This window comes from Oreochromis niloticus, linkage group LG3, assembly GCF_001858045.2.
Source record: "Oreochromis niloticus isolate F11D_XX linkage group LG3, O_niloticus_UMD_NMBU, whole genome shotgun sequence".
In the NCBI taxonomy this organism is placed as follows: Eukaryota; Metazoa; Chordata; class Actinopteri; order Cichliformes; family Cichlidae; genus Oreochromis; species Oreochromis niloticus.
In genome coordinates, this window is record NC_031967.2 from 16173039 (window position 1) to 16244563 (window position 71525).

General features: G+C 40.8%; 2 protein-coding genes and 5 long non-coding RNA genes across 16 annotated transcripts; 4 read left to right on the plus strand and 3 right to left on the minus strand.

Moving 5' to 3' along the window:
- Positions 1–6123: 6123 nt before the first annotated feature.
- Positions 6124–11050, plus strand: LOC102077642 (uncharacterized). Of its 2 annotated transcripts, XR_002061490.2 has the most exons (7): positions 6124–6723; positions 6878–7083; positions 7201–7323; positions 7829–7990; positions 8244–8368; positions 8473–8573; positions 8702–11050. It is a non-coding gene; the product is annotated as an uncharacterized LOC102077642 (long non-coding RNA). The 2 variants fall into 2 exon arrangements; XR_002061489.2 differs by having other exon boundaries at positions 6124–7083.
- Positions 11051–11218: 168 nt separating this feature from the next.
- LOC109201453 (uncharacterized) lies at positions 11219–15006 on the minus strand. Of its 5 annotated transcripts, none has more exons than XR_002061498.2 (5): positions 14944–15006; positions 13706–13817; positions 12795–12952; positions 12303–12361; positions 11219–11338 (listed from the first exon to the last, which is right to left on the minus strand). It is a non-coding gene; the product is annotated as an uncharacterized LOC109201453 (long non-coding RNA). The 5 variants fall into 5 exon arrangements; XR_003219064.1 differs by having other exon boundaries at positions 13706–14010; positions 14944–14981; XR_002061496.2 differs by lacking the exon at positions 14944–15006 and adding an exon at positions 13903–14361.
- A 4636-nt stretch (positions 15007–19642) lies between these two features.
- LOC102079986 (placenta-specific gene 8 protein) lies at positions 19643–31213 on the minus strand. Of its 4 annotated transcripts, none has more exons than XM_013266589.3 (5): positions 31153–31213; positions 29928–29989; positions 21925–22035; positions 21568–21713; positions 19643–20076 (listed from the first exon to the last, which is right to left on the minus strand). In XM_013266589.3, exons 3-5 carry the CDS (start codon positions 22031–22033, stop codon positions 19936–19938), a joined length of 396 nt encoding a protein of 131 aa, XP_013122043.1. In that variant the 5' UTR covers positions 22034–22035; positions 29928–29989; positions 31153–31213; the 3' UTR covers positions 19643–19935. The 4 variants fall into 4 exon arrangements, with proteins under 4 accessions (XP_013122043.1, XP_025761370.1, XP_013122042.1 ...); XM_025905585.1 differs by lacking the exon at positions 31153–31213 and adding an exon at positions 30079–30096 and having other exon boundaries at positions 29928–29947; XM_013266588.3 differs by lacking the exons at positions 29928–29989; positions 31153–31213 and adding an exon at positions 24167–24327.
- On the plus strand, positions 26320–35647 carry LOC106097062 (uncharacterized). Of its 2 annotated transcripts, none has more exons than XR_003219072.1 (3): positions 26320–26533; positions 35239–35367; positions 35451–35647. It is a non-coding gene; the product is annotated as an uncharacterized LOC106097062 (long non-coding RNA). The 2 variants fall into 2 exon arrangements; XR_001223399.1 differs by lacking the exon at positions 26320–26533 and adding an exon at positions 27271–27302 and having other exon boundaries at positions 35183–35367.
- Positions 35648–42850: 7203 nt separating this feature from the next.
- LOC112846212 (uncharacterized) lies at positions 42851–44492 on the minus strand. Its single transcript, XR_003219071.1, has 2 exons — positions 43640–44492; positions 42851–43189 (listed from the first exon to the last, which is right to left on the minus strand). It is a non-coding gene; the product is annotated as an uncharacterized LOC112846212 (long non-coding RNA).
- Positions 44493–44503: 11 nt separating this feature from the next.
- Positions 44504–45392, plus strand: LOC112846208 (uncharacterized). Its single transcript, XR_003219062.1, has 2 exons — positions 44504–44798; positions 44956–45392. It is a non-coding gene; the product is annotated as an uncharacterized LOC112846208 (long non-coding RNA).
- Positions 45393–45545: 153 nt separating this feature from the next.
- On the plus strand, positions 45546–51743 carry LOC109196748 (uncharacterized). The gene is made up of 2 exons (XM_019351139.2): positions 45546–45894; positions 46081–51743. The coding sequence occupies exon 2, from the start codon at positions 46926–46928 to the stop codon at positions 51741–51743; it is 4818 nt and encodes a 1605-aa protein (XP_019206684.1). The 5' UTR covers positions 45546–45894; positions 46081–46925.
- The last annotated feature ends 19782 nt before the right edge of the window (positions 51744–71525 follow it).

The window sequence follows — 71525 nt, forward strand, 5'->3', positions numbered from 1 at the left end:
CTGGGGAAAACTGACTACAGAACACGAACCTGAACATGAATGAGAGCGAGCAGAAACAGATGACGGTTGACAGCAGGGAAACACACAGATGAAGCAGGGTGGATACACAGACGGACCAGCAACTACAAAGACAGAAGACATGACTTAAATACACACAGAGAAACACAGGGAGATTACACACAGGTAGGGAACACAGCTGGGAGTAATCAACAAGACGAGACAGGGGTAAAACTGAACACACTCACATGAAACGCAGACCTTCATAATAAAACAGGAAACAAGAACACAACACAATGACGCAGACTCGACACTGAGAGACAGACAGAAAATGACACATGGAACTAAACCCACACAAAACATGAGAACACAAATCCTAAACACAAATAAACAGAAACATGGAACTCAAATAATAATGTATCACCATCATAATCATCACCACCACCAGTATACAGGAAAAATCCATCTTTCAAAACCAAAACATAACAACTCCAAAAAGCTGGGTCGAACCGACCCAGAACCATGACACTAAGGATCTTGGAATGGAAGTGACTGGACTTCTTTAAGTTTTGTAAGCATGTTTCATCTCTCGTGTGAGAAGCTTCTTCAGTTCTAAAACCAAAAAGTCCCACCTTTAGCCCTAGTGGTGGTGTCACTTAAGAGAGTTGTTAACCCACTACTGATCATGCACCTCATCACAAGAGCCAAGATGTGAGCAACAGCGTGGGCCATTACCACTTGAGGTTTCGCATGAAACCACTGTAAGACCTTGCCTCAAACTATCATGTGTCCCACTGAGATCACCTGAAGCAAGACGTGAGGCGCCTGGGAATGGATCTTAATACTGCATTGTATGTAGGTGGCCAAGAGTTGGTGTTGCAGCCACCCCCTCTGTTGACAGATGGCATTTCACAGTAGACATTGGTCACAGGCCTCTTTTACTCCTCTTCTGTCATCTATCATCTATCTTCTCAGTTCAACAACGTGATTAGCAAGAATGGCAAGGGCCATTTCAGTCAATGTATTCAACATGGAGGGGCAACGTGGCAGGTCCATGCTCTTATCTCTGCATTTTTAATGGATTCAGTTTGAAAATACGAGTTTGTTGGAGGATGTAATTACATATACATAGTATATACAAATGTATATACTCAACTACATCATTACTGTTTTCTACTTAATAAACTAAAAAATGTACTTAACGTAGCTCTAAGTATTCCAGTAATAACTTTATGTATTCAGTTTCCAGTTGGGTGCAATTTACAGATTTCAGTTGATATTTTGGCAACAATCTAAGCAAATCTCACTTACGGAAACACATTTTGCAAAGTGATGCACAGCTACAACCAGATGACTCTTCAGAGACCACAAGCATCTGATATCATGAGTGAAAGGAAACAATGCGAGTATGAGACCAGCATTTACAAGGAGGGAAAACCCGGAAAAGTAAGAGAGAGGGGTACTGACTTTACTTATGCACATGTGCCTGTATATGCACCATTGACCTTTGTATGACGTAGTTTCCCCCCCCAATTCCTGGGTGTTTTTTAAGTAGTTTGTAATTCTAAGAAGATATCTCTTTTGTTTGGTTTCTTTGTTTGATTTACATTTTTTTTAAAGCAAAAGCGTAATTAGTAAGTCCAGTTCTGTCTTCAGAGAACATTAGAGTGTTGTAGGGTTTTACAATGATCTGCATGTTAAGCTGTTGTTAAACTACTGTGCTGTTATTTTATTATTTGTGTCTACTGGTCTATCATTCGATATAATCACTGATCAGAGGGTAACAGACAAGTCCACACGTTTCCTGGAGAAGTTCTTTCACAACAAAAACAACAACGACAGAATGCAAGGAGATGCTCACAGCGTGTTTTATAATCAACCACTGATGACTGAACGGACAAGCACACTTACCAGTGAGCCATCTCTTCCATGAAAGGTTACCCACAGTGCCAACATGTCTTAGACAGATTGATGCATCGCAGCCTCAAGAAATTACTGATGCAGAAATCTGAGAAGCATATGAAACTTGTGTGAATTTTTTTGCGACTGGTGTGCGGATGTTCATTCAACACCAAAAAAACACATTAAAAATTAGAATAAATTCACAGTGTTTTCAACAAACATCAGAAAAAACATTTCAAATTAGACCAATGGCAGGCCATTCTAGCTGAGATTCAGAGGAATGCAGAAGAAATTAAGACCACAATATTTTGCCCAAAAGAGATCAGTCTGGTCAACCTGCTAATAATCCTTCAGAGAGTAGCCAACAGAATGATAGACGTTTTGACATTAATGCCTTTAAGCAAAAAGTCGTAGAAATGATAGTAAGATTAGATGACCACTGTAGATGTTTAGCATGTACATATTTCAGCATGCCTCTCCCTGCAGGCCAGTGTAACTCTGATGTTTGTGTTGCTGGTGGTGCTATAGCTAATGGTAAGGATCTGGACAGTCATTTAAATAAGGATGCTGCTGCTGTTAATTGTAATTCTTCTGCTGTTGTTCTACCACCTTCTCCTGGTCATTTTGACATTTATTAGCTTCTAAAACCGTGTAGCAATCATTGTGATGCAACTGACAACTCTGTGCAGAGGAGTGGTGGAAGTGGTTGGGATTAGAGCTAGAGATATAGCAGCTTTTAATCCAAGAAAATTGTGTCAGTGTGTTGATTTTAGAGAGACTGGTGTAGATAATCTTGAGCATGCAGATTGTTGTAAAATCCTAAAACACTAACTGTATGAAGTTGCTGGGGAAATGTTCTCTGAAAACACAACTGGACCTACAATCAAAAAGCTTTTGAATAATAGGGAAATCAAACAAACAAAACCTAAGCAAACAAAGAGAAGGCCATGTTGGAAAAAAGGCAGCAGAGATCTGAGCTCTAGAGTGAGTCGGCTGTGCAGAATGTCTGATCTAAATAACTAAAGGGGTGTGGAAAAACCAACACGTTCTCACTCCCAACTCGTCAAATGTGTGACGCATGGTCAGGCTCCCTCTGCTTCACTTATCGACGCGCAGGGTACCCCCCTCGCGTCGAGAATTGACGTGCAGGGTCCTCCTATTGAATACTATGCTGCTCCCTAAACGTTGTTTATTGACGACAAGAGATTGCCGTGGAAGAGCCTGTTGTTCGTATATTTATACATTTCCAAAATCACATTGTAGTGACGTGTACTGAACACAATATATAATGTAAACAACTACCTGAGAAACAGCAGATACAGCAGATAAATTAATTATAGGCCATTACTTTTGTATCGTTTATTGCATTTATGGAGGGAGAGGTGTATGCTGGGTAATGGCACAGCTAGCGACACGCTGTTATCAGTCCATACAATGGGCGTTATTAGCAGAAATCAGTCCCATAGATATGGGCCATCCACCTGCTAGATTGTTCAGAAGGTTGTTATCATCCATCCAGATGGAGGATCACTGACAGGAGCGTGGGAAGACTCCAGAATCCACTCTGGCTGGAATCCGGTGGATACAGCAGTGTTACAGGTGAGACCATTTAAACGGACAGCATTTATAGAATGACTATTAAAAGTCAGCGAGTGTCAATAATGTTAATGTGGTTATGTTAGTAATACACCGAGTGCTAATATAACAGCTTTAAGATGCATTTGTAGATATTATTACGTGTTTTACCGTCTTTATGGTGCTACGGCGTAAACGTTAGCTTATATTGTAGTAAAGCTGTTACTGTTTAAACGATGTTGGGACAGAAATATTAGCTTCTGTCATGACTGATGAAGTTACTAGTTAATAAAGTTTGCAGTAAAGTGATTAATCGCAGCCACAGATTGACAGTAAATATCTCGATTAGCTTCAATGCATCTGTAATAAATATGTGCAAGTTTCAGTGCTTCGTTTAAACTGTATGATACTTATACTGACCCAGGGTCAGTATAAATATCTCGATTAGCTTCAATGCATCTGTAATAAATATGTGCAAGTTTCAGTGCTTCGTTTAAACTGTATGATACTTATACTGACCCAGGGTCAGTGTAAAATACAATCCTAGCTGTGTGAACAAAGCCTGGCTCCTTTAATCCTGCATGACAAACCTCAGGATGCAGGTTATTATGACTCTTTCCTGCTGGCACACCTGTCACACCTGAGAGTCAGCTAGAAGCTTACAGTGACGTGGACATCATGCAAAGACTGCCAGACTCTGTAATACTGTAAATGAGTGACTCAGGTTAACACTAAACTTTAAACAGTCCCTCTGTGTTTCTGTGTGTGCTGAACATCTGGAATCAGATTGAGTCAGGCTGCATCAGCTGAATCTGTTATTTGTAAATATCAATATTTTTTATTCAGGTGTGGGGATAATATGTAAGACTGCAGTGAAGCGATGCGCCAGATTAATCCCTGGCCAAAGGCATCGTACTTAAATCAGACTACTGATCCAGCCACATCAGCCTTTTGTGAGGTCTGTTTAAAGTAGACTTAAAATGAACTGCAGATTCCTGAGAGGTGGACTGTGAGCACAGAAACACATGTTCATACATACAGCTGCAGCAAGCTTACATTAATTTTAAATCGATTTGTTACTCTGATGTCTGTCTCTCTGTGTTAGTCCTCTGACAGACTGGTACCTGTCCAGGTGTGCTCTACCTATGACTACTGGGACAGGCTCTTGCTCCTGTAATAGAAATTTTCTATTATTCTAATTTAAAGTATTTAAGTGCTTATGCATATGCTTAGTTGTGACACTGTTATAGACTGTTCAGTGAAAGTTTCTAAAACTAGATGAACTTACTTCAGCGTCAGCAGTTTGAGAAAACAACTCCCTTTACAGGTGCTGATAAGGCCAAGGGCACAAAACAGCTTAACCATTGATCTGTTAGGTTTCATAGCGAGGCACGTGAAGTGTGGTATGATCAGTTCGTAACTTCCTCCCTCTTCCTTGGAATTCATAAAGGAGTGGGAGCACCACTTCTGTGGCAGAGCTGACATGACTGAACTTAGATGTTTGATGTGTGTTGGCTCTCCTGCGCGCAGTAATAAATAGCTTGATCACAGCTCTTTCTGTGTTGCAGACTTTATTTACAAAATTCCATGATACCCCCCCCCCACCCTCCCACTGTGAACATGAATTGAATATTCAGAAGACATTTGTTTAAATAGTTCTAGAAATCTGAGCTGTTGGTGTGGTAATAATATTAGAGCTGGCAATCTTTCTTACTGAATCTCTACTCTGAGTCATGTTACCTGAGATTAATTCTATGTTTACCTGACAGCCTGGACAAATGTGCTGTGTGAAGGATGTAAATCAAATCAGATCTTAACTGCTTACATTTAAGGAGCCTGGTCATATTTAATTGTAATGTGAACCAATGATTTTCTGATTGCTGATTCTAAGAGAGTCTTTGTGGAAATTTGGCTTTTTGTCATTTTAATTCTCTTTTCTGTTTTCCAGAACAGTTCTCCACAGTCGCTGTCCACATGGGTCAGTGGGACCAAGAAGCACTCTGCTAATGTGTGGACTCTGACCAGCAACATCTATCTCCCAGCTGGAGTTTTTTTGTTTGTCTGTGACTGGAGAGTCAGATTTTTGTTGAGGCTGGAGGAACAGCCTTACGGTGTGTTCACACCGAACGCGAAAGAGGCGGCCAGAGCGTCAGGTTTACATGTAAAGTCAATGGAAAGGGCGCGATGACACGCGATTGCGCGTCCGGCGAAAATTCGGAGGCAGATTTGCTTCGCGAAAACGCCAAAACCCGTGAAACGCGCGTCAGTGTAGCGCGTGGGGCGCGTTTGACTCGCGAAAAAAACCACGCGCGTGAATTTTTGTGTTGCATTTTGTGCATACGCGTGTTTCGCCTCTACCGCTCGAGTTGGAAAAATTTGAACTCCAGCGTCAAATCGCGCCGCGTCAACCAATCAGGAGCCTGGTGACGTGGCTGTAACCAGGTCAAAGGGGCAGATCAAACCAAAGCCCTTCATTCTTCATTCAGTATGGAGGAAAAACTCATCAGCGCAGTGGCTAATCGTCCAGAATTATACGATACTAGCTGCTACTTCTACCGGGACAGGAATAAAAAGGACCTAGCTTGGAGGCACATAAGTGAGGAGATCGGGCAACCTGGTAAGTTCATTTGTTCTTCTTTTTCTTTTTTTTAATTTTCAGACTGACCCGATGAGTCCGCGCAAAAGCTGGCAAGCATGCCTACTGTCCCGCTATTTTCCCCACTGATGTACAAATACCTTTCCGCTAACAAGATAATGTGTTTATTCAGAGGACATCTGCAGGAAAAAGTGGAAGAGCCTCAGGGACACGTATAGTAACAGCTGCCATCTTGCAAAGATACCGTCTGGCACAACTTCCTCCCACATCCCGCCCACATTTCCCGTTCACGCGCGTCAAAATATGCAATTTTGACGCGCGATGGATTTCTGTTGGACACGCGTCGAGGTGCGAATGTGCACGCGTCAAATTAGGGGCGTTTGGGGCGTTTTCGCTCGCGCCTATCGCGTTCGGTGTGAACACACCGTTACACTTGCAGAGTTAAGTCACTTTGCAGAGATCCCTCCCACCCTGGCTTTTATGTGCTAGATTTCTTATCTGAAACAGTAACATTTCAGTGACTGCTGCTTATACCACAGGTTAATACACTCTACTGATCCCTGATGGGAGAATCATCACCTCTGCCAACAAAGAAGCCTGGTGGATATTTGTTTGCAGTCTGATGATGGGACATCATGCTCTGCATCTTCAAAGTTTACCTCCTCATTATTATTCATACACAGTAATGTGAAGCATGCTTATATCTAGTATAACTGGACCAACCTGGTGCTCTTCATTTATGGAGGCTGTTGAGTCTGAATGTTGGATGTTGTGTATCTCTTGTTCTCTGGGCTTTGTTGTCCTCAGTCTTTTTGCAGGATCAGAAAACAAAACCAGGAGACCTGTAAATGTTTCTTCTCCAATTGGATGATGATAAGACTGTGACACGGTATGCCACCTTTAGTCTTGTGATGAAGCAAAGCTCAGGACGAAGTGTGATTAAATGGTACCCACATGTGTGCTGCTGAGAAGGATGTACAGGGGCACCTGCAGCCAAATCCAAGCCTCCTCAGGTTAGTTGTAGTTGCAGAATGCTTTAGGACTGAGACAGCTGAGGCATCAAATGTTTGATTAAACGGATGAAAAAGAGAAGTTTCTTCCCTATAATTATCACTTTTTAAAATCTTTAGCAACTTCAAGTCTGTCAGCGTGCTGAGGTCACAGAAACAAGAAAAGCAGCTTGACTTCAGAGTGTTGTTTACAGTTTTCTGTCATCATGATCTCCCCTGAAGTTTATCACTATTAGGCAAGCAGTAAGTCCACAATACTGTAATGATGATTCTGACTTTGGTCATGGTTGCATAATATTTTAATAATATACAATTATTTTTTGTAATTCATGTTTTTTCTGTTAATCAAAAATTTACTTTGTGAAATTTGTATTTGAGAATGCAGAATGTGGCAATATATTTTTGTTCAATATTTAATTTCTTTCAGTTGCAATTGTTAAATGAAAAAAAAAAAAAAAAAAAAAAAAAAAATATATATATATATATATATATATATGTTATTCTAATTATCAAACTAATTTATCAAATATATATATACATATATCTGTATTAGTTTTAATACATTAATTTGACACGTGTGTTGAAAATACCATATTGTATTCATACAGAATCAGTATTGTATCATTGTTTGTCTGATTGCTGAGACTAAGAGCTACTTTGATCTGTTTAGATCTAAAGTATCCAAAGTTGAGCCCTAATGTTTCTTCACCCTTGTGTGTGTGATATCTGATTTCCTACATGCTGGCAGAGCAGAGCAGCAGTTTGTGCTCACAGATGGTGACGGTGTGGAGAGACGGTGGTGTTTCCTCAGAAGAACTAGCAGAGTCACCAAGGGCACGAGTCCATCTCACCACCTTGACTTGCAGACTGATGCTCGTCTGCACTGCACAGAGGAAATCAACTGACCGAGGTTTGTCCAGTGCAGTGTTATGAAATGTATATTTGTTTTATGCTTACAGATATGTTTTTCTTGACAGAGGCTCTGCAGAGGTTAGACAAAGCAGAGAAAATATGTGCTTTACATTTTACTGTGATTTACTGGGACATTTGTTGCCTGATGTTTAGCAGGAATGGAGGAATGGAATCAAAGGGAGATGCTTGATGTTGATGGTTTTGTAATGTGAGTAAATCTTCGGTATTATTTATTTGCTTGGTTATTTTAGGAGTGTTTCTGGGTGAGGGAGAGAGGAGTCATCATCCAGGTAAAGTGACGTGGATCAGTGGACACACTTGTCTCCCCTTTAAAGGAGACACTCTTAGAGAGAGATGATCCGAGTCATCACTAAATGTTAGTGCTTTCAAATACACAAACATTTTTAAAGGACAAAAACGAACATCCAACTTTGACTGTAATACAATTACATTTTTGCATGTGTGTTTTCAAACTCTCAGATGGGCAGGATATCAGTCTTGGACTGTCTAATCTGCAGGAGCAGCATTGAATGATCACCACACATGAGCAGTTCCTGCAACATTCAGCAGCTTTGCTTTTGGTAAGTAGAGTTACCTAAACACATGATATCCATTTCTAACGGCCTGGTTACTTCCTGTCAGTTTTTTTTAGAAACCATGTGGTCACCTGACCTAACACTGTTTCTTCTTCTTCCCCTTAATGTTGAAGTGTCAAATGTCAAACAGCTGGAGAGGAAACTAAACCAGTACTGGGCTGTTTCACCAACATGTGCCAGATGCTGTTCCTTCATGGTGACATCACCAGAGACAGCCCCGCCCACCTCAGGACCTCGCCATTGATCATGATGATTATAATCAGAACTAAGACTGTACAAATCCACGACCAGAATGTTTAGATGCTTTCTAATTATTAATGAATACTGAGAGCCTCTTTCTGTGTTTTGTCTGTTTTGGGTTGTTTCTTTTACTTCATTTATTACTAACAAAGTTCACCAAACGCACACAGTTTACATTCTGTATGTTTCCATCTTTACCAGCCACACTCTGCCTGCATTTAGAAAACAAACCTTAGAAATCGTCGTTTTTCTCTTTTTCTCTTTTGTAATTTTGTAATTCAGTGAATATACTGCACTTCTTCCTTTTATTGCGTCACACATTGCTTTAAGTTTTTCGGTGTCCAGTTATTTTTTACTGCTGTTTGAATTCTCTGTATGTTTGACCCTGTAGACTGTTTAATGGACTGCTTGTCTTCCTGTTTGTAACCACCGCCTGTTTTTGACTAAAGATTTGGATTTGTGACTTTAACACAGCCTCTGCGTGTCCTCCCTTTGTGTCCTCTTCCTCTGTGAATGTGTTGCATGTGTCACAGATTCATTTTATTAACAGCTTTCCCACAGTGAGTTGCATCAGCATTCATTCACTGCACATTTCAGAAGGATTCAGATTAATACAGTGATCTTACAGTCAGAATTATCCTGACAGAGTGCCACTGTAAATTATCTTTCATCAGGTCAATTTTAAAGTTCAGTATTTCAAAGCAGGCGTTATGAAGAATCATACTGGCATTAGGACTGTAACAATATGTATTTACAAAGTCAAAGTTTTCTAACTATGTTAGAATATTGGAAGACAATCAACTTTTGGTGTTTTCTGCATATTAATTATACTGAAATAGTGATGGTGACCCTAACTGTACAGAAGCACTAAACAACTGACAATCTAACAAACATTATTGGCCTGAGCCGTCATGCACAGTGAGTCTGATCCTGTGCTGTGAGAGTCTGACAAGCATGTTTCTGGTCAGTTTGGAAGAAATAACATCACAATGTTGATCTTTTTTTCAATATTCCTTTTACAACATAAACTGTGATCAAAGCTACTTATGTTCACAGCAGGTAATAATAGTGACAGTCCAGGGCATTGTGGTCTGTTGAGCTAGGGTTAGGGTTAACAATTCAGACATATGTAATCAATCTCTTGCTGGATATAACAAACACCTAGGAATTCATATTATAATTTGATTTTCATGAAATATTCATATTCAGTATCAGTCATTTTTTATTATAATCACGTATCCACCCAGGCTCATGGTGGAGCAGGGCTCTGTCCTGGGATGCTTGAGTACAAGATAATGTACACCCTGACCAGGTATCCAGTCTGTCAGAATTGTTCTCAATATTTGGTTCAAAATATGAGTGAAAACAAAAATCCAACTAGGATTCTTGCATATGATGAATGAAGTCTGTCTTTGACTGTATTGTCCAGCTGATCCATCAAACCCCCAGCAGGTAAACCTTATCATGACATAACACAGTAACAATGTAAAAAATTAAACAGCAACAGTCTAAATGTAAAGTGCATTCTAAACTCCACTTCAATAAATTATATGGATGTGCAGAGAGTCATTCAGGACTGTAAAACGTGAACTACAGAACCCAGAGTCTTCACCATTAAATCTCTGGTTGCTTCATTTTTCTATCCTATATCAGATACTTTAAAGGTTTTAGTAAAGTTGCATTGTCATGGTGAGGCAAAGTGTTTTATGTGTGTGTCATGAACGGCTGTAAAAGCCCTTTAATTAAAGAACAAAGCGGGGTTTGAGTTCGAGTTACGGCAGACTGGCACTACTTCTAAACGGAACGCAGCCTTCCTACGGCGGACAGCTAATAACAGGAATCGGACGCGCGGTCCACCCTAGTCCACAGCAACCACCATAGCAACAGCCTAGCATGACTTTAAAAACATATTCTGTCTTCATAACTATCAAAAACGTGAAATGATTTGTAAAGCATGAAAGTGTTACAGGCCTTAACCCAAATTTCCCTTGGGGTCAACCTTCAGGATCAATAAAGTTTTATTGAATTGAATTGAATTGAATCATATTAAATAACAAACAATAGCACGATTTTGCATCCATTTCCAAATTGTAGTCAAGCAGCCCAGTCTCATAAATAGGTAACTGAAATGTCTCTAATGTAGACGTGTACAGTCTAGTGTAAGCATTAAAAGACCATAAAGGAAACACTACTATTTATGTGAAACTAATTGTAATAAAAAATGAACAGGTGATTTACAGATTTAAAAGAAAGAATCTGAAAACAACACTTTTTTGGTCTAAGTGGTCAAAGTAGAAAACAGAACTGATGTTCAAGAACAAACCGTAGCTGCACTGATATTACACATCTCGATTGTTGTGGTGAACAGACATGTTGCTTTTAAAACCACATGCAGTGTGTGACCATGACTGTCCACTGAGACCATGAACGGCACTTCGCTGAAGCATTCTTCTTCTTTTTCTTCTTCTTGCCATCAAAATGGAAGCAGAAGGAGCACGAGCTGCTTTGATCTACAGAAAGGAAAAAGAACATATGAGCTGAAACCATTAAGATAGAAACAATCGTTCAATGCAGTGTCTCAGGTAGCTTAGCCTGTTACAACTGTTGATACAAGCTCAGTACAGTTAACACACAGTGTCTGGGAACTCCAGTGTGGGAACTAGTGGCTTTAGGTTTGTAGTCATTTAACTTTCATCCATTCATTCATTTAATTCAGGAGGAAGAAATGTCAGGTTGGTGCGGGCTGGTTACATGCATTTGCTTTCATGCTGTCTTTAACTAAATGACTTGGTTCACTTTATGTCTGGGCTGTATGTGGGGTTATATCATGTTATTTGGCCAGGAGTACCTGTCCCCTGTTAGGCTTAGAAAGTTTCTCCAAGGGTTCTCATAAGCAGAGCTTCTAACTCTTTTAGCTTTTAGCACATCTGTAGCTGTGCAGGCTGACAGGTTTTTGATGGCTCTTTTTACCCCACACTGGTTGTGAGTGTGTAAATAGCCCCACTAGTTCTTTTGGGTTGCAGTTAACTTGGGAGGAAGGGGTGGTTCTGCCATGACTAGATGAATGAAAATGATCTGGGATACATAAATTTCATAATGCATGCATATATCTCTATAAACCTGGCCTGAGTGCTGCCATTTTTACATTCAGTTATTTCTCTTAGAAATGTTGGATCTAAATAATGAATGTGTTACAGTCAAACTGACACTGGTCAGTGTAAATGGCTCATTGGGACATAGAAACCTTTAAATTAAATCCCATCACCTGATATCGAGTGTCAAACAATATCAAAGCTGTAAAAGCTGTTTACAGTCAGAATTTATAAAAACTATGATTGTAAATAAACTCAAACAAGTGAGCTTTTCTCTTTGTGCTGAATATCAACACTGTGATTTCTTAAACTGTAAGCTTTACTTCAGCACAGTTGTAGAAGCCGTCACTCCAAATGTCTTTTGATAACAAGAAAAAAATACCTTGTCAGTCCACGGCCTGAAGTTCTTCTCCAAACATCTTCTGCCATCGGCTTTGTCTGCTGGTTTGAAGACAATAAACCACAAAAAGATGATTTAGTCACTTTGTCTGCATCATGCAGCTCGAATGTGTCGTGTAATGATGTTGAATAGCCGTTATTATCCCTCTGCTGTGTCAGTAGGATTGTACTGTACAGCATCTCATTGATATGTGAGGAATGCTAATGTAACACGATAACAGACGTCTGGTCTTACATCGTTAAAATATAAAGGGCAGGAGATATTTAGATATTTTTATATTTATATTATATTTTATAGCTGACAGATATTACTAAATAGATAGAATTTACTAAATAGCTGGATGAACATGAAAAATATGTCCATAATCACAAATGACCATGAGAGCCAGTAGAATTAATTCAACTAAACACTCAAAAGACGTCCTTAAATGCTCTTTAAGTGGCAGAACAAACGAACAAACAGTTAATCGCTTACTTGAGATGAAATCTGCTCAGCTACTTTGAACACAGCTTCTAACTGGTTCCTCCTTTAACAGGACGACTGCTCAGGGGTAAGGCCACGATGCAGTCCAGCAACCTTTATGGTTCTGCTTTGATTCACCAGGAACTATTAGGGAAACCTTTCAGCGCCTCCTGTGAAAGACACAGGCATAAACACAAACATTTATTAACATGTTCCACAGTCTTCCAGTTTGATTTTCTCATCCTGTGGACAACAACGTACAGAGATGCAGGTTTATTGTTAACTTTTGTAAGGTTTCTTTACTGAACATATCCAGCTGCAGCTCCACTGTGATCCTGAACTGGATAAGCACTTAAGAAAATGTGTCAATAAATGGACAAACATCAACTTACTATATTTATCCAAACAGACTGGACCAATAATGCTTCACTGAGTTAGAGACTTTAACACTCTCTTCTATGTAAGAATGTCTCGTGATAGACCTGCAAACTTGACAACAAAGGTTTTTCAGACTACATGTAGCTGTCCTCTATGTCAGCTCACACATTTACATTCATGTCACACTTATTTCTGCTTTCCCATTTTTAACATTATTACTTACATTTTGATTAGATACCTTGAGTTTGTAAATGATCAGATTACATAATTGGAATACAATTCAATATAATTCATGTATCCAATTCAAGGTCGCGGGAGGATGAAGCCTATCCCAGCTGATACAGGACAAAGACAGGACAGGCTGCCAGTTATCGCAGGGCTAAGACAATACGTGTAACAGAAAATCCACTTAAATGTTTGATATTTCTAATAATAATCATAATTATGACTATTATTTGAAATATTATTTAAAGGTTTCTTTATAAATACATTTCAATTTTTTTATAACCCCTAGAATATAAACCTGAGCTGTTTCAGATTCTGACCTCTGACCTCAGTGACCAGGCTGTGTCCTCACTGCAGCTCCCTCTTGGAAGTACGTCTGCATCTTGTCTTCCCCCAGTGATGACCACCTGCCCTTAATATCACGTACTGTACCTGAGGAACAAAAAAGGACAAACACTTGCCTTCATTTAAGAAGTACATTCATACAGAGGTAATCTATGGAAACACACTAGTTCACCCTTTGGGAGGAATCAGTTCCTGTGAAACATTTCTGTAAATCAACATCGTGGAGAATGAAATGAGTTCTTCAGGTGACTCAGCAGTCCCACACTGACAAATGAAACTTCTGTGGAAGAAGAATCAGGATTTTTTTGATTTCCAATCCAGTTAAACTATTAAGGATTAAGCAACAGTGCTCATCTTTGCTCTTCTGAAATCTGTGTTAAACAACAACAAACATAAATTAGTAACAAAAATACAGCTGAGTAGAAGCTTTACACACCACCAGCAGCCATAATGCTAAATTATAATCTTCAAATGTTTCTGAGCCGTCTTCAACTTGCTTTTAACACAGAAAAGTCCCACAGTCAATGCAGCCTGAGTCAATCCTAGATGTTCAGCACACACAGAGACACAGAGGGACTGTTTAAAGTTTAGTGTTAACCTGAGTAACTGATCATTTACAGTATTACAGAGTCTGGCAGTCTTTGCATGATGTCCACGTCACTGTAAGCTTCTAGCTGACTCTCAGGTGTGACAGGTGTGCCAGCAGGAAAGAGTCATAATAACCTGCATCCTGAGGTTTGTCATGCAGGATTAAAGGAGCCAGGCTTTGTTCACACAGCTAGGATTGTATTTTACACTGACCCTGGGTCAGTATAAGTATCATACAGTTTAAACGAAGCACTGAAACTTGCACATATTTATAACAGATGCATTGAAGCTAATCGAGATATTTACTGTTAATCTGTGGCTGCGATTAATCACTTTACTGCAAACTTTATTAACTAGTAACTTCATCAGTCATGGCAGAAGCTAATATTTCTGTCCCAACATCGTTTAAACAGTAACAGCTTTACTACAATATAAGCTAACGTTTCCACCGTAACTTTAAGCTAGCACCATAAAGACGGTAAAACACGTAATAATATCTACAAATGCATCTTAAAGCTGTTATATTAGCACTCGGTGTATTACTAACATAACCACATTAACATTATTGACACTCGCTGACTTTTAATAGTCATTCTATAAATGCTGTCCGTTTAAATGGTCTCACCTGTAACACTGCTGTATCCACCGGATTCCAGCCAGAGTGGATTCTGGAGTCTTCCCACGCTCCTGTCAGTGATCCTCCATCTGGATGGATGATAACAACCTTCTGAACAATCTAGCAGGTGGAGATGGCCCACATCTATGGGACTGATTTCTGCTAATAACGCCCATTGTATGGACTGATAACAGCCGAAGCGGGTGAATAAAGTCACCCAGTCGCTAGCTGTGCCATTACCCAGCATACACCTCTCCCTCCATAAATGCAATAAACGATACAAAAGTAATGGCCTATAATTAATTTATCTGCTGTATCTGCTGTTTCTCAGGTAGTTGTTTACATTATATAATATATTGTGTTCAGTACACGTCACTACAATGTGATTTTGGAAATGTATAAATATACGAACAACAGGCTCTTCCGCGGAAATCTCTTGTCGTCAATAAACAACGATTAGGGAGCAGCATAGTATTCAATAGGAGGACCCTGCACGTCAATTCTCGACGCGAGGGGGGTACCCTGCGCGTCGATAAGTGAAGCAGAGGGAGCCTGACCATGCGTCACACATTTGACGAGTTGGGAGTGAGAACGTGTTGGAAAAACACAGAACAGGACTGACCAATGAAGTCTCAATTTAATTCAATTCAATTGTATTCATACAGCACCAAATCACAGGAACTGTCGCCTCAAGGCGCTTCATATTGTAAAGTAGACCCTACAATAATGCACACAGGGAAACCGCAAAACAGGAAAGCAGGGTCGGTTGATGGTCAAACTGTCAGCTTATACAACACGAAACAGGAAAGAGGTTATTAACCAGAGTGGTGAAAATAAACTAACAGCAAGGAAATTTACTTGAGAAAAAAAAACACACTGTGCAAATCAACAGGACAATTTAAGAAAGATTCACACTATGTTCTACCAAGTTAAAAGCAAATTCAACAAAGCGCCTTCAGTTACATTTATCATTTAAATCAAAAAACAAGTAGGTGTTCCATTCCACAACACCAACATTGTGCACATTAAAAATAGTAATGCTCATAAAGGCTCTACTGTCAGGATAAAGCAACATTAAATAACGGATCCTCCATCTGAAATAATTCCAATTTGTATAAATTCACACTGAAGAAAAAAATAGTTCTCACACATGATCACAAACATTGAGACTTGATACAAGGAAGGGTAACCAAATATGGAGACTTAACCTGAGCACAAGCGATACTAAAGAAAAACACAGAGATGAGACTGGGGCAGAAAAAACACAGAAGAGAGTTAATGTCATTCTCTTTAGAGCTCAAAAGCATCAACACCAAAAAAACCCAAAGTAGAGCTAGAACATAATGCCTTATCAAGACCAAAGCCATAAGCTCAAAAATCTCAAAACTCTGGGTCAAAGACGCAGGGACCATAACAACTAATGCTGGGCATACACTGTGCGATTTTTGCCCCATTTTGAGACGATTTTTCAGTCGTGCGACCGTTTTGGGGATCGGCCCGAGTCTCGCCTTAATTGTGTGTCGTCCATCGTGTAGTATACATGGGGTAACGAGAAGCGATTAACACCTCACGACCAGCTCCTGATCATCAATAGTATGGTCGCAAGAAAATCAAACCTTTTTGAAATCCTGTCGCCCCTCGTGAGGTTATCAACGCAACATCTCACACTGCGCACGCGCAATCACAGAAATGAAAGTGAAACTGTGGAGTAGCACGGCAGTGCAGCGTGTGATCTGGACACAAGCGATGGAGGCACAACTTGTAGAACTTTGGCAAGCTCATCCGAGCCTTTCGATGTGGCCTCACACCAAGGGCGTAGATTTGGCATGGACGGAAGGGACATGTCCCCATCAATATCCAGCGATTATTGAATTGTCCCCACCAATAATTTGATCTCTTCCAGTTAAGAAAAACAAAACCGATAGCAAGAAAAAAAAAAAAGATCTGTCAACGTCTCAATCACCTAGCGGTGCACAAGGAGTTAAATTACGTTCTCTACAGGAGAACTACATCATGTGACAAATATGGCCAATGTGATTGGCTGTGCCTTTCAGAGAGCTCTGTTTAGTTTTAGCAGCAGCAAGCCTGCGCTGCCAGGACCTGCAAGGAAGAGAGGAGGATGGCAGCAAAAAGGAAGAACCTGGATATAAGAAAGTATTTTTCAAATAAACCTGTAAGTCACTTAAAGTCAAGTTCACTCATAAAATGTGTCCGTCATAATAACGTTACAGGCTATGCTAGGCCATACATGCCAACACTCATGATTTTTCCGAGAGAATCCCGAATTTCAGTGCCCCTCCCGAAAATCTCCCGGTGCCACCATTCTCCCCAATTTCTCCCCATTTTCCACCCGGACAACAAAATTGAAAAACCATATCCCAGATTGGCCCAGCTAATTCCAGTTTCCAACAATAGCTACTATTACTGCAGCTACTTAGTTTTAATATTACTCTTATTACTTTTTCTGGGTCGTAAAATAAATTTTTAACATATTTTCAGGCGAGAATGTAGCTGTGTAAACTTCAAATATCTGAGCCGACGAGAACAGCAAACTCCGGGCACATCGTTTTCAAACCGCCGCGGTCTTTCGCTAAAGTTACTTAAATAACTTAAACATGTTATTGTTTGTCCTTTTTCGGTGTTTTATTTGTTCGTGAGTAAATCGGTTTGGCCCACATCAGTCTAAAATTGTATGTAACCATGAATAACGTGATGCCATTTCCACCAGGAGAGACTGGACAGTATAGATGTACAACAAATATGCCAGCAGTTTATCTCAGCTAATGAGAGGAGAAGGCATGTGTTTGGCTGCTTCACATAGTGGACATTAAGTTGTTGTGTGGGGCACCAGTAGTCCATGTCTGTTGGTGTAACAGTAGTTCATGTTTAGAATAAAAAATCCCAGCTCACTGATTTGATAGGGGCAATAGTGTGCCTAAAATGTTGCATAATTTTGGTAAGAGATCTTTTACTTTGTGGTAATATTAGATGAGTAGTTTTGTATAAGAGATGTTGGTGTACTATAACTGAAGTAATGTTGTTAAGTCCTTAAAGTCATATTCTTTTATTGTCATGACTGTATTTGAAGCTATTTTTATTTTTGTATGATACCTGATTTATATGGAATATGGCTGAAGTAAACTAAAGTCTAAAATACTTACTCAGTCATTTGTATGATAGTAATTTAACATTATATAATTCACATATAAAACTATGAATTGTGATTTTAAATGGTTTAAAAGCATGTAGAATAGGATATGTAGGCAAGTATATTTCTCCTCTTTTTATTAAGAAGCAAAGACAGAAAGAAAAAAAAAAGAAACAGGCCAGGGTTCGGTGGTTGAATCATCCGTCCCCACCAATGCCAAAACCAAATCTACGCCCTTGCCTCCGATGGCCATCGGCCACTGGAGGCAAGGGCCTCCCCGGTGGGCCACTGGGCCAACGAAAAATCACTACCGGTGGATGGTGATTTTTCGTTTTTATGGGCCGACGTATTTTTGGTTTGTTTGTTGTTGTTGTTTTTATAACGGTATAAACAATGAAATGCATTGGATTGGCCAATTGGTCATGATGGACTCTGGGCTAGACCAATTACAGCCGATGAGGTCGAACTTTAAAGTTCTGTATTTAGATGTAACAGGTTTACCTTTTAGGTGACATGAATAAGCTGAAGGGAAGTTATGAACTGTTTCTGACAGACAAATAACACCAGGATCCTTTTTTACGTAGCTGACAGCTGGTAACTGTGCAGGGGCGGGTCTAGCAAAGTTTTGCCAGGGGCCCAGGTAGGGCAATAACCGGGGAAGGGGGCACAAAGAAATACTTTTCTTTCTTATTCTCATTTAAAATGTCTAGCTTTAATAAATAATTATCTGAATCTTACAACCAAAGTGGTCATCTGATGTAAAATGTATAGAAATTCTTTATTGTATATAGTAAATATTAAGTCTAATATATACCCTAGTAAGCTATAGTACTTTTCCTTTGGGAAGTTTATTAGATCAATACATATATACCAACAAGATAGTGTACATCACTGTCACAACAACATTTGTTTTCATTCAAAGGCTTTATGGCTTTTTCCTTATAATACCTGGTGGGCCGGTCTCAAAATGCCCGGGCTGATTTTTTTGTCCCAGTCCAGTCCCAGCCTCACAAAATTATTACAACCACTACAACCGTGAAAAGAGTTGGATGGACATTGCTGCTGAATTACAGCTGCCTGGTCAATGATTTTCAATCTAGCAAAGTTGATGGTGGTGGTGTGTGTGTCTGTGTGAGTGAAAGACAGAGAGAGAGAGAGAGGGAGAGCGAGAGACAGATTTTGTGTTATAACCTTCATGTTATGGATGCACAATGTGAGCACTCAGGTCGCATCAGAGCATCGGGCCGACTAGTGTGAGACCCTGTACGTGACCTACAAACTTCTAACCCCTGGTATTCAATCGTACAGTTTGAGCAGGAGCTGAATAACGAGACTGAAAAATTTGCACAGTGTATGCCCAGCTTAAGGAGACAAAGTCCTCAAAGGAAGAGGCCTCATCTTAGGAGATTAATCAGTCTTTCACTTGATCGTTTTAGGAGTTTAAGCCGAGGAGGACACTAGCTGGCCAGCCAGACCCAGCTGCCAAGGTGCGAAAGACATATTCAGGGTTTGAAGAAACGTGTCTCCACAGCTGAGCAAAAATGTACAACAAGCAACATATAATGGGTGAATACAAGCAACTTTTTATTTCAGCAAATGTTAAATTTAACTTGGGAAAGATTACAATAACAGTGACCATGTGAAATTATACAGATTTTACTGGCCAGAGTAAACAAACGTTCTCAGTTGTATTATATACCCAACACGCTACCAAAACTTAAAGCATCTTGTTTTAACAAAGACTCTACATATTGTATTGAACTACACAAGCTTCAGCACTTTGAAATACTTGAAATGAATTTTGAAATACTGTTGGCCATCTTCACTCAACCAAGAGCCAAAATGGTTACATCCTATCCACTGACAACTTGAGTGGTGACCACCGTTGAGGTGGCCGGCTGCATGTAGGCCCTGATCTTCACCTCACGATGCATCTGGCACCAGACACACTCGTAACACCAAATTATTTTACACCAGTCATCACAGCACGAACCCTGCAGGATGGAGAAGAAGAAGAGAATAAGAGAAGAATAAGAGAAGAATAAGACATAACTCAACACAATGAGGCAAACATGGTGAAGTCCCCATGCTTGCCTGATTTAGAGTACTCTCAGTGTTCACTTGGCGAATGTGAACCAGCAGTCAAGTTGTAGTTCTTTGATGCTGTTATAAGAAGCTGGGTGAGTTAATAAAAGTGAATTTGTCACAGCTGTAGTTTCCTGTAAAACAGATTTGAACAAACTGCCGTTACACTGTCTATGTGTTTAATGAAGGCACACGGGGTATGTTTGAATAGTCAGTTTCACTTAAGAAGAGAAATAAGAATGTGGGTGTCAGCTGTAATAATGTTCAGGAAAAAGAGCTTCAATCATTCTTTAATTACCTCCTTTAGCAAACAATTGACTGGAGCATCCTTTATGAAAGGAGAGGAGAAAATGCCATCCCACAATTCATAGCAACGCCTCATCCAACTATTCACGAAAACTATCCAGTACGCAGATGATTTAAATCTTAATTATAACTGAATTTTCCAATTTGTGCCATAAGCTAGTGATTTTTCACAACAGCCTGCTAAACACATGAAGAACGTGCAGAAAATGTATGTCGATTTTCTGTGTTACCAAATTTTATCAAGTTGGCAAAGCACAAAGCTCATCACAATAACTCATAAAGGAAAAAAAAAACTTTACAGGGGTGTAGAGTGGGGTCAAAACTTGGCTTACATCCACCAAGGAATTCAAGGTCAACTCAATGATGGTTGAAGATTTTTAAAAAGCCTTATAATGTTGAAAATATGATCATTATATGCGTGCTGCGTATCTTCAGCAACTCCGACCTCTCCTTCAAGGTCATGAAATGGAGCTAATGGTCCAAGTGATAATAATGCTACACAGGGCTATTTATTAAAACTATATTTCTCATTGTCATTGTTCCTATTGAAAACATGTGCGCATATAGGGAATGATATATGGGCACTGTAAATATCCCGTTACTTTGGACCCCTGACCTTTCTGCAATGTCAAATAAGGTCAAATTTTCATAAAATTCTACTTATTACTTATTGGCAACATTTAGGAAATAGTACTGCTATATGGGGACTCAAAATATCCAAAATAATTTACATCCACCTTTTTCCTTCTGACCTCATTTCTGCATTGTACATCTATGGTTTTCTTTCAAGTTGACCCAAAAGGTGTTATTTTTATTGCACTATGTATTCTTAAAAAAATCAAAGAAAACAAAATATGAATATATAAAAAAAGTAAATGAATATATAAAACTGTACAAAACACTTTTCAATTATTGTCCAGAGTGAGCTGGCTTAACGGAAGTTTGCACTCTCAGTGTGCTTCTTTTTATGTTGATTTTTGTAGGAAAAGCATATCTTTTAAAAAGAAATAGAATTTAAATAAAATAACTTTCACCCCTCAGTTTAGCTTGGCTAACAAAAATAACCTTGACCCTCCCTCGCCCTCCGCCCTTACAGGGATGCCGTGGCGGTCTCTGATGGACTGGCGGAGCATGCAGGACACCACGCAGCATACATCACAGAGTGGGAGGCAGCAACACCAGCCGTGCTTGTTGGCTGTATCGCACTGCATGCAGGGGAAACACCAAAGGGCACAGCAACCTTGACAGAAGAGGAAAATTATGCAGAGACACAAGTTTATTTCACTGTTGAATAAGTTCTCTTTCAACAACTAGCTTGTGCATCCTGTGTTTTATATGCTGACTTCAGTCCTAACTTCAGATGGTCAGATACTCAAGACCCTCTGAATGAAAGTCTGAGGAGACAGTTGATGCAAAAATCACTGTTTGTAGAGTTTGCTAGATTAACTTACAAGTGCCCATATCAGCACAGCAATCACAGAGGCCAGTGCTCCAATGCCCAGGGTTGTGATGGGTGCTGGAGACTGTCACTATCTGGGTGGCCTGCTGGTATTCAGCCATTTCTGGAGGAAAGAAGGTAGAAATAGAGATGCATTGAAGGGTTATAGTTTTGGTTGCTCCTGTGTACGGATAAATCAAATGCTAGAATATGAAAAAGATAACAGCTGGTTTGAAGCATTACTGTCCACAGTGTGGATATTTTTACAAATAACAGTTTCCTGTTTCGTGAAAATCACTGCAAAGACCATTGGCACTAAAGTTGTGAGTACATCTTTTAAAACTCATACATTTGATAAAACCCAGCTTATAAACTGCATTCACAACACATTTCAAACCAATAACTTTTATAAATCTACCGTTTCAAACAGTTCAAAGTCACACAAAATCTTAATCTGTCTTGAATGCTGAGCATTCAAGACGCACTACATCAGAAGAGCAAAGACCCTCTACACATTACTGTTTGTCCTTGTGTAGTTATAACTAAGCCAAATTGCAGAAGCACTGTGTGAAAAACTAAACTAATACCATCATTGTTTTCATCATACTTTGATGCAGCTAAAACCATGCAAACAGAAATGAAGAAATAAACTTTATCTTTGGTGTGACCACAGCTATCAAAACAGGGCAGAACCTATGAATAAACACACACAACATGCCTTCATTTCCTCATATCAAAAAACATTTTGCACGTTTGACTTGCTGAATGTTAGAACTGGTAACATTTTTGTGTTGTAACAGATACAATATAAGACATATTTAGAGTTATTTATCCATTTTTTTCTTTGGTACATAATCCCATATATCTTGCTTCATATATTTGATGTCTTCAGTTTGTATCTACAATGTAGAAAGTAATAAAAGTAAAGACTTTTGACTGTTAGTGAATATACATATATATGTACACACACACACACATGCATATATAAATTTGAGCACAATAGGACTTATTTGGGTAGCTCAAATACGTCACCTGGTTTTCTCTCACTCTAACCTCTGGTCTGTCTCAGTCAAGCTGCCCACCTAACACTAGTTTTTATTTGTATTTTTTTAAGAGTCGTGGCTCTGGTGTTATGTATGGATAAAATGGGAAGAGACACTGTTGTTACGAGCTCTTAGAAGTTTCATAGCCTTGAAAGAACTCACGAAGGTTTAGAAGAATCTGATGTAGTTAATGGAGCAATGATAACATTTATGTAACACTAAACAAGTGAGTACTGGGTCTGATTGATTTCCTTTGACTGTGTTTTGTCACCTTTAAAAACACCTGTAAGGGTGTAAACATGTATGAGGGCTACTTCCTATTTTTTTAAATCCTTTCCTGTCAGCATTTATTTAAAGTGCACTTTAACATGGTGTTAAATTACATTTGCATGCCTGTCTTGCACAAAAGCAATGATGCATGAAAGTGATGCATCTACAGCCCTTCCTGGTTTCTTACTTTCCTTTCACAGGTAACAGACAGATGTACATTCTCTGTCTTATTTGGTGCACATCAGACAATACATGAAACTTAGCAAACCCACAGGGCTGATCAGAAGATTCTAATCTGTCAAAGTGTTTATGCAAATAATATGCCCTTCACACACCGTGTAATACAAGAATAACAGGATGTTTTTTACTGTTGAAACAGTGAAAAACATGATTTAATACCATGCAAGGAATTCATTAATAGTATTATTTGTATACTTCTCTACAACACACATCTAATGAGACGTGTGAATTTCTGTCATTTTTTTCACATGGCTGTTGCTCCACTCAAATGTCTTCTGAAATGAAAGTGTTTCATCTTCCTCCTCTGCCTTTCAGATGATTTCCCTCCAAATTTGGTATTAGTTTTAACCCCGCCTTTCGGGCTGTCTGCTCTTAACTGGCTTCATCAGGTCTCAACAGTCTTTTAGTTATTTTCAGGAAGTGACATCTGTGCCATAGCAGTTACATCTTGAGGTCAGATTTGCATTACATGAGTCAATGTGATTGCAAAAAAGATGAACTGACACCTGCAAAGTGTCTCTTAAATTCAGTTTAAATGTGAGGCCACTTTTTTTACATTCAGAATGAGAATGATACAACAAAAACAAACACACATAAAAACAACAATTATATACAGAAGGCCTGTCACTCAACTAAAAGCCCAACACTGCCCTCCACAGCAGAACAGATATTAGCACAGTCTCATTTTTTTCTCTTTCTTACCTCTAGTCATTGTTGATAAAGCTCATGGTTAACATAAAGTCTCCTTATCATTGCTGAAAGGGCTGAGTTGATTATCATTGAGTTGAGGATCTCACTTTCCTTCCTCATTTCATGGCTGGAAGTTTCCTGAAGTGTGTGTAAGAGCTGTTGTAACAGCAGTGCCATGACAGTTAGATTGCCTGAAGGCACCCAATCACAACATTATTAGCAAGGAGAAATAAAATGTGCTCCTCTTCAGATTAAGTATGTAGGAAGACGGTGATGAAACTAATTTAACAGGTCCTCCATTTCTCCCAACATTTACCTCTCTATGTTTTTTGTTTTTTTTATGTTAAGGATCAGGGGACTGTGTGCCACTCCAACAGGTTCCACTCCAGAGGAGTGTTAGCGTTTCAGTAAAATAACATTTTGGGCCTTAACGTGTGCACATATCTGTTTCAAAAGCTTTGTTTATACTGCAAATATTTTGTTAGCTTGTGATCTAACTGAGATGCTAGCTTGCAAGGGCTGCACTTAATTTAAAAACTGTGAAGTAAATGTTTAGAAAGTTGTATTTTAATTTACATTTTTTATTGTGTTGCATAGCCTTATGTTTTTAAAATATTACAGCAAAATTAACCCTTTAAAGCCAAGCGTATCGTATTTGATACATGTGTTTTGTGAGGTTTTGAGACTTCTACATCATCAGCGTGAATTTTTTTTACCATCAAAAAATGATATAAACTGCATGACATTTTTAAAATGACTAAATTGCAAAACTATGGCCTATATAGCAAATGTGATACAAATTAAAACTCATGTATTTTGTCTAAAGGTTCAACAAACACTCGATTATCAAAAAATTAAAGATTTCTGGCAGTTTTTTCATGGTTCAGGTTTTAAAGGGTTAAAGGGTTTGTGTGAGATGTAAAAAAAATATATTTTGAAACAAAGATTCATCCTCTTGTGGACTAATGCGCAATCGGAAAAAACCAGAGGTCAGCGACTGCAAGCTACAGGCTCTTTTGGTCCTCAGCTGTGGCTCATGCAAGCTTTGGGTGAAAAAATAAAAAAAAATTTTTAATGTTACAGGCATTACCTTCCCTTTAATACGACAGAGTATTGGGGCCACATTGAGAACCCTTTTGAGAATAAAGTTGAAATTTCGAGAGTTTGTGAAATACTTCAGAATCGGTTTTAGTAACAAGGACGCAAATGATTTCTCTTTTAGCACATAAACACAGTGTAGTGATTTGTATAAGGATGTTGAAAAGATGGCTCAGAAAGCTGCATCTGGTCAGAAGAAAAAACACACAAACTTTTCCGAGTTTGTGTAACCTTCCAACATCTGTCTCCATCTTACCACTTTGCTATAAGTTGGTCCAGACAGAAAGCTAGCTAGCAGCTACTTGCCAAACTCAAAACACTAAGCCTTAGCCAGAGGCCTCTGTACTACGGTACTTCTATGAAGTCCAAACACCACTTGTTCTTGACTGAGGACACTCTGCAGTGCTGCATGAATATTGAAGTGACTTCTTACAGCCCTGATATGGAGAAGCTTTTCAGTGATGTTTAGAAACAGAATAACCTAACCTCACTATTTTATTCTAAAATTATTGGAAAGTGAAATTTTTTTTAGGTGTAACCTCAAATAGACAAAGTGCAAAATTATGTTTTATGTGAAAGTAGGCCTCCACATGCCAGTGTTGTTTTTTCTCCTCTTCAAAGCATTTGTTAAAAGGTTCTTAAAATAAAAGGACATATTATTACATTTGTATTAAGTGCATGTATTATCCTCTCCGAATTGCACCTGTCAGGGAATCTGTGACCAAGTGTTTTCTAGTTTGGGATTTTATGCTGTTTGTTTTTAAATGTCCATTGTGATTCTTAGGTTCGTAATTATTCCTTCGTCATGTTTAAAGTGTGTTTCGGTTAGCCTTCAGTTAATCTTAGTTCTCCCTCAGTGTCTGTCTTCTCCTGTGTTTACTTGAGTCTCCCCAGTCACCATATCAAGCTTAGGCTACGTCCACACTAATCGTTTTCTCTCCGTTTTGGCCTCGCGTCCACACCAGTGGCGGAGCGGGGGGGTGGCTTACTGGGCTTAAGCCCGGGTTGTTTTTTCAGAAGCCCGGGGTCTTTTGGAGTGTAATTTTTTCATAGTTAGATGTCTGGCTGACAACTGTATAAAACAAAAAACTACACACAATATCCGAAGCACATAGTGCACACTGTGGGAATTTACGACTGTGCGTAAATCCCCCCTAATATTGGTATGATCCGAGCTCAGGCACTAAGCGACTGAGCGAGGGGGCGGGGGGAGCTGCTGCCTCGAGTGCGCTGTTGGAGAAGCGCAGCCAGGCAGACAGAGGAGAACTGAAGTTTGACCAGGTACCAAAGCAAATCATTCGCACTGTACAAATAATGTAAATATGACAGTGTATCACGAAAGATTGATATCAAACTGATCACTTGACCCATATTACATTACTTGCTCTTCAAGTGAATCAACAAATGGCGAAATGAAAAGCCGAACAACAACAATGCTGTTTCTTTAGAGAGTCTTAGCTTACATGTGTGTTTATTTCATATTTTCAGTTGTCACCCTCCACGGCTAAATAGTGTTTCAGTAATGTACTGATATACAAGAATGGACATAAGGAGCTTCTTTCAAAGAAAAAACTCTGGTAGATGTTATTTTATATATTATGTTTTGTATGTTGTTCAGTATATTTCTATGCAAAACAAGAGGAATTTCAATACACAGCAGTATATTCACAGTTTAAACCAGATACTTACATACACTTTATGGAAAACACAAGAACATTTTTTACTGTACAACATCAATTTAGAGTAAACTTGTTTTGTTTTGGATAAATAAATATTGAAATATCTTTTGAATTAGTTAAATGTCAGAATAAAAAGAGGGAGCTGTCTATCACTTTCATCATATTTAGGAGTATATATACACTAAGTTTATTGTTACTTAATAAGAAAACTCCAGACGATTCCATTCTGAGCTTAAGAAGCTTCTGATAGGTTAGTAGAGTCCATGTGAGTAAATTGGTGGCACACCTGTGGATCCATATAAGGCAAAACACAGAAACACAGGCTCTGTGTTTTGCCTTATCAGAGAGGAACAGAGAGGGAACAAGAGCAGGTGAGACAGACATGTTAGTCAAATGGTTGTTTACCAAAAGTATCACCGTATCATAGGTACTCATGTATCTCGTACCTAGTGTTTCTTTTTAGGTTTGTTATTTTTCAAATTCTACATTTATTAAGTTATGCAGGCTTGTTTGCACAACAAGGCTAAATAATTATATAAACTTTTCTGAATCTAAATAGTGGACTTTGGTAGAATTAAAAAATAAGTGTAGTGCAGGTCTATGATGATTTTTAGTGTTACTATCATCTAGTTCTGATTCTGGTTCTGTCTTGGTTAAATCCTAAGTAGTCCTGATTTTGAACTGTTGTAGTCCTGTTTTAATTCCAGATCAGTTCTGGGTCTGGTTGAATTGGGGTTTAGTCCTCGTGTCTTGATACAACCCCGACTTTGTTCTGCTTTGCTGCTTAATTAAAAAACTAGTTTAAGGTGTCCTGCGGATGTGATATATATTTTCCTATATAAAGTCATTCTTTTTTGAACAAAACTCAAAACAGAGCCTATTAATCTTTCAGTCCCCCCCCAAAAAAACCCCAAAAAACAAACAATTAAAAAAAAAATCCCACATGCATACTACCCTTTAGGGCCTCTGGTCCACACTGAGACGGCGTTTTCCTCAAGGAAAAACGCAGCAGTTTGAAAACGCTCTCAAAAACACATACATTTCAAAACGGAGCTGTCCCGTCGCAGTGTGAACACTTGAAAACGCAGACTTTCTAAAACGATGAGCATTTTAGTCATGATGCAGTCATGTGACCAATTAAACAAAGACAGCGGAGGGCATTGTACAGCAGTTGTTTTGATTGCTCTCAGTTTTGACAGCCCTAAAAAAGATTATTATCAGTTTGTACATGCTCCAGATAGATATTCTTCAAATTCTTTAATTCTCACTCGCTTTTGTGCATGCGCAGGACTGGAATGTAAGCGTTTTGGGCCGTTTCAATGTGGACGCACAAATCTGTGAAAACGACTGAAAACGCTAGTGTGGACATGGAGCGTTTTCAGACGAAAATGCTGTTTTCAAATCTATCCGGGCTAGTGTGGACGTACCCTCACATGTCCACACTAGCCCGGATAGGTTTGATAGCACTCCGCTATCTTTGTTTAATTGGTCACATGACTGCATCACATGACTAAAATGCGTCATCGTTTTAGAACGTCTGCGTTTTCCAGTGTCCACACTGCGACTGGACAGCTCCGTTTTGAAATGTATGCGTTTTCGAGAGTGTTTTCAAAACGCTGCATTTTCCCTTGAGGAAAGCTTGAGTCGCTTTCTGCATTTCCTTTTGATGTTGCTGACCCTTTGTTCTAATGACTTGGTGATATAAGTAAAATTGAGTAGATTTGATTTGAAATAACAGAACTCAAACCAATTACAGAAACATAACAATAAAGCAACCAAAAGTAAGAAATAACAATAACTAGAATAAAAATCAAGGATAAAATAGATAGAATATACAGCCAGTGGCAGCTAGAATGTATTTCAAACAATCATTTCAGAGGAATACAGATTGAAATGAATGCTTAGCAAGACTAACATGAAGCAGCGTTATGCTTTACTGTATTTTGGACCAGTAAGCAATTTGAGGAAGCTTTTAAGGTGGAAGGGTTTTAAGGCTGATGAAACAGCTGTTTTAAAATACCACAGTGACACTTCTCACTAATTTAAAAAAAAAAGGTTTGACAACGCCACGGGAACACTAGCTGAAAATGCCTTTTATATCACATAATGGCACGTATTGTATCGTATAAAGGTACTATCATTTTAGAGTTGCATTTTCATGAATACAAATACGTTCGGGCACTTATTTAAACTTTCACAGCTGTTATGATAATTACATCTATTACAGATATTATGGTGTGCCTTCATGACCTTGTTCGACCTCTGATGTGCCTCAACAACAAGAGGATGAAACTGCCACAGTGCAGTGTAAGGCTGTAAAGGTGGTTAAAAGGCTCGTATCGGTCCAGTGTGCTTGTAGAGGCCTGTCTCTGAGGCAGATAGTGAGCAGAATTATGTGACGCAGACTGTAGACTACAATGTGATGGGAAAGAAGGGTTGAAATGCGAGGAGATTTCAGCCTTTGCAGCCTGTATAGCATATCATAGAATATCTTTCTTTTTTAGAAAAATGCTAACAGTTTATTATTGGCAACTTCATGACCACTCCAGATCATTGTGTATAGCTGTCGACTCAATTACTCAAACAAATCATAGGATCCATATCAAGAAAGGAATAAGTATAAATATCAAATAAGGAAAATGTATCAAATGCATGTCAAACTAAATAAGAAAATTTTAGATATACAAAATTTTTTAATTACAACATTGGAACTATTATTAGTAGTAATAGGCCTGTATTTGTATAGCGCTTTACTAGTCCCTAAGGACCCCAAAGCGCTTTAAACTACAGTCAGTCATTCACACGCTGGTGATGGCAAGCCAGAATGACTGAGACTGTCCAAGCCGGGGCTCGAACCGGCAACCTTCCGATTATAAAGTAAACTCCCAACTCTTGAGTCACGATCGCCCCGAGAGTGGTAGTATAGTAGTAGTATTACAACTGGCAGAGAAAAATTGTTGACTGAAGTTGTTCCTCAGTATAAAAACTTGTCTTACCTTTTCTCTGGTTCTCTCAGCTTTGAAAAGAAATGAGAGAAAGTGGACAACTCAGCATTTAACTAGAAATCAGAGAGGGGAGGGGGAAAAGGGGAAGATAATGCTGTAGCTCTATATGCACACAAATACACATAAATGGACACACACACACCTCTGCAAAAACGGTTTTGTTCTGTTTTTTGTTTGTTTTTGGCTTCTTTGTTCTTTCTTTCTCTTGAGGACAGTGACCAAAAAAATGTTATGTAATGCTGGAACATTGACAAACAAGCCTCGTCATTTCCCCAGTAAAACTGCACCATAGATGGCTTGGCCAATCTTAATGCTGTTTACACATGCAATAGAAGTCAGATGCAAAGCGAAAAAATAAACAAATGAAGAAATAAAAGAACAAGATGAATGACTGACTCAGTCATCTGTTAACTTTTTCAACACTAAATCTAGATTTAGTGTTGAAGAAAACTGCTACAAGGTATTTGGTGCATCTTCTGGACAGAGAAAAGAAGATAAGGATGACTTGGTGAGGAAGTCAAAGTGAGGTCTAGAGTGAGGAAGTAGAGAAAAGTATTCAAAGCAAGAAGTTAGCAAAAGGTTTTCAAGCATGAGATTGTTGTGCAGTGCTGTAATGAAAACAGAGGGATGAGCTGATGAGCCATATGAAGATACGGGAAAGAGTTGTTTAAAAAAGTGTAATCTTAACTGCATGCCTCAGTTTTACTGCATGGTAAAGAAATGTCTGATTTCGGACTGGCAGGGAACCATTCTGTCGTGGTCAGAGGTGTGATGAAGTAGAGCTGTCTTTGGTCTAGAACAGGGGTGTCAAACTCAATTGCACTGGGGGCCAAAAATCAAGGCACACTTTAGGTCGCGGGCCAAACAAGATAAACATTTATTGAACACACTAAAACAATGTTTTTTTAAACATAAATATGAATAAAAACAGACAGGAATATAATTCTAGAATAAATAAACTTAAAACTAGAAAAAGTTTGCATTTCCTGCGAAAATGCTGTGTGGATGCCTTTATGCTGAAGTTGCCTGCTGAAAAAGCTGAAAAAGTTGAAAACTTGCAAAAAGTTGTATGGCGGAGAAGAAACTGAAAATTCTGCTGAAAACAGGTGAAGAAGCAGAAAATTTTTGCTGAAAAGTGATGAAAAGCCAAAAATTCTACTGAGAGGGGTAAAGATAGAGAAATTTTTGCTGAAAAGTGGTGGAAAAAAAACCTTACCCTGAGCAGGATTCGAACCTGGCCCTGCTGGTCTCAAGGCAGCCACTCAGCTCACTGAGCCAAACTCATTCTGACAAAGAGTAGATGGAGAGACTGACAATTTTGCTGAAATGAGCAGAAGCTGCTGAGAATTGTGCTGATAAGAGGTGAAAAGGCTGAAAATTTTGCAGAAAAGAGGTGAATCAGCAGAATTTCTGCTGAAAAGAGGTAAAGAAGCAAAAACTTGCGCTGAAAAGAGACGAATCAGCAGAATTTCTGCTCAAAAGAGGTTTTTCCTGAAAAAAGCTGATATTTGTGCTGATAAGATGTGAAAAGGCTGAAAATTTTGCAGAAGAGGTGAATAAGCAGAATTTGGGCTGAAAAGAGGTGCAAATTCTGCTGAAAAGAGTTCAATCAGCAGAATTTCTGCTGAAAAGATGTTTTTGCTGAAAATAGCTGAAAAAGCTGGGATTTGTGCTGAAAACTGGTGAAAAAACTGAAAATTTTGCTGAAAAGGGGTGAAAAAGCTGAAATTGAGTTAAAAAAGTTTAACTGTTAACCCGGGCCTCCCAGTCTGAGAACGGATGCTCATCTCACTGAGCTAAAACACAGCTCAGCCCAGCAAGCAAAATCAGTGACACCACTGATAATATGGCAGAAATGGGCAAAAAATATTGCAAAAAAAATTCAATATCTCAAAAAGTATAGAAGTTATGAGCACCAAAAGTCATAGCGCACAATAGCAGAAAGAGCAGAATTTTTAAAGTTTGAACTGAGAAAATCGGCTGAAAACTGAGGGAGTAGTTAAGCGCCAAAAAACGTACGGAAGCAACTAGAATAAAGTAGAATAAAGAATAAAGAGAAACAGGAACTCAATAGTGTGGAAGCCCTTTTAGGGCATCCACACAAAATAAACTTTAACTTTAAATATTTTGCTCCCCATAAAAATATATCCTGTCAAAATTATGCAAGTTAGAAATATGAACATGCAGCCAAAAACCCCAGAAAAAATAAATGAAAGCACACACAAGTTTGGAGCCGCATGTAGACGGAGCTGGGGTACTGCTTCAGGAATGGAACTAATAAACTGTGCGGGCCATTCAGTGTCGTACTTTGCCTTGAGTGTCCCATTACACTGCAGCTCCATCTGAATCTGCACAGGTGCAGTTTCCACGTAAATGGATTGCGAAGCAGCTCGAAATTCTCTTTTTGTGCTTCAAAGTCTCCAAAGCACCGTGCGAACTCAGTGTGCAGTGCGCTCAGCTTATCAGCAAAGTGCACCGACTTGGTTCAACATTACTTGGCAACAGAGAAAGTGAGGCAAGTTGCACTGGTGCATTTGTGACAGCTTCACTTGAAATGCCTTCACCGCATCATACATGCCATGTCCATGAACTGACAGATTTCCTTGCTGAGCTCAAAAGCTCGACTGAGAACTTTTCCCCAACTCAGCCAACGGACCTCTGTATGATAAGGAATGTCGGCAAACTCTGAATCTATTTCCCACATCAAAGACTGAAACTGACGGTGATTTAAACTTTTAGCTCAGATAAAATTTACGGTTTGTGTTACGGTGATCATTACATGCTCCATTTTTAGGACTTTACCACACAGCATTTCCTGGTGTATGATGTAGTGATATGCTGTTAACTCACCGGTACAGTTCTCCTGCATCTTTACTCGCATCCTGCTGACTAGTCCGCTTTTTTCACCGCACAACACCGGCGCTCCATCTGTTGTCCAACAAGTTTGTCCCAGGGCAGTTTCATGTCGGTTACACTTTGACATATGTTTTCAAAAATGTCTTTTCCTGTCGTTGTCCCGTGCATCGATTTAATGTTCAATATTTCCTCTCCACGGATGAAGATGGCCAGCTGTGCAATGTCCATCATGTCTATACTTTCATCCACAGCAAGAGAGTATGCAATAAAGTTTTTGCTTCTTTCACACAACTGTGTTCTTAAATCAGCAGCCATCTCACAAACCCAATCAGCAGTTTTGTCTGGACACAAGACGTCGCACACCTTCATCATGCAGCTCTTCAGAGTGGTACCGGGCTGATTTGACTGTCTCCTCTGCTACAATAAAACTTGCTTTCACAACAGCTTCACTTTGTGATTTTGCTCTGGTGAAAAACATCTGCTGAAATGTCAGATTCTTCTTTAGCTCTTTTACCTTCTGTTTCTGCTCTGCATTTAGGTTTTTCAGCTTATCTCATAGTGCCGTCTTAAATTGAATTCCTTAATTACAGCCACATTAGTTCCACTAATAAGACACACGGGTTTACCGGCAATGTTTGTAAACATATATTCATTCGCCCACCGGTGCTAGAAGGCTCTGTTTTCAGAATCAACTTTTCTCTTGGCCATTGTGGGGACTAGCTTCGCAATAACAGAAGTTTGACTTGATTGAGGCGGGAATGTTCCAAGGTAGCCTAGCATTCAGCAAGGAGGCTGCAGCGCTGCATTATGGGATCTGTTGTTTGTGTGTTGTTAGCGCGTCATATCGCCGGGCGATGCATAACAATAATAATAAATCTATATAAAATGATCTCGCGGCCGGATATAAATGCACGCTGGGCCGGATGTGGCCCGCGGGCCTTGAGTTTGACACATGTGGTCTAGAAGAAATGGAGAAAATTAAAAAAAAAAAAATGGCAGACATTAGCTACAACACAAGATGTTTTCTGATGCTTTGGTCCTGACTGCAAAACATTTTATCTCAGTGAAATTTATTTAAAAAGACGATCACTTGGTGACAAGCTTGCCATACACTGAAAATACCACTCATGCTGATATAAAGGTCTCCAGCCATCACACTACAGATGTGTCACGGGTGTAAGCTTAGAAGGGAACCCCTGCTATAACGGGGAGAGCAGCAGGGGGTGATCACGGAAACAGAAGACGTATACCCGATTAAAATACTTTGAATGCTATGCGCAGTAGCCACCTTTTCTCACATTTATAAGAATAAACTGCTGAAGGGCTCCTTAGTACAGCCCAACACTGCCCTCTACAGTAAAACTGATGTTAGCACAGCCTCAAATTCTTTACTTCTTTATGATGTGTGGCTCATGTTTAAACTTTAGTAGTTGTTCAGAAATATTTTGCTTAATTTCCAATTTCCTTATGTTCTCTGAGGCTGAGGTGATGAACGTTTAGCACAGAGGATCTCAGATATTTCCTGCATTTTGTGGTTAAAGTCTACAACAGTAACACTGCTGCAGAACACACTGGACACGCACACACACTGTCAACAGATAATGCATACACTTGACACTGGTTTATATTTCTAATACTTTGTTTCATAAATTGTGTTACCACCTATGATGACTAGAGCAAAGGTCTTAGACCTGCAGCTCGAGAGCTCCTTTGCCCATTTCCAGTGGTTTTCCAAAGTTTTGATGAATGTTTAAAGAGCGATAAACATGTTTTAAAAATTTATTTCAACATTTCCTTTTTTATTTCCTGACGTGCATCGTCACTTGGTACCTTACTCCTTACATTTTGCTAATTGTCAATTATAAGAAAAGACAAATTGATAGTTGTGATGGATCCCATATCCAAGGCAGTAAAAGTTGGTAGTAAAAAGAGAGATTTTAAAAATGCAAGAACAGGTTTATTTCCTTTCATTGCTGCTGCAGGCTTACTGGTGTTTTTGGTCTGCAGCAGGATTTCTTGCTGTCCTTAGAGGTATAAGAATTAAAACACAAGTGAAAACTCTCTAAGGCTGTTTTTAGCAATCGACATCCACTCAATGAATTAGTGTCAAACACCAGCAACCACGTCAAGAGCAGTTGTGGAATACAGTCCAAGTGTCATGGTCTGGGTGAGTGCTCTTCATCTGAGTTGCTGTCTCCACCTGTGGGCGGAGTGGCTGCACTCTGGCGTGTCTCCACAACTGCAAGCAATTATGCTGCCGGCTTTTGAGACTCACCACCACTCACCACTAGTCCTTGCCAAGTGTTCTGGTAGCCACAGTTAGTGCTGGCCACCACACTTTTGTTGAGAAGAGTTTCCCACAGAAAAAGACCTTTTGTTTGTTTCTACAGCCTTTCAGCTAACTCCATCCGTGACAATACTCACCTTCATCTTGTTGCTTCATCAGCTCCAGTTCACTCTACTCACCTACCTGCCCTCCGGCCACAGTCATGGCAGTCCACCGATTCCCTGGAGTCTGGCTGCTTCACCTGGACCGCTCGACCTCCCCCAAACACCAGTTCTCTACCTGCAAAGTGTAAGCCTGAAAGACTCTGCTTTGATTTTTCTTCTCTGGATATCATGTCTTTAACCACTGAATCTATTCTCCTCTCTTTGCAGTGTACTGAGACTCCCGGATGCATCTCTGATGCCCATGCCCTTCCTCCTTGCCCTGAACCTAAACTTACAAAATGAATTTAGTTTTCTCTCATGTTCTATGTTCTTGTACCAGGTTCTATATCACAGATTGTATAACAGATCTGGAAAGTCATAGTTCATGGTCTTGCCTTTGCAATTTCGTGTTTTTGTGCAATAAAATCCAGTAATCAACACCTACCAGTGCCTTTGAGGTCTGCTACTGAGTCTATTTTGTGCAGCCTTAACCGTGACACCGAGTCCCCTACTCGTGGGTCTTCTGCGTCACACACCAATGGGGAGATACTTTTAACAGATTTCTGAACACATATATTTAAAGTTTCTTTTAATCCCAATCGTGAAGGGTAATGGGGTTTATATTTGTCAAGCACGGTCCCAAGTCACCCAGATTGTTCTGTTTCCTCCTCATTCTCAAAATCCAATGGCTGAAATGTGATGGACAAGTGAAATTGCTGAATTTGAGGAAATTGGTAAAGATTTGCACCACCGACTTTTACGTCCAAACTACCGGCATTTGCCATGAGCTCCTGGATGGTGTGTGGCTTTAAGATCATCACACAATGGACTGTGGATTGCCGCCTACTTTGATTGCTGTACACCAGGCATGTCCAAAGTCATTGGCCCGCGGTCCAGTTTTAATTGGCCCGCAAGTAATTTTATAAATAGAATAGAAAATGGCCCGCACTTCAACTTTTGCTTGAGTTTATTGCACTTCTTAGTTTTAACACCAGGGGGAGCTGCTGTTGATCAAGGCAGTTGCTCCACCAAAAAGGACAATCACAGAAGAAATTTATCCCAAGTTACTAAACATGGCAGAACCAAAGAAGCGAAAGGTCGAAAGTGAGTGCAGAAAATTTCAGACAGGGTGGGAGAGTGAATATTTCTTCAAAGAATTCAAGGGGACGTGTGTCTGTTTGATCTGCACTGAAACTGTGGCAGTTATGAAAGAGTATAATGTACAACGTCATTATGAAACCAAACATCAGGCCTATGCATCCTACACTGGTGCTGAGCGAGAGCAGAAATTAAAGCAAAGGGTAGCTCTCCTGCGGGGTCAGCAACAGTATTTTTTTCGTGCTCAAATTGTCCAGGAAAAGGCTCCAATAGCAGCTATGAGGTCGCCCAACTCATCGCAAGACATGGCAAGCCTTTTTCAGATGGAGACCTCATAAAACACTGCCTCGTTAAAGTCACCGAAATAATGTGCCCGGAAAAAGTGCAGGACTTCAACAATGTCAGCATGTCCAGAAATCCAGTTGTGCGACGCATTGAAGACTCGCCAGCCAACATTAAACTGCAGCTGTCTGATAAAGCTGTGCTTTTGATTTTTACTCCATGGCATGCGATCCGAGCACCAATGCCACAGACACCGCACAGCTGCTAATTTTTTGCGGGGAGTGGATGAGAGCACGAGCGCTTTAGGTGAGTAAAAAATATATTCCACAGTACCCGTGTGTTAATATGCAGGTACACATGCTTCAAATATCAATAATGCGCATCAATTCTGTCACTACCCTGCTTTTGCGCACCACTTTCTTACATGCGTTTTTCTTGTTAACACACAGAGTACACACCGCTGTGCACAGCGCACGCACACGCAAAGTCAGCTGATCTCCTCTGATGCAGATCTGCTCCTTGATCAAGTGACATTTGTCTGGATTTTTGGCACAAGTGGCGCACAATCAGCACCGCGGCTGGATGGCCCGATTTACATACCCAGCGCAGCTGATACTCACCAGAATAATTTACTAAAATTATATGGACTCATGTTATTAAGTCCAGTTCAGTCTGTTAATGTTGATAATCGTTTCAAACGAACGTTAATAGATGTTTTGCTAAGCCTAATGACGTAAATAACAAACGTGAAATGTACCCGTCCCATTTTCCCCTTTATTGTTTTTTCTCTGTGCTGTAAATCTTCTGTCTAAGAAGAGATCTGAGGCTGCTGTTCTGAGAATGAGCTACCAAAGCTTTCTCTGAATAAATCAACAAAGATCCATTTATGGAAAGCTGTGATGAAGGCAGTTTTGTCTTTAATTATATTCAACAATATAACACATTTGACCACTTTTAAGTGATTTTTAATACAGTAAAGTTAAGGTTATATACCTAATTTCTAGTAAGTGGCCCAGCCCCTCCTATATTTTTATGTATGTGGCCCTCAGCGAAAAAAGTTTGGACACCCCTGCTGTACACACACACACACACACGCATACAGAGAGTTGCAGTTTATCCTTTGATGCCTGGGGCTTTAACACTCTCTCCACGCGTTTGGGTAAGACATCGTAGTTTCACACCAGTGAGGCTGTGCTGCCAGCAGTTTGTCCGAGGGTGTAATACTTGCAGGAGCTGAGTGGATTTGTTTTCAAGCCGGCTCTGACACTTCTTCCTCACAGGACTTCTGTCTAGTAAATAATGAAGGATGTTAATATGCTCTTTAGTTGAAGTACAGTACTGGGTTGCTGTGAGCTTTAACACTTTATCCTCGCAGGTCTTCTATCTCATGGAATTTGTCCGCGGGTGTAATGCTTGTAGCAGCCGAGTAGGTCTGAGACTTCCTCCTTGCACCTCTTCTATCTAGTGAAGTATGAAGTATGTTAATATTGGGTTTTTGTCGAGCAGCGTCCAGGCTGGCCTGTCTCCACCTCGTTCTATAGCTCCACACTGGTATTCCTGTGCGTTATGTGTGGTTTTGTGCTTTGAGCCTCACTCTTTACGGGTATGTTAATACTGTCTTTTCATGAAGTGAAGTAGAGTTCCCCGCTGCTCAGCGGTCCTGTAAGACGGAGTTGAAAGGCTGTTACGGCTGTGTCTTCGTTGTATCTTCGGCAAGGATGGTCGCTTTTTGCTGTATTTCCTCCGACTTGCTGAAATGCAAGTCAAATACACGACGATTTGTCCATTTGCTCCACACGCAGCAACAAGAAGTCAAGCAGTCAAAACTTGCACCAAGTGAGACATTTTACCTTCAGTGTAGCATTTACCTTCATCAATTATACCAGATACACATTGGTAAGAAAGACTTCATGGTTACAACACGTGTGCATGTGTGCACGTGTGCAAAGACCAGATAAAAACATGAATACAAAAAAGTACAGTAAGAAAGACTTAGCTTCATGGTTTTACAACACTTCTTCTGTGTAACAGAAGTGTCAAGTGTATGCCCTGTGGTCGTTAACAGTAAAGGACAGCTCCGTGCTGTAGGTCGTCGCGCGCCGTCCTGTAGGTGAGCACAGACCTACAGCACGGAGCTGTCTGGGCTACAGCACGGAGCTTTCCGTCCTACAGCACGGAGCTGTCCTCTGACTGTGGTACAGCACAGTCAGAGGACAGCTCTGTGCTACAGCAATTGCTTGTTGTACACTGACGACAGGAGACATGCTGTTTTGTTGAAGTGCAAGAGTAACTTTTATTGAGCCGTTTCTTCTCTCGTCATATCTCAGCGTCGGAGGTACATAGAGCTATGAAAATCGCAGTAATAGTTCACCAAAGCCCGCTATGCTGCTATCCCACCTAGTTTTTGAGTTACACGACGTTTTATAACACCAAAAAACGGCGTTTTTCGCCTCTCACCGCGATCTAATTCTGACTGCACATGACTCTGTTTTCCAAGCGCCCGCCCCCTTTGCCAGTGGCGCAGTTGGTAATGACATTGGTCTGCAGCCCAAAGGTCGTGGGTTCGATTCCATCTTGGTCAACATTTTTTTTTTCATTACAAATTAATACACTATCACGGACCAGTAATTCATATTGTTAATTTATTACAATTCTGCAAAGTTTTATGATTTTAGCAGCTATTCTAATATGGACCTCAGATTCTTGTAAACGCACCATGGCAGAAATACATAGAAGTACACAGCCTGATGAAGCAGACAGAAGCAGTACCTCTGATTGGTGGACTGAAATTGAGCAGAACCAGGTTGTTCTGCCTCTTTTCACCCGAAAGTTCAGTGTTTTCACCTCTTATCAGCACAAATCTCAGCCTCTTCTGCTGTTTTTAATCAGAATTTTCAGCTTTTTCACCCTTTTTCAGTTACGTGAGAACCAGTTTGGCTCAATGAGTAGCTGAAAAACTTCAGCCTCTTCTGCTCTTTCAGAAGAATTTCAGCTTTTTCACCTCTTTTCAGCACAATTTCAGCCTTTTCACCTGTTTCTAGCATACAGTTCTGCTTCTTCACCTCTTTTCACAACAATTGAGCTTCTTCGGCCCCCTGCATATTTTTTCTCTCATCATATCTCTCGTTGGGAGAAGAACTGCTTTGGCTCAGTGAGATGAGCAGCTGCTGTGAGATCTATTGGTGCAGGTTTGAATCCTACTTGTGGTTGTTAGCACACTTCTGCTCTGCTTGCATGCACTCTGCTTTAGTGACACTGTTCAGTGTACCCTTTCAAATAAAGCAGTTTTCAGCAAAGAGTTCAGCTTCTACACAGTGTTTTCAACAGATAGTTCTCATTCTTCTGCTGTTTTCCGATACCACTGCAAGGCATTCTCACAGCATTTTCGCAGGAAATGCAACTTTTTCTAGTTGTCGTTGTATTTGTGTTGCCATAGGCACTCGAACTCTCGACGTTCACCTCGACACACTATTTGCCAGCGCACTATCGTAGTGAGCTAAACTGGCAGAAGTGACTGTAGCGCGCTTTGTGGGTTAAAGAACCTCTGAGCGGACCGTGATTTGGCGTATACTTTGATTCCTGTACACAGATGCACACAGACACTATTAAAACATTCCTTCTCAACACACACGTTAGAAATACATTCACATTTCTTTACTGTCTTCGTGCGCTGACACATAGCCACAAAGAATCAGCGCGAGCAGTGTCTTTAACACTCGCTCCGCTGACACCTTCTAGCCTTGTGTCCCTTTAGTCCGCATCTGGACTACACAGTTGTGCACTAAAGGGAATACACATCTTCGTGTTCCTGACTCGTTTGTATTTTCACACGCGGTCGTACACGCTGTCATCTGCCGTGGTGGCGCCCACTCTCTCAGTGCTCTCATAGCTCCATAGTTTTCCAATGAATTCGGCAAAAGTCATTGTAAATTCACTTTGTGTGACATGATCCTGGCACTTCTTGCGAACCAGTGCTACAAATTGTCCCTCGCTCAATGTCTCACCAGCATTTCTCAGGGCAGCGGTGGCGCCCTAGGTGGCAAAAACACTTCACTTTCTCTAGGCAGTCTCAGCTACTCTGGGCCCATAACCTGTTAGCAGAGGTGAAAATACGCAGGAATTCTGGCGTGAATATCTAGACTGCACCGAGGACAACTGTGGAGGAAATAAACACACAATAGCCTGAATCCATTTTCTCACTTGAACTCATTCGCAAGAGAGAGAAGCTTTATTGACGATCACCAGCATATACATGCGCATCACATGTCAATCACAATGCATCTTATCCGCTATTTCCACTTCGCGTTATATACTCTCTGCAATAACGCACACGTTTTCTGCGTGTGTGCTATAATAAATAAAGATGTCCTTCTTACAGTTGAGAGCATATTTTTATCTGTGTCATCACTTTATGAAAACTCTAAAACTTAACAGACAAATTCTCGTGGGTAACTTTTCTTTTAAACCGAGCACACGGATAATGCTTGGACGTCCAACTCCATGCGTCTTTGCGTTCAGCCGTCACACAGGGGGCAGGTCAACGGTGATCCTTCGAACTTGGCCATCTCTCTGTAACGTGAGCGTGATCCCACGCAGCTGAATGGTCAGAGTCAGAGGTGGAAGCCTGGTCGTGACCGCATACAGAATTTGCCCGCAGGTGCAGAAAACTCTGCGGCTCAGCCAGTAGAGGAAATTCTTCATGTCAATGAGAGCGCGCACCGCGCTGTCACTGAATCCATTCAGCCACGCGTTTGGGTAAGACATCGTGGTTTCACACCAGTGAGGCTGTGCTGCCAGCAGTTTGTCCGAGGGTGTAATACTTGCAGGAGCTGAGTGGATTTGTTTTCAAGCCGGCTCCGAGACTGCTTCCTCACAGCACTTCTGTCTAGTAAATAATGAAGGATGTTAATATGCTCTTTAGTTGAAGTACAGTACTGGGTTGCTGTGAGCTTTAAGACTTTCTCTTCGCAGGTCTTCTATCTCGTGGAGTTTGTCCGCGAGTGTAATGCTTGTAGCAGCCGAGTAGGTCTGAGACTTCCTCCTTGCACCTCTTCTATCAGGTGAAGTATGTTAATATTGGGTTTTTGTCGAGCAGCGTCCAGGCTGGCCTGTTTCCACCTCGTTCTATAGCTCCACACTGGTATTCCTGTGCGTTATGTGTGGTTTTGTGCTTTGAGCCTGAGCTCCGAGCTGACCGTCCTACAGCACCGAGCTGACCGTCCTACAGCTCCGAGCTCACCGTCCTACAGCACGGCGAGCTCCGAGCTCACCGTCCTACAGCACGGCGCTTACCGTCCTACAGCTCCGAGCTTACCGTCCTACAGCACCGAGCTCACCGTCCTACAGCTCCGAGCTCACCGTCCTACAGCACGGCGCTTACCGTCCTACAGCTCCGAGCTTACCGTCCTACAGCACGGAGCTATCCGGCCGACAGCAATTGCTTGTTGATGTACACAGACGGACAGGAGACATGCTGTTTTGTTGAAGTGCGAGAGTAACTTTTATTGATATTATTGTCATTTTATTTGTGTTGCCATAGGCAAACTCACCCGTTTGTAGATTAAACTTGGATTATTTATCACAAAAGAAGACATAAGTGTATAAGCACCAAAAACTCCCCGGGTGCCCTTCAGCAAACCAGAATACACTATACATGAGTATAAAAACAAAAACAAAAACAATTACAATGGGAGACACAATACCAGTAACATACGCATTTGCACATAACGCTTTAGGCACCAAGTGAGAAACATTACCTTCAGTGTAGCATTTACCTTCATCAATTATACCAGATACACATTGGTAGGAAAGACTTCATGGTGTACTCTCGTACGATATTCTTAAATTAACTTCTCTTTTGTTTTTTGGGATCAATGAAGCTTATTCCTTAACAGTACCACTACACGCGAAAATTAACACTAGTGTCTACAGTGCAGTAAATCATGTCATACACATTGTAGAGCAATGTAACCCTCCTTTAATTTGCCAAACAATGAAAACAATAAAATAATAAAATGGCAGGTTTCAGTATTCAGGCAAAGCAAAACACACACAGCAATTTACCAGCTGTACACAGAATCTCCTCATATACAGTGTAAACCACCAGTGATAAAATAATTGAATGCAGTAGCACAAAGATGAGGAGGGTCCGTGATCTCCACAAGCTACCTGTTTTAGCTTCCCACGTTGCCAGAGGTACTCAGAGTGACGCGGGCACTCAGAGTGACTATCTGGGGTCCGTCTGTCGCTATCCAGTTCGGTAACGATCCTCTGCAGCTTTTTTACGTTCCACAACTTTAGCAAAACGGCAGAGTAGTCTTTATTAGCGAACGGCTGGGTTAGCCTCACTTTTACTCAATGCGTGCACGGCCGCAGGAAACAAAACACACAGTCCAGCAGACTCACGCTGAAACTTTACGTGTTATGTCACTAGCTTACCGACACTGTGTCTTATCTTTCCGAAAAGTCAAAACACACTTACTAGTACATAAAAACAAGCTAACTTCTCCGCATACTCCGTGTAACTCACGCACCACCCTCTCTCCTCGCGCTCTCTTTTTCCTTTTTCCTTCTCCACCCTGTGTTACCTTCACTACGGAAGCGTAGAGCTGCCACCCAGGCAAAAGAAAAAAAGAAGTATATCACGTTATAACGTGAAAAGTTTATTGTTCTAACAAGATACTTTTCACGTTTGTACAATATACTATCATGTTTGTACAATATACTTTTCACGTTTGAATATAATATCACGTTATTACAATATGCATAAATATCACGTTATTACAATATAAATATCACGTTCGTACAATATAAATATCACGTTCGTACAATATAAATATATTGTACGAACGTGATATTTATGCATATTGTAATAACGTGATATTATATTGTTCAAACGTGAAAAGTATATTGTACAAACATGATAGTATATTGTACAAACGTGAAAAGTATCTTGTTAGAACAATAAACTTTTCACGTTATAACGTGATATACTTCTTTTTTTCTTTTGCCTGGGTGGCAGCTCTACGCTTCCGTACCTTCACAGACCATATCCCCGTAGGAAATTACACTTTTCACAAGAAATTCACAAGAAAAGAAAGATAACTTATTTTAAACAATGCAAACACGTTTTTAATCATTTTACATGAACTTTTATCTTTTTAATGTACAAGAAAGTTGAACAAATGAATTTAACTCTTTGGTATTTATATTCTTAGACTTTACTTATCTTTTACTATTCATTCTTCTTTTTAACCCGGGTTACAGTAAAGCTATCTGTCCTACAGCACCGAGCTGACCGTCCCACAGGACGGCGCTTACCGTCCTACAGCACCGAGCTGACCGTCCTACAGCACCGAGCTCACCGTCCTACAGCTCCGAGCTCACCGTCCTACAGCACCGAGCTCACCGTCCTACAGCACGGCGCTTACCGTCCTACAGCTCCGAGCTCACCGTCCTACAGCACGGCGCTCACCGTCCTACAGCTCCGAGCTTACCGTCCTACAGCTCCGAGCTCACCGTCCTACAGCACGGAGCTATGCAGCCGACAGCAATTGCTTGTTGATGTACACAGACGGACAGGAGACATGCTGTTTTGTTGAAGTGCGAGAGTAACTTTTATTGATATTATTGTCATTTTATTTGTGTTGCCATAGGCAAACTCACCCGTTTGTAGATTACACTTGGATTATTTATCACAAAAGAAGATATAAGTACGGTGGCTGGGAAGTGCAAAGCACATTTACAACATAGACAACAAAATAACATTTTAGAAAACACTTCTACATAAAAAAAGGCAAATAAAAAAATTGACAACAAAATAACAAGTCCGCAACAAATTAACAAGTGGCTCTTGACGGAAAGGGATTGTCTGAAATACCGGAAGTGACTCAACAATGTTTCTGGCCCAAACAAAGCGCTAGCGGAAGAGGAGCGAAAGCACACGGATAACACCAGCTACGGTTCCTTCTTGCTGTGCGGTCGGTTGTAATGTTAGATTGCACGACCGACAAGGGAATAAGCTTGAAATGGTTTATCTTTTCATTCTTTCCCCACCTGGAAGCAACATGAGGCAGCTCATGTATCAGATGTTACCAAAAGAAGACGTCTAGTCTGGATAGCAGCTGTGAGACGAGCTGATATCCAGCTCTCTTCCATCTCCAAATATCTGTTGGTGCTCCAGACATTTTCATTCCGGTAAGCTCTAAATATGTTCATATCACTCTTTATAGCCTATTAGTTTTATTTTCGATGCACTCTGAGGTCATAGCAAATTAGAACAAACATCCTAATGAGTGATTTTGCAGAACTACGTTCTATTTATACAGTTGCTAATTATTTGGCATTATTGCAGGCAAACCAGCCTATGAAATGGATGAAACACATCGTGACTGGGTTCCAGCGCTACACAAGGGGCACTCCGAAATCCCTGCTTCAAACATACCGCCATGCCAATCAGATTACTTCTTCCATGTGAGGGTGAAGATGTGACCCTTCTGGATAAGATGGTGAAGGTTTGCTGCGTTTTGGTGAACAGTGTGGTAGTAAAACCAGGGAAAAATGAAACTTGTGCCTGTTAAATATTCTTAAGTCTTGCGCTGTATAAATAGCGGTAATTTTTCAAAAGATACAGTAAATTAAGTAGTGTTAGTAGTTGGTGATATCATGTAAACGCTGTCATGATTTTGTGTAAACATTTTGTCATTTGTAAACTATAAATGACATTGATTCTACATTGTAACTGATGTGATGTTCTATAAAGTGGTTTTAATAAAAAACAAAAGGCAAAAATTAGTTTGTTTCTTTATTCAACGTTTGAACAGTGGTACTCAGTCAGTACATATTCAGTAAATGCAAATTATTTACATGGCAGTGCACTTCAGGCATAAATCTAGACCCCTAAAATAAAACATTATGGGTCATTCCCACAACCCACATGTAGCTGCCGTCAAAAGCAACTCTCACATTTAAGTTCATTTTATTGGATTTAATGTTGAAACAATTAGTAGTTGAAATAGTAAGAAATAATAAATAAATAGTAATTCATGTTCTGTTCATTAGATTTATATGTTTAAATGTGTAGTTGTGCTAACTGTGCAATTAGATAGGAACCTTTTCTATCGTTCCGTCTGTTGTTGCTGAGAGGGCATTTTTCTTGGTGGGCACACTCAGCAAGCTAATTAAGAGACGAGCCACGAGGTTTGCACGTCTACAGAAAGTTGTGAAGAGTGTTTTGGACTACCCCACGACGTGAGGATTAAAGTTTTTATTCCCTTTGAGTGAGGCCAATGAGGTAAATGTTTTCTTTTGTTTATTATCGCTGTATGTAAATACGCTAGTATTGCGTGATATTCTAGTGCAATTACCGCAGTGTGAAGTGTAATGTGTATTTTATTGATCGTTTTGTTGGAATGTTTTGTTTTATATAATGCTTAAGGGCTTTGTTAAGAATATTCATTTAAGTTGTATTTCTTTTTAGTTCTGACGGCATTGTATCGGCTGTGGTTGGACGTCATTACATGTTAAGGCATGTCGAAGAATCCTCCTGTCCGAAATAAATGTCAGTTTAAAACCAAAGAACAAGTTGAGCTTTATTAAGACTCGAGGGGAGTAACAGTCAGAACTCAGCCTGCTTCGTGCTGGAGGAGAGAGAAGGAGAAAGAGGTCTGTCGCAGCGGAGCCGAGCCGACAGCCGAGCGAACGGGGCCGAGTGGCAGCGGAGCCGAGCCGACAGCCGAGAGAGCGGAGCGGAGCTGAGCCGACAGCGCGCGGGGTCACGTGGTTAAGCTCGCGTCTCTCTCAAGCATCAAAGACACCCAAACACACACACAGACATCCCATAAGGCAACCAGAGTCCAGTGGTGCAGCTTGCTTAAGCTACAAATAAGTAACACGTTTATACAAGTTAAATGTGGAGAGTAGATTTCCTTAGCTCATCTTAAAGGGACTCTGTCAAGCAATGAAAGGGGAAGTGTGGTGGTTTTGGAGTAAAAGTTTAAGTTCATGTTATTAGTTGTTTATGCTAAGTAACTGCAATTAAGGTACGTTTAAGTTGATTATAAGGGTTTTGCTTATTTTTAAGACTGCATTAGATATTTAAAGGTCACATTATAGTATTTTGTTTGACATTGAAGGTTATTTTCTGTTTAACTACAAGTGAAGAACAATTTATTATTTTGGTTTAAGTGATGGTGACCTATATTTAAGTTGACTCTTTAAAGTAAAGCAATTTAAGTTCCTAGGTGCTTCATAAGGTGACCATTCACGTATTTAAGTGGACCTAGGTGACTTGAGTGTAGTATAACACCTTTGACTGTCTGTGACATGGAGCAAGAAGGCTGTGACACTGAAGCTGTGGAGCAGCAAGAAGCTTTTGAAGAGCAAGAAAGTTTGCAAGAACCATGCACAAGTAAAGCTCCTAAAGAAGGAAGTTTGAGGAAAAGTCAAAGAGTTAAGAAGTTCACTGAAAGGGGCCAAGCACTACATGATGAAAAGGTGAACAAGCTTCAAGCTCGCTTTAAAGTCAGTTATGAAAGGTGGAAAGTTGTGGCAAAACAAGGCAAAAAAGCACTTGAAGAACCTGTTAGTGCAAAACTTAAAGAGCTTATTGACCGAGTTGAACATACCTCGGCAGAAGTGAAACAAGTTTATGATGAACTGCGCAATCATGAAACTCCTGATGCAGACACTCGCCGCAGAGTGGACACCTGTGATGCTGTTTCTCAGAAGATGATAAGGCTAACTCAAGAAAAATTAGCAGCAGAAGAAGACGAAGAACTTTCTGGGAGATTAGTTCACTGGAGTGATGTAGGATCAGCATTCAATTCTGCAACCTCGCAAAGATCTAAGAGTTCAAATAGCAGGCAATCAAGATGCTCAAGTAAGTTGTCTGTAAAGAGGCAAGAAGCAGCTGCAGAGCTTGCGGCTACTGAAGCAACTCTGAAGATTATGGAGGAAATGGAAAGTGAAAGAAAGGCACTTGAAATCCTTGAAGCAGAGAATGCTGAGAAACAGAAGGCCTTAGAGCAAAAGCGAAGAGAGCTTGAAAGGCTAGAAACAGTAAAGAAAATGAATGCTGCTAAAGCACGTCTGAAAGTGTACAATGAAGAAGGAATCTCAGATGAAGAAATATCAGACCTTCTGCACGAAAGGAGTAAACGGAGAAATGTCACATCCAAACCGATGAGTCAGTTTGCACATTCGCAACTTAATGCAAATGCAATGCCGTTTGATATGCCACAAGCCATCACAAGGTCACAACCAAGAGAAAGCAAACATGAAGATAGTACCACAACATTGGCCCAAGCTCTAGCTGAGTCCATTCACATAAGTCGCCTACCAGTACCAGAACCTACAGTCTTCAACGGAGATCCTCTCAAGTACAAGGATTGGAAATTGTCGTTTCAAATGCTGATAGACAGAAAGAACATCCCAGTGAATGAAAAGATTTACTATCTTCACAAGTATGTTGGAGGACCGGCGAGAAAGGCTGTTGAGAGTTATTTTCTGTTGGGAACCGAGCGTGCTTATTACTCAGCATGGAACACTTTGGAGGAAAGATATGGAAGTTCATTTGTAATCACCAAAGCTTTCAGAGATAAGTTGACATCATGGCCAAGGATTGGTAACAAGGATAGCGTTGAACTTCGCGAATTTTCAGATTTTCTCAGAGGATGTGAAGCAGCCATGCTTCAGGTTAAAGGTCTTGAAGTTTTGAACGACTGCAATGAGAATCAGAGAATGCTAAGCAAGCTACCTGATTGGTTGTCAGCGAGATGGAATCGAAAGGTCATTGAAATTGAAGAGCAAGATGGTTCTTTCCCAACATTTAGCCACTTTGTTGACTTCATTGCGAGAGAGGCCAAGATTGCGTGCAATCCTGTAACATCACTTCATGCACTCAAAGCAGGTGACTCAGAGAAAACGAAATCTTCCAAGACAAGAAGTGTTGGAGCAAAGGTGCTAGTGAGTGCAGCAGAAGAGACGTCCAACACAAAAAAATGTGTGTTTTGTGAAAACTCAAATCATAGCATTCACACATGTAGGAAGTTTATGGACAAGGTCTTGAGTGAAAGAGTCAAGTTTGTGCAAACCAAGGGATTGTGCTTTGGATGTCTAGGCTTTGGACACCAATCAAAGAAATGTGAAAAGAGAAAGATGTGTGACACATGTAAAGGGAAACACCCGACATGTTTGCATGAAGAACGAGACAAATCCTCAAGGACAAGGAAAGAGAAAGAAAGTGTCAAGGAACCACAAATAAAAGAGATGGAAGACAGTAAAGAGAGTAGAGAAACCAAACCCAAGGAAGCACCAAGTGAAGCAATATCAAACCGTGTGATTCAAAGTGACAGAAGTAATCTCACATCTACGATCATTCCAGTTTGGTTATCTACAACAAGCAATCCTGAACATGAGATTCTTCTCTATGCTCTTCTTGACAGCCAAAGTGACACGACATTCGTCTTGAAAGAAAAGGCAGATGCTCTGGATGCAGAGAAGAAATGTGTGCAGTTAAAGCTCTCGACAATGTCTTCTAAAGATACTTTAGTACCAAGTCAAAGGTTGTCTGGATTACAGGTCAGAGGTTTCTATTCTTCAAGGAGAATTCCTCTTCCTGTGACATACACAAGAGAGTTTATTCCTGCGAATTTGAGTCATATTCCCACACAAAGGACAGCAAGAGCGTGGCCACACTTAGAGCACCTGGCTGAAGAAATTGCTCCACTGATTGAATGTGAAGTAGGCCTGCTCATTGGTTACAATTGCTCACAAGTGTTGGTACCCAGAGAAGTTGTGGCAGGAAAAGATAATGAACCTTTTGCCCAAAGAACAGACCTTGGCTGGACAATAGTTGGAGGAACTAATCCATGTGTTGACTATGGGGATGCCATAGGATGTAGCCACAAAATCATTGTCAAGGAAGTGACACCCAATCAGTCAGCTGAGCAGTTGGTCAAAGAAGTGCAATACATCTGTCGCACACAAGTCAAAGAGGTGGTCACATCAGCAGATGTAATTAAAGTGCTCGAGTCCGACTTCAATGAAAGAAAGGTGGAAGACTCACACTTCTCACAAGAAGATTTAAGGTTCATCTCCATAATGGAAGAAGGAGTGAAGATGAAAGCAGATGGACACTGTGAGTTACCTTTGCCATTTAAGGAAGACAGACCAAGTCTGGCAAACAACCGGAGCTGTGCAGAACACAGACTCAAATCTTTGAAGAGGAGATTTGAGAAGGACAACCAATACCACAAAGACTACACAGAGTTCATGAAAGAGACTATAGAGCGTGGTGATGCAGAAAGAGTTCCCTCTGTAGACCTGGACAAAAGCCCTGCCTGGTACATTCCACACCATGGAGTGTATCATCCACAAAAGCCTGGCAAAATAAGAGTGGTGTTTGATTGTTCAGCGAAGTACGAAGGAGTGTCCTTGAACGACTACCTGCTTACAGGGCCAGAGTTAACCAACTCTCTGGTGGGGGTCCTGTGTCGATTTCGGAAAGGTCCAGTTGCAGTGATGTGCGACATTGAGCGCATGTTTCATCAATTCAGAGTCAGAGAAGAAGATCAAGATTACTTTCGCTTCTTGTGGTGGGACAATGGAGACTTCAACTCTACTCCATCTGTCTATCGCATGCGCGTACACCTGTTTGGAGCTGCTTCTTCCCCTGCCTGTGCGAACTTTGGTCTCAAGTATATTGCTGCACAAGGTCAAGGCAAGTTCAGTGAAGCTACCATAAGGTTCATTGAGCGAAATTTTTATGTGGACGATGGTCTTATCAGTTTCCACTCAGAAGAAGAGGCAATTCGTTTGGTGAAGGAAGCCAAGGAGCTTTGCAGAACAGGAGGCTTGCGACTTCACAAGTTCGTTTCAAACAGTAAGCAAGTGCTTAATTCGCTGCCGGAAGAAGATTGTGCAGAAACAGTAAGGAAAGACTTGTCACTGGGCGAGCAACAAATTGAAAGAGCCCTAGGTGTCAAATGGTGCATCGACTCGGATCATTTCCAGTTTCGAGTAGTTGTGAACGAGCAGCCACTTTCCAGAAGAGGAGTGTTGTCCACGGTAGCCTCTATTTACGATCCACTTGGCTTTGTGGCACCTTTTGTTCTACTTGGGAAGCAGATACTACAGCAGATGTGTCGTGAGAAAGCAGATTGGGACGAACCACTCACAAGCGATCTGAAGTCACGGTGGGAGTCCTGGTTGTTGGATCTAAAAAATCTAGCAGATGTCAAAATTGACAGATGTTACGTGCCAAGAGATTTTCAAACAGTTCAGAAGTACGAGCTTCACCATTTCTCAGACGCAAGTGTTTCAGGGTATGGTGTTTGTACGTACCTGAGAGCTGTCAGTGAAGCAGGACAAGTCCACTGCTCTCTTGTCTTTGCTAAGTCCAGAGTAGCACCCACAAAGGTTACTACGGTGCCAAGATTGGAGCTGTCTGCAGCAGTTGTAGCAGTGCGGATTAGTGACATGCTCAAAGCAGAGTTGGAGCTAGAAGATGCTCAAGAATTCTTCTGGGCAGATTCTCAAGTTGTCTTGGGATATATCAACAACGATGCAAGACGTTTCCATGTTTTCGTTGCAAATCGCATTCAGCGTATTAAGGAAAGCACTCAACCGATGCAATGGAAGTTTGTGGCATCAGATCTCAATCCAGCTGACCATGCGTCGCGCGGACTGAAGGCCAAAGACCTTATTACCTCCAACTGGTTTAGCGGTCCAAGTTTTCTTTGGCAAGAGAAACTTCCCCACGGAGAAGTCGAGGTGGGAAAACTTGATGCAGAGGATCCAGAAGTACGCAAAGCTGGTGTACTCCATACAACTACGGAAACAGATTCTTTGGCAGAACGTTTTCTGAAATTCTCCAGTTGGTCAAGGTTGGTCAAAGCTATGGCAAGACTTCTCAGATTTGTGAAAGAGTTTAAGGGCTTGGAAAGGAGAAGCAATAAAGCCACTAACCTTGAAGAAAGGAAAGAAGCCGAGCTTAAAATCATATCCATTGTACAAAGATCAGTCTTCTGCAAGGAAATCAAAGCACTTCGAACGCGAAAGGATCTACCCAAGGACAGAACAAATAGACTCTATCGACTCGATCCCTTCCTGGATGAGAAGGGTGTTCTTAGAGTGTGTTAAGAGATTTTCAAATGTTTCAAGTATTATTCCCACTTGCATTTGTACGTTATTGAAAGTTTATCTTTAATTTCAGTGTTAATAGTTGTTTACCCATTTATTCTTTCCATTTAATTGTATTTAATCGTATTTTACTGTTTCGCTGAAGTGAAGCTTAAATGAAAGACAAAAGCATAGTGTTCTCAGATATGATTCACCCAGTATATTTCCTCTGCACCTGGTTCTCTACGAGCCGTTTCACTCCCAGGAAGGGGAGAGCAGGACGTTCTTATCTATACACTCCCAAATACAAAGAGGGGCCCATTCTTCAGAATCACACACACACACTCTGAGATCATAAACTTCACACACACACACATACTCTGAAACGCTATAAATAAAGAACTGCCACATACGCTGGGTGTGAGCCTGAGACAGCAGCGCTCACCCAGCGTGCGCACGTTGTTACCATCTAAACTGTCTTGAGTGTCTTTATTTCGCCTGAAGAATGTCTTGTTTAAATATTTACTCCTCACATTTATTTGGTCCTTCGAGCCAACAGAGTGACCTCGTCGTTTCCTGGATTCGTGAACCCACGCTGCAAAGTCTGTCGCGACAGCCTGTTTCTAGTGAAACAGTAAAGACCAACTACGTGAATTCGCCGTTGGCCAGCGTTTTTAGCAAGAGGTCCACGATCCCAGGGAGCGAGGAGGATTCTCTCTGACCGGCATTTTCATCCGAACCAGGTGAATATAAACACTCAAGAACACATTGCGGCTAAAATCGGTTTTTAGATTGACGCGGTTCTTAAAAGACTCGTCCTTTAAGGACTGGAAGTCAGGGATCTCACTCTTACGAGTGAAAGGACTCGCCTGTAAGACGGAGTTTGACGGTCCTGTGTGGGGTCACTCCGCAGTTTAAAAGGTTGGAAGTCAGGGATCTCACTCTTACGAGTGAATGAAAATAAAGGGATCTCACTCTCACGAGTGAATGAAAATAAAGAACGTGTCAATTAAAATAGGATTATAGTACCGCGTGTGAAGTTTATGTGTTGTTGAAGAGTGAGTGACCTTTTGAATAGAAACAACAGGTTTCTGCACCACTCTTACTGTTTCCTGTGTTGACCGATGTACTGGTGAGAAGGGGTCAAAGGTTGCGCTTCAACGCATAAAATTAAGGCCGCCCTGGGTCTAGACCAGGGTAGAAGGCTGCCTTAATAACCTCCCCCGACTCTGATATCAGCGAAGGTCACACAGAGTGTATGTTGGCAGTATTAATAAATAAAAGCAAAACAAGGTGTTTCCAAATACAATAAATCGAAATAAAATTATAAGCAATTTACAATAAAATATTATTGATAACTCTAAGCCCAAAAAATGGGAAATAAACCCGCAAAGCCTGAATTCACTGCTGACGAGCAGTGGTTAGAGAAAAAATGTCCAGGCGCTGGACAAATTAGTGTATATAGATGGAGAAATCCAAAGAAAACCTAAATGTCCCACGTGGGAGGGAAAATGTATAACTAAATTATAAGAAACCCTCCAAGCAGAAATAAATACTGAAAAGGATGCTAAAAAGAAAACAAAGCGTACACAAGAGGTGTAATGTTTTAAAGCATGGAAAGAGGAATGAAGTGGAATAAACAAAAGGTTAAATTAAAATAGAGCCTATCTAATGTATTCAAATTGATAATAGAAGGATAACAACCTGTAAACTGGTATTAACAATGAAATATAGTTGGCAGGACGACCGTGCCTAGAATGGATAGAATGCATGAAACCAGATAACTCACACAAACACATATTAAATGAAATAGAGAGATGCATAAGGTATATTAAGGTTGTGTCATTGTTCAGCCAAGGAAAGTGTGTGAAAAGGAAAATGTCTCCAGCTTGGGAAAGGGTGAGACTGCAGCTCACCCTCAGCCTTTGGTGGACACAAATAAAATATAAATAAAATATTGTAATATACTATTGCTGTTATATAAAAAGATAATAACATTAATAATGAAATAATATTAAATATGAAGAGGCACCTCAGTCAGTTGTGATGTGAGGTGGATAATTGTTAAAAGTAGTCTGCATCAAGCTTAAGGTTTGCTCAAATTCAGTATAATGACATATGAGATGAAGAAAATAAGGAATTAACTACACTAATCAGGTGCATAGAGACACCTGACCTGCTTGTAAACCTGTCATCTTAGATGAGACTTTGTTAAGATGAAGAGCAAACCTATACTAACAACTAATAAGCCAAACCCTGTATACAACAGCTAAAGCTACAGGTTTGAGAAGCTGAATAAAATGAATTAAATATGTGGACACTACCAAGCTGATGAGCAAGTTACACATTTTTATTTTTATTTGTTTTTTAGAGCAGAAGCTGCATATTAAAGCTCGAACATGCAGCTGTCTGTGAACCCAGTTTTCACCCTCACACCCCTGATCTGTTTTTAACAGCAGCTTTTTGCATCCTGTCTCATGTGTGTAAAGCGTTCATGCCATCAGCAACTTGTTTTTGTTTTTTGTTTGTTTCTTGATGTTGCTTGAGTGAGGAATACTGTGACTTCTGAAACAGCTCTCTTCATGCAACTTCATGCTTGATGATGATAATTTCAGAGCCAGCTGAGAGCTGGGTTGAGAGCGATGCTTTGTTTTAAGTGACAAAGCAGAAAAGTTAGACTTAGTTTGTTTTTGTTTGTTTGTTTGTTTTTTAATACGAGAGAATGGTAATGGATAAGAAGTGATATTTTGTTTAAGTGTTGAAGAAAGCTATATACTGCAACATACGTCTAGTGCATGATCTGCGAGCAATGAATGGATCATCTTATTTATCTTTAAATAAACTCCGATTATGGAGACCTGAGTCACATACTTAGGGTACACCCTTAGGTGAAGGCAGAAAGCTACTAAACAAAGAAAAGAAGCTATATACAATGCGCGATAGCCACCAGACTAAGCATTCACATTCTTTCTGACTCTTAATGAGCCTGAGTTATGACCTTGGCTCCCTATTTTTCTGCCTCCACCAGAGATGGGAGTGAAGCTCCCGTGGAATGTGCCCTGTTCTCCTTACTGCATCTATAAAAATAGCATTCAGTAACTTGGATATAACCTTTCTACTTACATTTAGGTGGAAGTGCAGACTAGATGAAAACAGTTAAATTCAACAAAGAGTTCGATTACTCTGGAGAAAAGGGAAATGTGTCTGTAACAGGAAAACGTGTAACAGGAACTACATGCCCATACAAAGGAGCTGACTGTGTCAAGGACGCAGACAGACAGAGAGACACAGAGACAGCCAATATGTTTACTCTAACTGTTTTAATAGTTTTGCAATTTTCATTAGTTTTATTTTTCTTTAGTTTTGACTTAAGATTTTAAAACTAAACACATTTTTGGTACAAAATCAGTTAATTTTGTGACCACTCATTGCAGTTTTAGATAGTTTTACTTTTGTTTTTATTTTTATTTCTGTTAACGAAAGAATAATTTTTTTTTGACTTCTAGTTTTTGTTTTTTCGTTGGTTTGACTTATCAATAATGAATTTGATCTGCAGTACGCCATTTTGAAAATATGGCATAACAGAGGGCAACAATTTTGCAGCCCAAGCAGCAAAATCAGTAGCAGTACAAACAGTAGACGCACTTATGGTGACAACACCTCTATGCAAATTCCACTGGATATCTTGAGAAATGAACCACACATTTGTGCCATTACTAGAGCGAAAGAAATGGTTGAGGTGCGGAGCAATTCTACAGGATGATCTGATCATATGTGATGGGAAACCGTTACAACCGAAGTCTTTATACAAAAACAGTAGCTCTTGTGACACATGAAGTTGTTCATGCGTCAACAGGAGGGAGTCTAATTAGTTAAAAACACTAGTTAAAGACACTTCTATACATTAAATTTCAAACAAGTCAATAAGAGAAACAACTCTAGCAGAGTGGATGACAAAGTTGCTGGAAAACAGAGAAATAGTTTTGAACAATCAACTGCCGAGTGATTCTCTTCCAGTTTCTTGCAGGTTGAAAAAGGGTTGAACCAATCCAAGAACCACAAACTCCCGAGCAGAAAAGTGAGCAATAAAGTCTAGACTGCAGACCGCTCTAACCTCTGGTGTTCACTCGGTGGGGAGAAGGGCTATCAGTGGCAACACTGAGACACTCGCTCCTCTTGCTGGGTGTCTACTCATTGGAGGCCAAGGGTGTGTCCACGGTCGAGAAGAGGAGAAACGCTCACAGAGGGAGACCTGATGGAGATGGAAATACTAAATGCAAACCAGGATGCCCCTGAGGGTGAGAAACCGCACAGACGACGTCGATGCTGGACAAGAGGATGCCAACTGACCACTGTCACAACGATGTGTTCCATGCTCGTGTTCACAGTATTCTTATCACTGGCCCTGGTAGGCATGAACACGGCCTGCACCAGCAACCCATGTGACCCACACTGCCCGAGGATTTACCGGCAGGCTCCAAATGTGACGTGTCCTGAAAGGGGAACCATTTTTAAGCTGCAGCCTATGCCCAGAAGAACGCGCAGCGCAACGAGAAACAAAGAAGTGGAGAACAATGCTGCACCTTCATACCTAACAACACTGCAGCTGACGGCAGTCTGACCAGAGCCCTGGAAAGACTGAAGACCCTGAACGAGAGAATGAAAGAACATTCTGGAGTGGACACTTCCATGTGGGACAGCTGGATGGACATGCTTGGAAAGTACCGCAGCCTAGTGTCATCAATCCTAGTGTCAATAGCTGTTTTTGCAGCCATATTGACCCTATGTGGTTGTTGTTGTATTCCCTGCATAAGATCCATGATCAACAGACTGATAGCCACAGCTATTACACCGGACCCTGTCGGCCAAAAAGAAATTATGACACTGCTGGAGCACGCCGACACTGACTCAAACACCGACGACGAAGATGAAGAAACAACCTGTAACTAAAAGAAAAAGACACTCCTGTTAATAATGAAGCAACAGTTAAAAATGCACTGTCAAGAGACTGTATGCTGATAAAAGTTAAAATGTGTAAAACAAATTAACAACAGGAGGGATATGTTAAGAGATTTTCAAATGTTTCAAGTATTATTCCCACTTGCATTTGTACGTTATTGAAAGTTTATCTTTAATTTCAGTGTTAATAGTTGTTTACCCATTTATTCTTTCCATTTAATTGTATTTAATCGTATTTTACTGTTTCGCTGAAGTGAAGCTTAAATGAAAGACAAAAGCATAGTGTTCTCAGATATGATTCACCCAGTATATTTCCTCTGCACCTGGTTCTCTACGAGCCGTTTCACTCCCAGGAAGGGGAGAGCAGGACGTTCTTATCTATACACTCCCAAATACAAAGAGGGGCCCATTCTTCAGAATCACACACACACACTCTGAGATCATAAACTTCACACACACACACATACTCTGAAACGCTATAAATAAAGAACTGCCACATACGCTGGTTGTGAGCCTGAGACAGCAGCGCTCACCCAGCGTGCGCACGTTGTTACCATCTAAACTGTCTTGAGTGTCTTTATTTCGCCTGAAGAATGTCTTGTTTAAATATTTACTCCTTACAGAGTGGGAGGTAGATTAGAGCGTTCTACTTTGGAGCCGCACGTCAAGCACCCAGTCATCTTACCAAAGACTTGCCATATCGCAAAGTTACTGATTGATCACTATCATCAGCGGGTGAAACATCAAGGACGGGGCATGACGATAAATGAGCTGAGATCGAATGGAATATGGATACTAGGATGCAGTCAAGCAGTATCATCCTTTATCCACAACTGTATTAAGTGCAGGAAATTCAGACGTCGAGCAGAAGAGCAAAAGATGGCAAACCTACCAAGTGAGAGAATGGAGACAACTCCTCCCTTCACATATTGTGGGATGGATTGTTTCGGCCCGTTCTACATTAAAGAAGGAAGAAAGGAGCTGAAGCGTTACGGGCTTCTGTTTACCTGTCTATGCTCTCGTGCGGTGCACATAGAGCTACTCGATGATATGTCAACCGACACTTTTCTAAACTCACTGCGTTCTTTCATCGCTTTGCGTGGGAATGTACGTCAGTTGCAATCAGATCAAGGCACCAATTTTGTTGGAGCCAGACGTGAGTTTCTGGAAGCAGTAAAGGAAATGGATCAGGAAAGTCTGAAACAGCTAGGCTGCGAGTTTGTGATGAATCCTCCCTCTGCCAGTCATATGGGTGGAGCCTGGGAAAGGCAAATTCGTACGATCCGAAGTGTACTGACAACCATTCTGGATCAGTCATCCAGATCATTGGACAGTTCATCCCTAAGAACCTATCTTTATGAAGTGATGGCGATAGTTAACAGCAGACCTATCACCCCACATTTACTCAACGATCCTACTGGACCTCAGCCACTTACACCTAATCTTCTGTTGACCATGAAGTCGTCAGTAATACTGCCACCACCAGGAGACTTTGTAAAGGAAGATTTGTATCTTCGCAAAAGATGGCGTAGAGTCCAGTACTTGGCCAATGAATTTTGGCACAGATGGAAGAAAGAGTATTTACTGAGCCTACAACAAAGACAAAAGTGGCACAAAACAAACAGAAATGCAAAGGTCAATGACATAGTGATCGTACAAGATGACCAAGCATCAAGAAACGACTGGAAGTTGGCCAAAGTTGTTGCCATACACCCGAGTGAAGATGGATGTATACGCAAAGTGCAACTGTTAATGAGTGACTCATTGTTAGATGACCAGGGAAAGAGACTGAGTAAACCAGTTCTACTTGACAGACCTATACACAAGACTGTGACACTATTAGAAGCAGATTAGTGTACATTTCATAAGTTCATGGGTGAAAATCACAAGTGATTTGGTGGGAGTGTAGCTGCCGTCAAAAGCAACTCTCACATTTAAGTTCATTTTATTGGATTTAATGTTGAAACAATTAGTAGTTGAAATAGTAAGAAATAATAAATAAATAGTAATTCATGTTCTGTTCATTAGATTTATATGTTTAAATGTGTAGTTGTGCTAACTGTGCAATTAGATAGGAACCTTTTCTATCGTTCCGTCTGTTGTTGCTGAGAGGGCATTTTTCTTGGTGGGCACACTCAGCAAGCTAATTAAGAGACGAGCCACGAGGTTTGCACGTCTACAGAAAGTTGTGAAGAGTGTTTTGGACTACCCCACGACGTGAGGATTAAAGTTTTTATTCCCTTTGAGTGAGGCCAATGAGGTAAATGTTTTCTTTTGTTTATTATCGCTGTATGTAAATACGCTAGTATTGCGTGATATTCTAGTGCAATTACCGCAGTGTGAAGTGTAATGTGTATTTTATTGATCGTTTTGTTGGAATGTTTTGTTTTATATAATGCTTAAGGGCTTTGTTAAGAATATTCATTTAAGTTGTATTTCTTTTTAGTTCTGACGGCATTGTATCGGCTGTGGTTGGACGTCATTACATGTTAAGGCATGTCGAAGAATCCTCCTGTCCGAAATAAATGTCAGTTTAAAACCAAAGAACAAGTTGAGCTTTATTAAGACTCGAGGGGAGTAACACCACAGCTTTACTGTGTTCCAGCAAAGTATCCAATAGCAGTGACAACACCTCCACAATAGCAGGTGGGATTTTTCTTTTTTGAGGACGGCTCCTTTTACCTGTCACTGCGGATGTTCTGTTTATGTTTTGATCGAGAGACATTTTTTGGGCAGCTGTAGAGGAGAAGTCTATCTTATGGCCATCCTCTGGCTGTATCTTGGTCATATTACCAGGTAAAACCCAGTATGTAGGTTCATCTGTAACAGTCCTGGTGCCACGGATCCGCACTGTGGCTTCTTCCAACAGAAGAGCAGCGACATGGGTGCAGATCTCCACGACTCCGCCCTTACAGGTCTTCAACCTGTGACGCTCACAACGGCCCATGGCTGCAATGCTGGTTCATTCAGTGTTTGAGAGTGCAGTACCTGAAACACACACAGACAAAGTTAATTTAAAGACAAGGACTTTAATGAGCCAAGGCCGACATAAATGTGTTTTATCTACTTTTTAATCCATTTATCATAAACGTAACAAAGTGTTTAGAAAGTTAGCACATACATGTAATTTTCCTTTGTTTTTTTATGTATCCATCTATAGAACGCTGCATGTTATATTCCAAATCTCCCTGTTCTCTTTCAGAAACCTGCCTGCAGAGAATGAACCTAAAGTATGTAATGCAAGGATGTAATCACTTTCAAGATGGAGAAAGCATAAAGTTCGACTTTAAGAGACAATTATGGACACGTAATATGATAAGGAGATTCTGCAGGTCATTAATCAATGTATAAAAATAAAATAAAATGTATTTTTAGTGACACAGGACACAAACATGGAAGCAAGATACATGATTAGGATTATTTATAATAAACAATAAATTATTGCAATTTATTTAACCATACAGAATAACTAAATCCTTCATAACAATATCACATCAATGCACTGAACTCACTATGTTATCCATCTAACAGAGCCTCCACATGTTCTCACTGTAATTTCCCCCTCATGAATGAATTTATGCTTGCACTAATTTGAATGTTCGGGCGGAAAATCAAACGCATTTTACTCGCAGTAGCTACTTGAGCTGACTTACCTTTGTTTGAATGACGACGTACTCACAAATCTTGTACCCAATCGTTGGTGAATTGGATGTGTCCCTCCAGAAATTTACCTGCCCCCGTCACACAGGGGGCAGGTCAACGGTGATCCTTCGAACTTGGCCATCTCTCTGTAACGTGAGAGTGATCCCAGGCAGCTGAATGGCCAGAGTCAGAGGTGGAAGCCTGGTCGTGACCGAATACAGAATTTGCCCGCAGGTGCAGAAAACTCTGCGGCTCAGCCAGTAGAGGAAATTCTTCATGTCAATGAGAGCGCGCACCGCGCTGTCACTGAATCCATTCAGCCACGCGTTTGGGTAAGACATCGTGGTTTCACACCAGTGAGGCTGTGCTGCCAGCAGTTTGTCCGAGGGTGTAATACTTGCAGGAGCTGAGTGGATTTGTTTTCAAGCCGGCTCTGAGACTTCTTCCTCACAGCACTTCTGTCTAGTAAATACTGAAGGATGTTACTATGCTCTTTAGTTGAAGTACAGTACTGGGTTGCTGTGAGCTTTAAGACTTTCTCCTCGCAGGTCTTCTATCTCGTGGAGTTTGTCCGCGGGTGTAATGTTTGTAGCAGCCGAGTAGGTCTGAGACTTCCTCCTTGCACCTCTTCTATCTAGTGAAGTATGAAGTATGTTAATATTGGGTTTTTGTCGAGCAGCGTCCAGGCTGGCCTGTTTCCACCTCGTTCTATAGCTCCACACTGGTATTCCTGTGCGTTATGTGTTGTTTTGTGCTTTGAGCCTCACTCTTTACGGGTATGTTAATACTGTCTTTTCATGAAGTGGAGTCAACCGCTGCTCAGCGGTCCTGTAAGACGGAGTTGAGAGGCTGTTACGGCTGTGTCTTCGTTGCATCTTCGTCGAGCACGGTCGCTTTTTGCTGTATTTCCTCCGACTTGCTGAAATGCAAGTCAAATACACGAGTATTTGTCCATTTGCTCCACACGCAGCAACAACAAGTCAAGCAGTGAAAACTTGCTGTGGGCAGGCGAGGACTCGAACTCGCGGCGTTCACCTCGACACACTACTTGCCAGCGCACTATCGCAGTGAGCTAAAGTGGCAGAAGTGAGTGGAGCGCGCTGTGTGGGTTTAAGAACCTGTGAGCGGGCCGTGATTTGGCATATACTTTGATTCCTGTATACACACAGATGCGCACGGATACTTTTAAAACATTCTTTCTCAACATACACGTTAAAAATACATTCACATTTCTTTACTGTCTTCGTGCGCTGACACATAGCCACAAAGTATCAGCGCAAGCACTGGCTTTAACACTCGCTCCGCTGACACCTTCTAGCCTTGTGTCCCTTTAGTCCGCATCTGGACTACACAGTTGTGCACTAAAGGGAATACACATCTTCGTGTTCCTGGCTCCTCGCTCGTTTGTATTTTCACACGCGGGTTTTGAACCCGGTCGTACACGCTGTCATCTGCCGTGGTGGCGCCCACTCTCTCAGTGCTCTCGTAGCTCCATAGTTTTCCAATGAATTCGGCAAAATTCATTGCAAATTCACTTTGTGTGACATGATCCTGGCACTTCTTGCGAACCAGTGCTACAAATTGTCCCTCGCTCAATGTCTCACCAGCATTTCTCAGGGCAGCGGTGGCGCCCTAGGTGGCAAAAACACTTTACTTTCTCTAGGCAGTCTCAGCTACTCTGGGCCCATAACCTGTTAGCAGAGGTGAAACTACGCAGGAATTCTGGCGTGAATATCGAGACTGCACCGAGGACAACTGTGGAGGAAATAAACACACAATAGCCTGAATCCATTTTCTCACTTGAACTCATTCGCAAGAGAGAGAAGCTTTATTGACGATCACCAGCATATACATGCGCATCACATGTCAATCACAATGCATCTTATCCGCTATTTCCACCTCGCGTTATATACTCTCTGCAATAACGCACACGTTTTCTGCGTGTGTGCTATAATAAATCAAGATGTCCTTCTTACAGTTGAGAGCATATTTTTATCTGTGTCATCACTTTATGAAAACTCTAAAACTTAACAGACAAATTCTCGTGGGTAACTTTTCTTTTAAACCGAGCACACGGATAATGCTTGGACGTCCAACTCCATGCGTCTTTGCGTTCAGCCGTCACACAGGGCGCAGGTCAACGGGGATCCTTCGAACTTGGCCATCTCTCTGTGACGTGAGAGTGATCCCAGGCAGCTGAATGGCCAGAGTCAGAGGTGGAAGCCTGGTCGTGACCGCATACAGAATTTTCCCGCAGGTGCAGAAAACTCTGCGGCTCAGCCAGTAGAGGAAATTCTTCATGTCAATGAGAGCGCGCACCGCGCTGTCACTGAATCCATTCAGCCACGTGTTTGGGTAAGACATCGTGGTTTCACACCAGTGAGGCTGTGCTGCCAGCAGTTTGTCCGAGGGTGTAATACTTGCAGGAGCTGAGTGGATTTGTTTTCAAGCCGGCTCCGAGACTTCTTCCTCACAGCACTTCTGTCTAGTAAATAATGAAGGATGTTAATATGCTCTTTAGTTGAAGTACAGTACTGGGTTGCTGTGAGCTTTAAGACTTTCTCCTCGCAGGTCTTCTATCTCGTGGAATTTGTCCGCGGGTGTAATGCTTGTAGCAGCCGAGTAGGTCTGAGACTTCCTCCTTGCACCTCTTCTATCTAGTGAAGTATGAAGTATGTTAATATTGGGTTTTTGTCGAGCAGCGTCTAGGCTGGCCTGTTTCCACCTCGTTCTATAGCTCCACACTGGGATTCCTGTGCGTTATGTGTTGTTTTGTGCTTTGAGCCTCACTCTTTACGGGTATGTTAATACTGTCTTTTCATGAAGTGGAGTCAACCGCTGCTCAGCGGTCCTGTAAGACGGAGTTGAGAGGCTGTTACGGCTGTGTCTTCGTTGTATCTTCGTCGAGCACGGTCGCTTTTTGCTGTATTTCCTCCGACTTGCTGAAATGCAAGTCAAATACACGAGTATTTGTCCATTTGCTCCACACGCAGCAACAACAAGTCAAGCAGTGAAAACTTGCTGTGGGAAGGCGAGGACTCGAACTCGTGGCGTTCACCTCGACACACTACTTGCCAGCGCACTATCGCAGTGAGCTAAAGTGGCAGAAGTGAGTGGAGCGCGCTGTGTGGGTTTAAGAACCTGTGAGCGGGCCGTGATTTGGCATATACTTTGATTCCTGTATACACACAGATGCGCACGGATACTTTTAAAACATTCTTTCTCAACATACACGTTAAAAATACATTCACATTTCTTTACTGTCTTCGTGCGCTGACACATAGCCACAAAGTATCAGAGCAAGCACTGGCTTTAACACTCGCTCCGCCACTGCTCGCGCTGACACTCCCTTACCGACCTACAGGACGGCGATTACAGACCTGCAGGATTGCGCTTACCGACCTACAGGACGGCGCTTACCGACCTACAGGACGGCGCTTACAGACCTACAGGACGGCGCTTGCCGACCTACAGGGCGGCGCTTACCGACCTACAGGGCGGCGCTTACAGACCTACATGACGGCGCTTACAGACCTACAGGACGGCGCTTACAGACCTACAGGACGGCGCTTACAGACCTACAGCACGGCGCTTACCGTCCTACAGCTCCGAGCTTACCGTCCTACAGCTCCGAGCTTACCGTCCTACAGCTCCGAGCTCACCGTCCTACAGCACGGCGCTTACCGTCCTACAGCTCCGAGCTTACCGTTCTACAGCTCCGAGCTTACCGTCCTACAGCACGGAGCTATCCGGCCGACAGCAATTGCTTGTTGATGTACACAGACGGACAGGAGACATGCTGTTTTGTTGAAGTGCGAGAGTAACTTTTATTGTATTATTTTATTTGTGTTGCCATAGGCAAACTCACCGTTTGTAGATTACACTTGGATTATTTATCACAAAAGAAGATATAAGTACGGTGGCTGGGAAGTGCAAAGCACATTTACAACATAGACAACAAAATAACATTTCAGAAAACACTTCTACATAAAAAAAAAGGCAAATAAAAAAATTGACAACAAAATAACAAGTCCGCAACAAATTAACAATCATTAGCATTGTCCAAGAGCAGTGGTGCCTGACCCCCATCTAAACCATCACAGCCCTGCAGCATGGGAATGCTAAATTGCAGAACCGGGCAGAACCTGGCGTAGGTTCCTGAGGGAGTCCAGATGCTGCAGGATGAAGTGTAGAGCCATGTTGATAGCATTGTCTACAGACCTGTTGGCTCTGTATGCAAACTGCAGGGGGTCCAGGAGGGGGCTGTGAGTGTCTTGAGGTAGGAGAGAACCAGGCGCTCAAATGACTTCGTGACCACAGATGTCAGAGCCACAGGTCTGTAGTCATTTAGTCCAGTGATCCTTGGTTTCTTGGGGACAGGGATTATGGTAGAGGACTTGAAGCAGGCAGGCACATGACATGCCTGCAGTGAGGAGTTGAAAATGCCAGAAAACACTGGGGCCAGCTCGTTTGCACAGTGTCTGAGGGTGGCAGGAGACACACCGTCTGGGCCAGGAACTTTTCGAGCATTCAGACTCTTAAACTGCTTCCTCACATCTGCTTCATGAATATGAAGAGTTGTGGTGGGAGAAGGTGGTGTGAAATCCTCCTTGGTGAGGGTGTGGAGGGAGGTGTTGTAGGTGAAGTGTTTGATGGTGGTGATGGCTCTATGGAGGGGGGAGAGGTGGGGAATGAGTGTCCAAAGTGTCTCTATTGTTGGGGCCGTTGGAGGTGTGAAGGCTGCTTGATGGCTCGTCAAAACGGCAGTAAAAGTCGTTAAGGCTGTTGGCCAAGAGCAAGTCATCAGTGGAGTGGGGGTTTTAGGCTTGTAGTAGGTAATATTCCTAAAACTTTTCCACACAGAGGCCGAGTCATTCTCTGAGATCTGCTGCTGCATCTTCTCAGAGTGCTGATGTTTAGCAATGTCCACTTCTTTAGTGAACCTGTACTTGGCCTCTCTGTAGCAGTCCCTGTCGCCGCTTCTGAACGCCTTTCTCTTTTCCAGCCACAGCTTTTTGAGTTTAGGAGTAAACCAGGGTTTGTCATTGTTATAATGTGGCAAAGTACAGAGAAACTTTATCAGTATTGCAAAGGAGCTGTGTTTAGATGATGTCAGGGAAAATAAACCTCCTGATATGTTTAAAAGAAACAGTTTTGCCCAATTAACAATATTTTTTTTACTAACATCTGAAGTCAGAAGCATCAGAGGCAGAATTTGTATGACCAAAAGGAAGGAAAATAAATGTACATGTAAATATATCTTCAAGCTTTCACATTTTTATTCTGCTTTTGGAAATGCTGAATGTTGACAAGCTCCAAAATGTACATAAACCAAGGATTGTAATGTCACCACCTGTTTGAATGGACCTTTGCACTTACAAAACTCAAATGTTACTGCAGCCTGCAAGAGCATGACATTCAAAAAAGGGTGTTTGCCAAATTCTTTTTCGATAAACCTAACAAAGACTAAAAGTGCTTCTAGGTTAACAATATGCAAGCGTTACAATTCTTTTGTATGATTTTGTTTAAACCTAATGAATGTTCCTCTTAAAAATATGATATAATGTCAAAATAAATCTGTGAAAACATGACAAGTTTATTTATGCCACTGTAGTGATTAATCACTGACACTGATCATTAAAAATAAAACTTCTCTTCTTTCCCTAAAAAATCCAAAACCCCAAAATGGACATTATGATTGTAAAAAAAAAGTTGCACAAAGAAAAATAAGACAGATAAAGCTTCTTCTAAATTAGGCCATGCAACAGGATAATGACCCCAAGCACAGCAGCAAATCTACATCATGGAAGTCCAGACCTCAACCTGACTGAAATGCTGTGTATAAAGGAATGCTTGCAAATGTCATTGATTTGAAGTTATTGCTGCTAACTGCTGGTTCTGTTAACGACTCAATCATAGAATGATTACGATATCAAACTAAAACAAATGCCTGAATCCTAAATTGTGGATATCCTATTGCGGTGATCTAAAATGTAACACTAAATGTGATTAAAACACTAATAATCTGGACTCCAGGGCTGAACGACCGCGAGGATCACCAGCCCGAGGAAAAGACAAAATACACATGACTCTGTGACAAAGACAATTCATTCTTGAATGAAGACACTGATCAGACACATTTAAAATGAAGCCAATTTTGTTTATTATGAAATTATTGGGGAGAGAGGGGAGAGAGAGGAGAAGGGAAAATTAAGCTGGAACAGAGGTGGAGGAAGATGAGGCAGGAGTGGCCCTGCGGAGGAAGAAGCGGAAGCACTTTTTCTTCTTCTTGAGTTGCTTTTCCACAAGCACTTTCTTCTCTAGTATGAGGGATCTCAACTCGTCCACTGTTTCTGTATTTTGCTTCTTAAGTTTGTTGCATATTTTTTCCACTTCTTCTAATTTGGCTTGTTCTTCTTTGAGCCTTTCTTTGAGTTCTTTAGCTGTTGCCTGCTGTTTTTGCACTTTCTCCTTTTCTCCTTCCAGTTCAGCTGTTGTGTGCTTAATTTTGTTGCCAAGTTCTTGCAGTTTTGCTTTGTCTTCTCAAAGTCTTGGACAAGAAGAAGTTTTTCTTCGTTCTGCTTTATGTCCTGTTGTTCTTTCTCTTGACACAGCTCTTCATATTTGTTCTGTGTTTCATAATGCATTGCCTGCAGTGCTCTGTAGTTTCCTTCCATGCCTTGGAGCTGGCATTGCATTTCTCCCTGGTTTATGACCAGTTCTTCTTTCACTTCAAGGATTTCTGTATTTTTTTGTAAAGCTTCATCGAGCTTTACTCGCAAGCCTTCATTGTTTTTCTCCATGTTCTGAATCTTGCAATGTAATTCTTTTTGTTTCATCTCCTGTTGCTTTTCCCTTGCAGCAACTCGTCATATTTGTGCATTGTTTCTTTAAGCCTTGCCTGCAGCATCCTGTCTTTTCCCTCCATGTGTTGGAGTTGCCTCTCCATGTCTCGCTTCTTTATGTCCTGTTGGTTTTTCTCTTCGAGGATTGCTTCATTTATTTGCAGAGCTTCATCAAGCTTTACTTGCAGCTCGTCATTTTGTTTCTTGATGTCCTTAAGCTCGCGGCCCATTCGCTTTTGTTTGATCTGCTGCTGCCTTTTCTCTTGAAGAACCTCTTTATTTGTTTCCTGATTTTATCATCCCTTGCTTTTACCACTCTGTATTTTATCTCCATCTTTTCAAGCTGATCGTGCATCTGTCTTTCTCTCATGTCCTGTTGTTTCTTCTCCTGGAGGATTTCTTTAATTTTTCTAGAGCTTCATCCAGCTTTCCTTGGAGCTCTTGGTTCCTTTCCTCCATGTCTTTGATATCCCACTGTTTTTCATCAATAATACTCTCCTTTTCTTGGAGCAGGTAGGACATTTTTTTTAATTGAGCGCTCTGTCTCTCATTTTCCTCCATCAATAAGACAATCTTCTCTCTGTTAAGAAGATTTTCATTCTCCATTTCTGCTAAGCCCTTCTCCTCTAATTCAACTTGCTCAGCCCAGGGAAGAGAGGAGAGGTAAGGGTCTTCTGGTTCATCCCAGGGAAGAGCGCCGGGGTCAACTTCTTGACTTTTTGGTTCTTCACCTTGAGACATGTTGGAGTCTGTAGTCAGGATCCAAATGCTTCTCTGGCGAACAGTTGAGGGCTGCAAACAGAAATGCTGCCAGTAATGGACTAAATGTCGTTGTTTTTCACCGTTATTTGTCGGTTTTAGGATCAAATGATCACGTTGGTGGTAAGACTCTAAATCTGTGTCACGAACAGTCGAAGGCTGCGAACATAAATGCTGCAAATAACAGACTAAAAGTTGTTGCTTCTCACCCCTATTTATGGGTTTAAGGATCAAAGGCTCAAAGTGGTGGTAAGATTCTAAATGGGTGCGATGTCACGATTCTGGACAACATGGTTACCATAGTTAGAATAATAAACTTTATGATGTGTTGCTAACATTTTGGTTGTTGTGATGATTCAAATTTGTTCAGTAAACTTCATCAAAATGAACATGTGTTGACATAAGCATATATTTGGATCTCATATCTTCTTATTAAATGTAGCTGATGTCCAATAAACTGAACTCTGGGACTTACTTAACACTAATATTTCATATATTACTTCAACTCACTAATTTAATTAAAGGGTTTTGTATTAAATTATAACGTAATAAAAAACACAATGCACATGTGCAAGTAACAGTAGCCAGCTGCTGCCACAAGAGGGTGACGAATTAAAGGTTCACAGAGAGATCTCTTTACTTTGGGACATTTAATCAATGTTTATTTTTACATTTGATTAAACAAGCACTGCTTTTCCTCCAGGCTTCTAAAACTCTTTCAAAGTTTCTCTTTTCAGTCTTTTTTCAATCCAGTCCTTGTACCAAACATTTACCTCATGAAACTGGATGAATGGAGGACAAAAGAAGATGTTTTAGACCTAAACCCCCACTATCTACACCAGCTGAATAGCATCTGTAAATCACATCTTTAACAGACAGACAAAGTCCAGCAAAGTCTCCACACAGGACCTGAGAGATGCATCTGAACCTTCAGTTCACTCCAAGATCACACATGTGCAGGAGAACTGAGTGCTGCTGTCAGATTGAAAAGTGCTTTAAACATGATGATACTGTCTTTGTTAAACAGCAGAATAGGTTTATAAAGTATCATTAACTAAAAGTGGTGAAATAAATATCTCTAAATCTTCTAAATGCAGAATTTTAAATTTTGGACAGTTTAGTATTACAGCTGCTGATTAAACAATAGAGACAGATGTGTAGTAAAACTTTTATTTAGTGTTTCAAGTCAAAAACAAACAGAGCAGAGATACAGAGAAAGTCTTTTGATGAAACCAAATGAAGATACTGAATGTTGAGTTTCCCCTAATCATGTGTGTGCAGTTGGGTGAATGAGGCTGTGTCGAGTGTTCAGACTGAGTAGAAATGCACTGTGCTTGTCCATTTACATCCTTTAGATCCAATCTTAACTCTTTTGCCCACTAAAATAATAAACCAGTACTTTTTTCTGTATGTAATATAATCTAAAGCATCCACAGTAACATTTTCCACCATACAACTGCACTCTAAGGTCAGCACGGTGGTGCAGTGGTTGGTACTGTTGCCTCACAGCAAGAAGGTCCTGCATGTGAATCTGCTGGCTGCTGTTTGCATGTTGTGTTCTCTGAGGGTGCTCCGGCTCCCTCTCACAGTCCAACAACTTGCTTTGTTAGGTTAATTGTTGATTCTTTTGGGAATTACAATCATCTATTGGAAATGTGATCATGAGTGGTGAACTGTAAAGTGTGTACCCTGAGTTTTACCTTGTGAAAGCTGGGATAGTCTTCAAGCCATCTCCAGCAACCCTTAAGTGCTTAAGAGGAAGGAAGAAGGAAAGGAAGGAAGGATAACTACAGTTTATGATCTCAGCTGTGATTATTAAAGGTTTGTGCTTTCTAGACATTCCCTGTAATAGAAAGAGCAGAGGGGTGTAGTACTTCATCACGGCCAGAGGGAGGCACTGTGGAACCATCAAACAAAAGACCGCAGTGCTGATAAGGCAACATGCTGTCCATTACCACCAGGTATGAGGACACAAGGTAGGTGGCAAACTCATCTGATCCATCCTCAGTCGCCCCAAATGAGCGTAAATGTGTTACTTTCCTTCAAGTCCTGTCATATTATTTTGTATCCACAAAACTATTAGAACAAAATATTAATTTAAAAAGACAAATCCAAATAGATGAATAGATCTTTTTTTGTCTTCATGAATATTTTCAGGAGAATAGAAGTAGTACTTATATAATGTGCCTGTTGCCTGAGATCCCATGACTGTAAGGTGACTGAGAAATATTTCTAATTTAAGAAAACTATGAAGGAGTTGATATTCGAAAGTTGATAAAGTCAAGAAGTGGAAAGAAAATCCTGAGCTGAATAAACGGGTGGAGAAGAAGAAATAATTTCAGTTGTGGTAACATAAAAAACTGACAACAGATGTGAAACAAACAAAAAACAATCAGCATATAAACAGACAGAGACAAATTACATAAGTCTGTTAGAATGAAATGTAACATGTTACAATTTAGAATTAATTATGAAACAAAACAGGAGCTGATTTAAAATCGAATTACACTCAAAATTTACTTTATAGTTTGTATAATTTTTATATTTTAGTTCAAAGACCTTTAAAGTGCAAAAAAACTAGGCTTCACTTCTCACTTTGTATTGTGGTGAAAAGATTTAACATTCATCAAAAAACCATGAAGGGACCCGTCCTATAGTCGCCGTTTTACAGATTTATTTACACAGGAATAAATGAATACAATGAATACAACGGCCATGAAACATCAAATTACAAAGCCTTGTTCTTATAAATGTCATATCAAAAAGCATTTTCAGAGTGAAACAAGAAAGACAACAGTTTCTCATGCTCCAAGCTGTATCACTTGCAATGTAATCAATAATTGTATTTTCCTCTTTTCCTCCTGTTAATACGGAGTTTCTTTACAAGAAAGTAAACAGCTGGCTGATTGTTGTCCAGTGTTTGCTCACTGCCAAAAATGTAAATTCTATAACTGTCTTGGTACCAGGGTTGCTGTCCCAGGGTTTTGAGTTTGGACTTTTTTCATTTAGTTTTTCTGTTTCTGTTCCCTGTTTTATTTTGGTAGAGTGCTATGTTTAGTTTTGCTTGCCCCATTTAATTAATCAGATTTGTTCCAGCTGTGTTTCCACCTCTTTCTCATTCTCCCATTGTAGTGGAGATATCAGGAATACACACGGTTGTGGCGCTGATTCACTCTTTAGCACTACGGTCACCCCGGTGTGTCGGCCAGAACACCACTTAACACTAGAATTACTGAGCCTTTTTTCCCTGGTGCAAGTCCCTACTACTAGATTTACTGGCCTGCGCAGATTTGCGTAAATTCCCCCCGACCTTAACACTTCTTGGCACCCCGCTGAGATTTTCACAGGTCGTCAGCTCCATTGTTCTCCTGCTTTTGTTGTGCAAACACACCCTCCCCCAACCCCTAACCATGAGAGATTCAAGTTTTTCCTTCCCTGCAAGGCTGCTTTCCTTCCTTACCGCCTGCATGCCTGTCCATAAACATATATACACAGAGTTGTACATATATTTATATATTTATATAGCCACACCTTATATAATATGCATAAAGTCTAGTTATACACACAGACACATCTATATCATATATACACACACACA

Bases quoted from the DNA above. Each gene is read 5' to 3' on its own strand.
- LOC102079986 (XM_013266588.3), bottom strand. The intron at 21,714-21,924 runs GTAAGTTAATCT...TCTTCTGTCAAG, and splicing joins CTGTGCTGATATGGGCACTT to GTTGCTGTGCCCTTTGGTGT. The intron at 20,077-21,567 runs GTAAGGGCGGAG...TCCATCCTGCAG, and splicing joins GAGACCGCCACGGCATCCCT to GGTTCGTGCTGTGATGACTG.
- LOC109196748 (XM_019351139.2), top strand. From the start codon at position 46,926: ATGGAGCAAGAAGGCTGTGACACTGAAGCTGTGGAGCAGCAAGAAGCT.